Below are 68,179 nucleotides of genomic sequence, written 5' to 3'. Positions count from 1 at the left end.
AAGGTCAGAGAGGCCAGGCGCCTTCGCACTGCAGTACTTTGCTCCACCCTCAACAGGGCAGACAAAGTACGCCTGCGCCGGAGCCGCAGCATGAAGACCAGAAGAGTATGTCATGGAATGAAGATAGGAGGTGCCGGAGCGGACCTGAGACGCCCACTTGACCGGACCGCAGCGGGACCGCCCCTGGGTGAGTATAATCTAACCTCTTTTTCTCCTCTTTCAGGTAACATCGGGGGCTTATCTACAGCATTACAGAATGCTGTAGATAAACCCCTGATGCCGGTGAGCTTATCTCACCATCGATTTTGGGGGTGACAGGTTCCCTTTAATGGTTGTACCTAAAAATGTCTGCATTTCAGCTGAATAATTGCTGTAGACCTGCAAGTGATACCTCAGTATCGATGCTGGGGTAAAGGCTAACTACATCGCAACCAAGTGTGACAGATAGAAGCTGCATTGTTGATTTAGAATCATCCAGCAACTATAGGGGTTAAAATGGTTATAGCAGACAGGAAGTGGTTAGCTCAGCCCCAGGGGATACTGGGAAAGGTGTGATTGTGTCTGGGTCTTCCAAGAGTAAGGTGTGTGTTAGAGTCTCCTGTCTGTATAGACCAGTATTGAAAGCTGTTTTCCACTCATCCCCCTCTTTAACCACTTAAGCCCCAAGGGTGGTTTGCACGTTAATGACCGGGCCAATTTTTACAATTCTCATCACTGTCACTTTATGAGGATATAACTCTGGAACGCTTCAACAGATCCTGATGATTCTGACGTTGTTTTCTCATGACATATTGTACTTCATGACAGTGGTAAAATTTATTTGATAATACCTGCGTTTATTTGTGAAAAAAAACGGAAATTTGGAGAAAATTTTGTAAATTTCGCAATTTTCCAACTTTGAATTTTTATGCCCTTAAATCACAGAGATATGTCACGCAAAATACTTAATAAGTAACATTTCCCACATGTCTACTTTACATCAGCACAATTTTGGAACCAAAATTTATTTTTGTTAGGGAGTTATAAGGGTTAAAATTTGACAAGCAATTTCTAATTTTTAAAACACCTTTTTTTTTAGGGACCACATCACATTTGAAGTCATTTTGAGGGGTCTATATGATAGAAAATAACCAAAGTGTGACACCATTCTAAAAACTGCACCCCTCAAGGTGCTCAAAACCACATTCAAGAAGTTTATTAACCCTTCAGGTGTTTCACAGGAATTTTTGGAATGTATAAAAAAAATGAATATTTCACTTTTTTTCACAAAAAGTTTACTTCAGCTCCAATTTGTTTTATTTTATCAAGGGTAACAGGAGAAAATAGACCCCAAAAGTTGTTGTACAATTTGTCCTGAGTACGCCGATACCCCATATGTTGGGGTAAACCACTGTTTGGGCGCATGGCAGAGCTCAGAAGCAAAGGAGCGCCATTTGACTTTTCAATGCAAAATTGACTGGAATTGAGATGGGACGCTGTTGTGGATTCTGTTTTTGGGCTCCCTCTGGTGGTTACAGCTGGTACTGGGTGACTTTGGTGGGTTGCGGTCTCTGGTTTCCACCTGTCCATCAGAGGCTGGGTGTTTCCTATTTAACCTGGCTTTCCTGTCATTCCCTTGCCGGCTATCAATGTATCAGTGTGTCTCTGTTACCTTTGCTACCTGCTCCTAGGCCTTCAAGACAAGCTAAGTCTGGATTTCCCTGTTTCATGTTTGCTTTCATGTTTTTAGTCCAGCTTGCAGATATGTAATTCTCTGCTGCTGGTTGCTCTAGTGGGCTGAAATTACCACTCATGTACCATGAGTTGGCACATGAGTTCAAGTAATTTCAGGATGGTATTTTGAAGGGTTTTAAGCTGACCGCGCAGTTCACCTTTTGTATCCTCTGCTATCTAGCTTAAGCGGGCCTCATTTTGCTGAATCTGTTTTCATAACTACGTTTGTGCCTTCCTCTCATTTCACCGTCATTATATGTGGGGGGCTGCTATTTCTGTGGAAATATTTCTCTGGAGGCAAGATAGATCTGTGATTCTTCTGATAGGGGTAGCTAGATCTCCGGCTGGCGCGAGACGTCTAGAGTCCCCCCAGGAACGTTCCCCGGCTGCTGTTAGTTGAGTGTTGAGGTTCAGGATCGCGGTCAGCTCAGGTTCCATCACCCTAGAGCTCGTCCTGTTTTTTGCCCGTGTTATGTGTTTAATTCCCTGCCATTGGGAACATGACAGGACGCCATGTTGCGTTCGGAGAGCCACTGATGTGCCTAAACATTGAAACCCCCCACAAGTGACACCATTTTTGAAAGTAAACCCCCTAAAGAACTTATCTAGATGTATGTTCAGCACTTTGACCCACCAGGTGCTTCACAGAAGTTTATATTTTTTTTCCAAAATGATCTTTTTCGCCCCAATTTTTTATTTTCCCAAAGGTAAGAGAAGAAATTGGACCCTAAAAGTTGTTGTGCAATTTGTCCTGAGTACTCTGATACCCCATATGCGTGGGTAAACCACTGTTTGGGCGCATGGCAGAGCTTGGAAGGGAAGGAGCGCGATTTGACTTTTAAATGCAAAATTGACTGGAATTGAGATGGGATGCCATGTTGCGTTTGGAGAGCCCTTGATGTGCCTAAACATTGAAACTCCCCACAAGTGACACCATTTTGGAAAGTAGACCTCACTAAGGAACTTATACAGATGTGTTGTTAAAAATACTTTTTTTTTTCCACAAAAAATATTTTTTAGCCCCCAGTTTTGTATTTTCCCAAGGGTATCAGGAGAAATTGGACCCCAAAAGTTGTTGTCCAATTTGTCCTGAGTACGCGGATACTCCATATATGGGGAGAACCACCGTTTGGGCGCATGGCAGAGCTCGGAAAGGAAGGAGCGCCGTTTGGAATGCAGACTTAGATGGAATGGTCTGCAGGTGTCACATTGCGTTTGCAGAGCCCCTAATGTACCTAAACAGTAGAAACCCCCCACAAGTGACCCCATATTGGAAACTAGACCACCCAAGGAACTCATCTAGATGTGTTGTCAGAACTTTGAACCCCCCAAGTGTTTCACTACAGTTTATAACGCAGAGCCGTGAAAATACATTTTTTTTTTTTTTCCACAAAAATTATTTTTTAGCCCCCAGCTTTGTATTTTTCAAAGGGTAACAGGAGAAATTGGACCCCACAAGTTGTTGTCCAATTTGTCCTGAGTACGCTGATACCCCATATGTTGGGGTAAACCCGTTTGGGCACACGGGAGAGCTTGGAAGGGAAGGAGCACTGTTTTACTTTTTCAACGCAGAATTGGCTGGAATTGAGATCAGACGCCATTTCGCCTTTGGAGAGCCCTGATGTGCCTAAACAGTGGAAACCCCCAATTCTAACTGAAACCCTAACCCAAACAAACCCCTAATCCCAACCACACCCCTAACCCCAACACACCCCTAACCCTAATCCCAACCCTAACCATACCCCTAACTCCAACACACCCCTAACCCTAATCCCAACCATAACCCTAACCACACCCCTAACCCTAATCCCAACCCTAACCACACCCCTAACTCCAACACACCCCTAACCCTAATCCCAACCATAACCCTAACCACACCCCTAACCCTGACACAGCCCTAACCCTAATCCCAACTGCAAATGTAATCCAAACCCTAACTTTAGCCCCAACCCTAACTTTAGCCCCAGCCCTAACCCTAACTTTAGCCCCAACCCTAACCCTAAATTTAGCCACAACCCTAACTGTAGCCCTAACCCTAGCCACAACCCTAGCCCTAACCCTAGCCCCAACCCTAACCCTAGCCCTAACCCTAGCCCTAATCCTAACCCTAATGGGAAAATAGAAATAAATACATTTTTTTAATTTTATTATTTTTCCCTAACTAAGGAGGTGATGAAGGGGGGTTTTATATACTTTTATGATTGGCAGCTGTCACACACTTGCTTTAGCACAATAAACTTGAGTGCAGCCATTATCTATTTGCTATGTAAGACTTTTTGGTTATGCACCAGTTCAGACTAGATGGCTGTTCAGTCAGTTTTTCTATATTTACTATGTATTGCTTTTTCTGACTTGAACGCCCCGCCCTTCACCATGCTGTGATTTTAATTACATCCAAACACAGTTGGTTCTAACCTCCTCTATAAATACAGGCTTTACCATGTTATTAGCCATAGGTAAGTGTTCACACTAGGCAGACAGGTTAGTTACCCATTCGATCTGAGATTACCTTGACGTTTGGTGAATGGGCTCACAACATTTGGCCAAATTTTGTGCTAAAAATCTCATGTGTTTTTTTCATAAATTTCACAAGCCATTATGCTGTTCACATTTCATGTATTGCACATTTCCTTGCTTTAGCACAATAAACTTGAGTGCAGCCATTATCTATTTGCTATGTCACACACTAAAAGACGCTGTTTATTGCAAAAAATAGTTTTTGCATCTCCACATTTTGAGAGCTATAATTTTTCCATATTTTGGTCCACAGTGTCATGTGAGGTCTTGTTTTTTGCAGGACAAGTTGCTGTTTCTATTGGTATAATTTTTCGAGCACGTGACATTTTTTGATCACTTTTTATTCCGATTTTTGTGAGGCAGAATGACCAAAAACCAGCTATTCATGAATTTCTTTTTTTTTTTTTTTTTTGGGGGGGGGGGCGCGTTTATACCGTTCCACGGTTGGTAAAATTGATAAAGCAGTTTTATTCTTCGGGTCAGAACGATTACAGCGATACCTCATTTATATCTTTTTTTATGTTTTGGCGCTTTTATACGATAAAACTATTTTATAGAAAAAATAATTATTTTTGCATCGCTTTATTCTGAGGACTAGCTTTTTTATTTTTTCGCTGAAGACGCTGTATGACAGCTCGTTTTTTGTGGGACAAGATGATGTTTTCAGCGGTACCATGGTTACTTATATCCGTCTTTTTGATCGCGTGTTATTCCACTTTTTGTTCGGCGGTATGATAATAAAGCATTGTTTTTTTTGCCTCGGTTTTTTTTTATGGCGTTCACTGAAGGGGTTAACTAGTGGGATAGCTTTATAGGTGGGGTCGTTATGGATGCAGCGATACTAAATATGTGTACTTGTATTTTTTCATTATTTAGCTAAAGAAATGTATTTATTAATTTTTTTATTTAGGAATTTTTTTATTCTTTTTTTTTTTTTTTTTACACATCTAAATATTTTTTTTTTAACTTTATAACGTTGTCCCAGGGGGTGACATCACATTACAGGGTCAGATCGCTGACCTGACACTTTGCACAGCACTGTGTCAGATCAGCGATCTGACAAGCAGGGCTGCAGGCTTACCAGCGCCTGCTCTGAGAAACGTTTTCAAGGAAATAATGAGCAAAATGAACAAGCAAGACTTTGCTTCTCCAGTAGGAGACAGGTCACAAGGAAGATCCAGGAGTGATCAGAATCAGGACTGAATACAACGACAGCAGGCAACAAGTGAAGGTCCAGGTGAGTTAAATAGGAACAGCAAAGCAGGAAATGAAGCAGCTGAGCCCAGCCACAGACCAGCCATATCGCTAAAGGCCACCAGAGGGAGCCCAAGAACAAACTCACACAGTACCACTCATGACCACAGGAGGGAGCCCGAGAACGGAATTCACAACAGTACCCCCCCCCCCCCTTGAGGAGGGGTCACCGAACCCTCACCAGAGCTCCCAGGCCGATCAGGATGAGCCGAATGAAAGGCACGAACCAAATCGGCCGCATGGACATCGGAGGCGACAACCCAGGAATTATCCTCCTGACCATAGCCCTTCCATTTAACTAAGTACTGAAGCTTCCGTCTCGAAATACAAGAATCCAAGATCTTCTCCACCACATACTCCAACTCCCCCTCGACCAAGACCGGAGCAGGAGGATCAACAGAAGGGGCCACAGGCACCACATATCTCCGCAACAATGACCTATGGAACACATTATGAATGGCAAACGATGTTGGGAGGTCCAAACGAAATGACACAGGGTTGAGGATTTCCAAAATCTTATAAGGACCGATGAAACGAGGCTTGAACTTAGGAGAGGAAACCTTCATCGGGACATAACGAGAAGACAACCATACCAAATCCCCCACACGAAGTCGGGGACCCACACAGCGACGGCGGTTAGCAAAGCGCTGAGCCTTCTCTTGTGACAACGTCAAATTGTCCACCACGTGGTTCCAAATCTGCTGCAACCTATCCACCACAGAATCCACCCCAGGACAGTCAGAGGGCTCAACCTGACCCGAGGAAAAACGAGGATGAAAACCAGAATTGCAAAAGAAAGGTGAAACCAAAGTGGCAGAACTAGCCCGATTATTGAGGGCGAACTCAGCCAATGGCAAAAAAGTCACCCAATCATCCTGATCAGCAGAAACAAAACATCTCAAATAAGTTTCCAAGGTCTGATTAGTTCGTTCGGTTTGGCCATTCGTCTGAGGATGGAAGGCCGACGAAAAAGACAATTCAATGCCCATCTTAGCACAAAAGGACCGCCAAAATCTGGACACAAACTGGGATCCTCTGTCAGACACAATGTTCTCCGGAATACCATGCAAACGAACCACATTCTGAAAAAACAGTGGCACCAAATCGGAGGAGGAAGGCAGCTTAGGCAAGGGCACCTAATGGACCATTTTAGGAAAACGATCACAAACCACCCAGATGACAGACATCCTCTGAGAAACAGGAAGATCCGAAATAAAATCCATGGAAATATGCGTCCAAGGCCTCTTCGGGACAGGCAAAGGCAAAAGCAATCCACTGGCACGAGAACAGCAAGGCTTGGCCCGAGCACAAATCCCACAGGACTGCACAAAGGAACGCACATCCCGCGACAAGGAAGGCCACCAAAAGGACCTCGCCACCAAATCCCTGGTACCAAAAATCCCAGGATGACCCGCCAACACCGAAGAATGAACCTCGGAAATAACTCTACTGGTCCATCTGTCTGGGACAAACAGTCTCTCCGGTGGACAACGGTCAGGTCTATTGGCCTGAAACTCCTGCAACACCCGTCGCAGATCAGGAGAGATGGCAGACAAAATCACCCCCTCTTTGAGGACACCAGCCAGTTCAGAAACTTCCGGGGAGTCAGGTACAAAACTCCTAGAAAGGGCATCAGCCTTCACGTTTTTCGAACCCGGAAGATATGAAACCACGAAATCGAAACGAGAGAAAAACAGCGACCATCGAGCCTGTCTAGGATTTAACCGTTTGGCAGACTCGAGATAAGTCAAATTCTTGTGATCCGTCAAGACCACCACACGATGCTTGGCTCCCTCAAGCCAATGTCGCCACTCCTCAAATGCCCACTTCATTGCCAACAACTCTCGATTACCAACATCATAATTCCGCTCGGCAGGCGAAAACTTTCTTGAAAAGAAAGCACATGGTCTCATCACAGAGCCATCAGAGCTTCTCTGCGACAAGACAGCCCCTGCTCCAATCTCAGAAGCATCAACCTCGACCTGAAAGGGAAGAGAGACATCGGGCTGGCGCAAGACAGGAGCCGAAGAAAACCGGCGTTTCAGCTCCTGAAAGGCCTCCACGGCCGCAGGAGACCAATTCGTCACATCAGAACCCTTCTTGGTCAAATCCTTCAAAGGCTTAACCACACTAGAAAAATTAGTGATGAAGCGACGGTAAAAATTAGCAAAACCCAAGAACTTCTGAAGACTCTTCACAGATGTAGGTTGAGTCCAGTCATGAATAGCCTGGACCTTGACTGGATCCATCTCAATAGTAGAAGGAGAAAAAATAAAGCCCAAAAAAGAAACCTTCTGGACTCCGAAGAGACATTTAGAGCCCTTCACAAACAAGGCATTGGCACGCAGGACCTGAAATACCAGCCTGACCTGCTTCACATGAGATTCCCAATCATCAGAAAAGATCAAAATATCGTCCAGGTACACAATCATAAATCTATCCAGATACTCTCGGAAGATGTCGTGCATGAAGGACTGAAACACAGAGGGGGCATTAGAAAGCCCAAAAGGCATCACCAAGTACTCAAAATGGCCTTCGGGCGTATTAAATGCTGTTGTCCATTCATCGCCCTGCTTTATGCGCACAAGATTATACGCTCCTCGAAGATCTATCTTGGTGAACCAACTGGCCCTCCTAATCCGGGCAAACAGATCGGACAACAGTGGCAAGGGGTACTGAAATTTGACCGTGATTTTATTTAGAAGGCGATAATCTATACAGGGTCTCAGAGAACCATCCTTCTTGGCCACAAAAAAGAACCCCGCACCCAAAGGGGACGAGGACGGGCGAATATGCCCCTTCTCCAAAGACTCCTTTATATAACTCCGCATAGCGGCATGTTCTGGTACAGATAAATTAAAAAGTCGTCCCTTAGGGAACTTACTACCAGGAATCAAATTTATAGCACAATCACAATCCCTATGAGGAGGTAGGGCACTGGATTTGGGCTCATCAAATACATCCTGGTAGTCCGACAAAAATTCAGGGACTTCAGAAGGAGTAGAAGAAGCAATTGACACCAAAGGAGCATCGCCATGAATCCCCTGGCAACCCCAACTTGACACAGACATTGCTTTCCAATCCAGGACTGGATTATGAGCCTGCAGCCATGGCAGACCCAACACGACAACATCATGCAAATTATGTAGCACAAGAAAGCGAATCACCTCCTGATGTGCAGGAGCCATGCACATGGTCACTTGGGTCCAGTACTGAGGTTTATTCTTGGCCAATGGCGTAGCATCAATTCCCTTTGGTGGGATAGGGAACTGTAAAGGCTCCAAGACAAAACCACAGCGCCAGGCAAATGACAATTCCATCAAATTCAGGGCAGCACCTGAATCCACAAAAGCCATAACTGAGTAGGATGACAGAGAGCAAATCAAAGTAACAGACAAAATGAATTTAGGTTGTACAGTACCAATGGTGACAGACCTGGCGAACCTTTTTGTGCGCTTAGAACACTCTGAGATAACATGAGCAGAATCACCACAGTAAAAGCACAACCCATTCTGACGTCTGTGATTTTGCCGTTCAATTCTGGTCAGAATCCTGTCACATTGCATAGGCTCAGGCTTCTGCTCAGAAAATACTGCCAGATGGTGCACAGGTTTGCGCTCCCGCAAACGCCGATCAATCTGAATGGCCAAAGACATTGAGTCATTCAGACCCGCAGGCGTGGGGAACCCCACCATAACATCCTTAAGGGCTTCAGAAAGACCCTTTCTGAAAATCGCTGCCAGGGCGCACTCATTCCATTGAGTGAGCACAGACCACTTCCTAAACTTCTGACAGTAAACCTCGGCTTCATCCTGACCCTGAGAGAGAGCCAGCAAAATCTTTTCTGCCTGGTCTACTAAATTAGGTTCCTCATAAAGCAATCCAAGCGCCAGAAAAAACGCATCCACATTTAGCAATGCAGGATCTCCTGGCGCCAGAGAGAATGCCCAATCTTGAGGGTCACCACGTAACAAAGAAATAACAATTTTAACTTGCTGAACAGAGTCACCAGAGGAGCGAGGCCTCAGAGAAAGAAATAACTTGCAATTATTCTTAAAGTTCAAAAACCTAGATCTATCTCCGGAGAACAGCTCAGGAATTGGTATTTTAGGCTCTGACATAGGACTGCAGACTACATAATCCTGAATGCCCTGTACCCTTGCAGTGAGATGATCCACACTAGAAGACAGACTCTGAATGTCCATATCTGCAGCTGAATTCAGAACCACCCAGAGATTAAGGGGAGGAGAGAGGCTAAACACAGTGCAGAGGAAAAAAAAAATGACCTCAGGACTTCTCTTCTCCCTCTTCTGCTGCATTAACATTTTTTGGCCTGCTGTACTGTTATGATCTGGTGGTAGGATCACAAAACTGACCTGACCTGTAAACCAGAATATTAGGACAAGTTCTGGGGATGTGGAAGCTATACTGACCGCAATCCTGATCCTATCCACACACACTAAAGGCAGCCGTGGAGCGTTACCTAAAAACCTAGACGCCTCTTCACAGCCTGCTTTCTCTCTAGGGGTAGCCAGTTTCTCAAAGACCTCACTTGCCTCAGAGAAATAACCCCAAAGTTTTAGACAGCCCCCCACAAATAATAACGGTGAGATAAGGGGAAAATACAAACGTAGAAATGAAACAGGTTTAGCAAATGAGGCCCGCTAACACTAGACAGACAGAAGATAGCTAGGAATCTGTGCGGTCAGTACAAAAACAAAAACAAACCACGCAGAGAATACAAGAACCCCCACACCGACTCACGATGTGAGGGGCGCACTCTGCACCCCAGATCTAACCAGGAAGCAAAAAAAATCACATTAAAGCAAGCTGGACTGAACTCATCATATACTGAGAAACGTTTTCAAGGAAATAATGAGCAAAATGAACAAGCAAGTCTTAGTTTCTCCAGTAGGAGACAGGTCACAAGGAAGATCCAGGAGTGATCAGAATCAGGACTGAATACAACGACAGCAGGCAACAAGTGAAGGTCCAGGTGAGTTAAATAGGAACAGCAAAGCAGGAAATGAAGCAGCTGAGCCCAGCCACAGACCAGCCATATCGCTAAAGGCCACCAGAGGGAGCCCAAGAACAAACTCACACAGTACCACTCATGACCACAGGAGGGAGCCCAAGAACAGAATTCACAACAGTATACATTAAACAGCACCAGAAAAAAATTCCTCCACTGTCTGGAGTGACTGGGAGTCAGATGGCAGAGAGAATGCCCATGCTTGGGGGTCACCCTGAGGGAGCGAGATTATTATCCCCATCCTTTGCTCCTTGGTTCCTGAAGTATAGTTTACAGGCCTCCCTGAAAACAACAAACTTGCCATGCCACCCAGAGAACCTGTCAGGCAGAGTGATCTTGGCTCCTCTAAGGGTTGCCTGGCAATCATGGTCCCCAAACTTGATGTGTTAGGATGCTGCAAAAACGACAGTGCATAGATCTGCAACCTCGAGGCTGAGCTGCTGCAGTAGCCCTGACAGAGCAGTGAAAGGATCTATACTGGATCAAAAAATTGTTTAGGTCAAAGCTAATGTCACGACTCGGTGGCGGGTGTCTTGAGACCAGCGGCTCCTTCCCTGTACCTAACACTAGGGGCATCCTAGCTCTTCATGTGTCCCTGATTACTTCTGATGGTGAAGATGCTGGGGCTACATACCTTGCCTTATCTCCTGAATCCGCCCTCAGTCTGTACCCTTACCCCACCCAGGGAAGAGGGGAGTAGTGGTGTACCGCAATACACCAACCAGACAAACATGTTAATACAAACAGGGATAACAAAAAATACCAAACATACAAATATGTTCACACATATAACAGTGGAATGCTCCGGGGAGTGGATGATGATTAAACTAAAGTAGAAGAAAGGGAATTATACCACACACAAAACCTAGCAACAGTCACAGATAAATCCACCAACTGCCTTCACCAATAACAACCAACAACCTCCAGCCATGCAGCATAAGCTACTCTGAGAATGAGTGCTAGCCAGGGCCCAGAATATATAGGAGATGGGAGTGGCTAACAGTGCACAGATGAGAGCCTTAATGCTTCAGGAACTCTCAACAGATTAACCACTGCACTGCCGAAAGATATTTACACCGTTTAATATGAAGGTGAAGTGCTTCTAATCAGTGCAGGAGTAGGAGAAATCAGATGCTGCAGTCTTCTGGCTCCTTTATGTTGTGGAAAACCTGTGACAACACCGCCAAATGTGTCTCTCAGTGAGTGTGATCCCCCCGACCCTTTTCCCAACGCGATGCACTGCTCCCTTGGACTGAGGCCTGTCTGCAGGCCTGAAGTCGTGGCCTCTCTTGCGGGCCTTGTACACAAGGTGCCTTCCCTTGTGGGATACACAGGAGGGATCTGATTGCTCAAAGATACAGACCCAAAAGAACAAAATAGACGGGCAGAGCCAGAGAGACACAGAGCCAGCCAGGCCGATGATACCAGACCCGACACCACATATTTACCCGCCGCGTATCCTCATGCAGCAAAGACTGGACCCTGGGGGCTGTGGCGTAGCTTGTACTCCAGGTCTGCCTCCTTTGCCGTCATGGCTGCTGGTGAGTGACTGGATCAGCTTGGTTGCATCTCGTGTCCTGTATAGATGCTCGCAGGGTGGGCGCTGTGGTTGAGGTTTCCCCTGTCGTTCACAGGGTTCCTCTGGCTTTAGCCCTGACATAGGTATAGTGCAGTCTGAGGGCCTTAGGCGGTGAATCTCAGGAAGGCCTCTGCAGTGGTCATTTTCCCTTTTCCAATAGGCTTCTTGTCCAGGAAGCAGAACACCTTTGAACAAAATACGGTACTTCTCAGCCTCTCAGGTGCACAGAGGGGTCACTAATAGCAGAGGTCCCCAACCTTTTTTGCACCAGGGACCGGCTTTAAGCAAGACCAATTTTCCATGGCCCGGTGGGGGTGGGGCAGGGGTGGGGCTTTGGTCATATGGGGGTGGGGTTATGGAGGGATGGAGCTTAGTGCATACTTATCATATAATTATGACATTTATAATGAGAATGTGACTTTGTTGAATGATTGCATATGCTAGCAATGCACCTTGCGGTGTGTTTACAATGTGCCGCACTGAACAGAGACGTGCCACCACAACTTCATGCCCTCAAGCAGCTATTCTGTGTCTTTCATGTGTGACAGGGCCCAGGGGCATCACTGGAGATCAGATTTTGCAAGTAAAAGGGTCAGTGAGCACGCAGCAGGGCAGACCCAGGCTCAGCAGCAGCAGGCTGCATCCCATATTCCCCCCGCCCCCGCAAAGTGCAGACGAGTCACTGACTCACTCACTGCTTCACCGGCCCGTCCATCGCCCTCGTTGTGGACACAGCAGGAGAGGGTGCTGCACGGTCCTCACTGCAGCTGCCGCTCATCTTTTCCTGCTTGGCGCTGCCGCTGCTGGACCTCATGTCCTGGACGGTGACCTGGTGGACGCTGCGCTGGACGACGTGGGGCTCTCTCTCTGTCTTCTTGCTCTTAGGATGATGAGCCGACCGGAAGTAACAGGAGAGATGACCCAGCGTCGCCCCGGAAGTGTATTGTGTGTATCCATGGTGAGGGCCGGCGGGGGTGAGTATTGCTGCTATTGCAGCTGCGCAGCACCAGGAGCTGGCGAAACAGCTCAGACAGAGCTCTGTGGCTGTGGACCCCCTGCAGCCGAGGCGCCGCCGGGCGCCGGGAATGATGAGGGATTTAATTGTGCGAGCTCTGACCAGGCGCAGGGCCGCGGAGCTAGCTGTCAGCGGCGCCGCGGACCAGCTGAAAAACCCCAACGGCCCGGTCCTGGTCCGCGGACCGGCGGTTGGGGACCTCTGACTTATAGCACCAACACCTGCTCCATCGGCTCTTCCCTCTCCCCTCCCTCTTTCTATATTAAACATCTTTTGCAACAAGTCTCCAGCATAAACAAGTGCTTCTCACAAAATTAGAATACAATCAAAATTTTAATTTATTTCAGTTCTTCAATGCAAAAACTGAAACTCATATATTCTATTCTATAGAGTCATTACAAACAGAGTGATCTAATCAAGTGTTTATTTCTGTTAATGATCATGATTATGGTTTACAGCCAATGAAAACCCAAAAGTCATTATCTTAGTAAATTAGAATACTTTATAACACCAGCTTAAAAAATGATTTTAAAATCCGATAAGTTGGCCTACTGAAATGTATGCTCAGTAAATGCACTCCATACTTGGTCGGGGCTCTTTTTGAATCAATTACTGCATCAATGCGGCGTGGCATGGAGGCAATCAGCCTGTGGCACCGCTGAGGTGTTATAGAAGCCCAGGTTGCTTTGATAGCAGCCTCCAGCTCATCTGCATTGTTGGGTCTGGGGTCTCTCATCTTCCTACTGACAATACCCCATAGATTCTCTATGGGGTTAAGGTCAGGTAAGTTTTTAGGCCAATCAAACACAGTGATACTGTTGTTTGTAAACCAGGTATTGTTATTTTTGGCAGTGTGGATAGGTGCCAAGTCCAGGAGAATGAAATTTCCATCTCCAAAAAGATTCATATCACCGCCACAAAATAACAACGTGGGATACAGCAGGCTGTTTCACATTTAGCAACAGAAAAAATTATAACTGTTTAATGTGCCTTAGGTCTGCAGACAGTTTTATATCACCACAGAAGTAAATGACAAGGTGGGATACAGCAGGCTGTTTAATATTTTTTCACTAGCACCATGTGAATTAGAATGCTATATTCATGCATGGAGCACAATAGAAGCACTGCACAACATGTGCCCTGTTGGCTTTCCTTGTGGACCTCAGTAATGTCCAAAAAGGAATAAAAAAAATGCTGGAAGGTAAATTTAACAGCCACACTGGACAGTAGCTCCCTACACTATCTGACTGATATACACCCGCCTAGCTAACTAGCTAAAATCTTGTTAACAGTGGCAGCGTCAGGAGCAGCCTCTCTGCGCAGTTAGTGTCAAAATGGTGCTAAAACAAGATGTCTGTTATTTATATGGAGAGGGACATGTGATTTCAGCAGCCAATGACATAATCCGTGGTGTCAGGACATTGTGCGTGTTTCCTGTGCCCTTATTGTCTAGCCACAATGTGCACACAAAGTTAGGGGAAAAAAATTACTGCTGTGCGGTGCTTACAAGACGGCCCCTCCTCTCAAACATGTGCTAAACTCTCATGATACACCACCATTATTGTTGCTAAAGTGCTGAAAATACTTTTGTGGCAACGCAAATATTTTCCTGCACTTTTACCGAATGTTAACAAACAGGATTTCCATGCATTTGCTGTGACTGTCACACAGCCGTGACACATGCAGCTGCGGAACCGATCAGCCAGCACGATCCAGGAAGCCGAGTTCCCTCTGCAGCTTATTTGGTAAGCGCTGTATCTTGCCGAATAAGCGGGAACCCAAACAAATTTGCTTAACTCTACTTTCTGACCAGCGGGGATGATTTCACCGTCGATCAGAAGCGGTGTTTGCCAGGCTTTCATGCACATGACAGTCTGGCAAACACTGGATGTTTAGGCCCCCCATTCAAGTGAATGGGGTCCAGGTTCGAGTACTGTTCTGGTGCCCGAACCCGAACTTTTTGTAACTGTTCGGCCTAACTCGTCGGACCCGAATATCCAGATGTCCGACTATCTCTATTCGTGACAAGTTGGTGGCAGCTTTAGAGGTTTTCATGACACAGACTAATGGAAAAATCACTCATCTCTAATTCCTAATCATCATTTAGTGTTGAGAATAGTTTCCCTTACTCTTCTAAAACTGTAACTATTGGATTTTTTTCTTATAAAACAATCAACCTCTATTCTAGGTTATAAAGTGCCTAGAACAAAAAAAAAAAACAGAAAACCTGACAAATTCCGCACACCCCGATTTCTTATGCTGCCACCACTCAAACACACGGGGTGAGGAGTCCCCGAAATCTGTTACTGTCAGACAATCAAAAAAGGTCACACACTCTCACAAAGGCTATAGGTTCTATAGAGCAAATATACTGTACAGTGTTTACAGTAAAATATACAGTGCTTAAAATATATAAAAAGGTAAAAAAAAACAATGACACGCAAATATGCAAAACCGTTATAAAATAAAAAGGGAGAAATAACAGAAAATACTTAAATGTTTTCCGTCTGCAGTTATCCTGATTTCCTGAGGGGAGGGGAGTATTTCATGGAGCACATCAGCCTTTAAGCTGACCCCACATGTGAACACTTCTCTTTGCGTAACCCAGCTTTTTATAGTCCAGACCAGAGGCTCATTTTTCCAGGATGACTTGGATAGGTCTATTGAACCACTTCAACCCAAAGCCTGTTTTCACCTTCCTGATCAGGCCAAATTTTACAATTCTGACCACTGTCACTTTATGTGGTTCTAACTCTGCAATGCTTCAACGGATCCCACGGATTCTGAGAATGTTTTCTCTTGACATATTGTACTTCATGATAGTAGTCAAATTTATTTGATATGACTTACACTTGTCTGTGAAAATGTGAAAAATTTTGCAATATTCAGACTTTAAAATTTTATGCCCTTAAAGAGTTATGTCAAATAAAACAGTTAATAAATAACATTTCCCACATGTCAACTTTACATCAGCACAATTTTTTGAAACACAATTTTTTTTTGTTAGTTAAGGGCTAAAAGTTGACCAGCAATTTCTCATTTTTCCAACAAAATTTACAGAACCATCTTTTTTGAGGGATGACATCACATATGAAATGATTTTGAGGGGCCTATATGACAGAAAATACCCAAAAGTTACACCATGCTAGAAACTGTACCTCGAAAATGTGCTCAAAACCATATTCAAGAAGTTTATTAACCCTTCTGGTTCTTCACAGTAATTCATGGAATGTGGATGAAAAAAATGAACATTTAACTTTTTTCACAAAAAAATTACTGTAGACCTAATTTTTATTTATTCTCACAAAGGTAACAGAAAAAAATTGACCCCAAAATTTGTTGTGCAATTTTTCCTGAGTATGCAGATACCCCAGATGTTGGGGGAAACCACTGTTGGGCGCATGGCAGGCCTCAGAAAAGATGGAATGATGTTTTGGAGCAGAGATTTTGATGGAATGTTGTGCAGGTGTCATGTAGCGTTTGAAGAGCCCATGATGTGCCTAAACAGTGGAAACCCCCCACAAGTGACCTCATTTTGGAAACAAGACCCATCAAGGAATTTATCTAGATGTGTGTGAAGTTAATAACGTTGAACCCTGAAAATAAAAAAATCTAATTTTTCCCACAAAAATGTTCTTTTAGCCCCAATTTTTTATTTCACAAGGTTAACAGGGGAAAATGGATCTCAAAATTTATTGTGCAATTTCTCGTGAGTACATCAATACCCGATATGTGTCCAAAAACTACTGTTTAGGCAATGTCACGACAACGGTCGGTTGACCTGGGACCAGGGATTCTTTTATGGCCCTAACACTAGGAAGCGACCTAGCTCACCCTGTTCCCCGGGCTACTTCAGATGGCAAAGACGTCGGGGCCTCTGCTGTTGCCCTGTCTCCTAAATTAGCCCTCCGTCTGTTCTCCTCCCCCACCCAGGGAGATGGGGGTGCTACTGTGCACCCCAGTACACCAACCCGATAAACGGGGACAAAGACAAGGGGAAATTGAAAACTCCACACACACTAAATATACACTCACATATAACAGAGGGATCAACCGGGGTGTGCAGGAAGGGGAATAAACCAAAAATAGGCAAGGATAAGGAATTACCAAGCAAACCAAACAAAAGCCACTTATAACTCCTCCAGCGCTCCTTCGCATACCAACTTCTCTCCTTCATTTAGTCATGCAGCAAAAAGCGAACTCTGACGAGGACTAGCAATAGAGCAGAGATTATATAGGGAAAAGGAGTGGCTAACTGAGCACAGCTGAGAACAGGGACTTCCAACATGGCCGATTAACCCTTGTTCTGCTAGAAGAAATAAACAATAATAAGCCAGAGTAGTGCTTCTTCTCAGCGCTAGAGTAGGAGCAACCAGACGCTGTGGTCCTCTGGCTCCGCTCCATCGCGGTAACCCCGTGACAGGAACTCTGCAAAGCTCAGAAGGGAAGAACCACCATATTGGAGTTCAGATTTTGCTTGACTGATTTAATGGTACATGTCACATTGGGAGAGCCCCTGAAGGGCCAGAGTAGCAGAACCCCACCATAAAAGTGACCCCTTTTTACAAGACACACCTTTCAATGAATTAATCTATGGATGCATTGAGCATACTGACACCGACTTTTATACCATTGGGCAGTGAAGAAAAAAAAAATCAATTTTAGCCACCAAAATTTTGTTTTAATATTTCTTAACCACACGGTGAGACTCAGGAGGGACAGAGTGCTATTTTCCTCCTGGAGTGCAAATTTGTTGAGAATTGTTTGCAATTCCGTATCCAGAGCCACTAACTGCTAGAAAAGCAGAATCCTCCCTCAAATTACTCCATTTTTGAAATTATATCCCTTTTGGAATTTATCTACGGTTGTAGTGACGATTTTGACTCCATGTGTGTTTTCCAGAAACAAGCAGCAGTGGATGTTGCTTAGTGAAAATTCCAAACTGCCATTGTGGTGCCAGTACGTTGCAAGTCTCAGTACGTTGCAGTCACCAGTAGGGTTGAGCGAAACGGATCGTTCATTTTCAAAAGTCGCCGACTCCAGCTTGGTATCGGCCACGTGGTCGGCGATCTTGGCGCCAAAGTCGCATTTTGTATGACGCCTTCCCCGCCATTTTTTCAGCCAATTAAGGAGTGTGGGCAGCGTGATGACATAGGTTCTGGCCTGGTTTCTGCGGCGTCATAGAGCCATATTACCGTTTGGGCTGCAGTGATTTCCGCAGTCAAACACAACATATGCTTTGCACGGAGGAGAGAGAGAGAGAGAGAGAGAATATATTAAGTAAATGTAAAAAATAATCCACATTGACTTGCATTGGGTTTCGTGTTCCAGTCCGGAGCCCGACTTTACAGTAGAATCGGCCGATTTCACGCGATCCTAAAAAAGCAAAAGTCGCTCAACCCTAGTCACCAGAATGTGGCAGTGCCCAGCTCATGCTCATGCTACTGGAGACACACAACTGTAAGTTAGGTGATCTGTCATCACTACAGAAATGCTAAACATGTGGATGCTATATGTGGTTTAGACACACTGTGATCAGAAGGGAGGGGGCATTTGGTAGCGCAGAATGTGCTTTCTTTTGGGGGGCAAGGAGCCATAGTCATTTTCCAGAGCCTTTGTGCTACCAGTAACGTGGAAGACACCTATATTTCCAGCTGATGGACCTGAGTGGGGACTTGCTTTTTTTTTTTTTTTTTAGGGAACATTTTCCATAACATTTGAGATCACATTTATCTTGTGCTTTACACTGAGCACTTACATAGGGGTTTACATCTAAATCTGTGAGTGACAGGATTCAGATGAGAATCCCCAGGTTATTTACTATAATGCAGCAGCAGTGTTACTCTGGACTCTGTTTGGCCTCTGTTCAGCAATATACTTCTTTTCAGAGGTGCACAAAACTGTAGTTGACTGCGCAGTTTTGCACGCCTAAAAAAAATAGACACCGCCGGATCATAGGAAGCCACACGGCATCCACAGTGACTTCATCTGCCTCGTTATAGGGAATCTTCCACCAGAGGTTACATCTGAATCACTTATTTCAGAGATTTACACAGAAACCCTGGTGTAAGTGCTCAGCATAGAGCACATTATAAATATGAGTGCAGCCTTACTGTGATCTTTTGGAGATTGAATGAACAAAATAGGTGCAGGTGAGGAATTAGTTTTATTTATCTTTACACTATTCATCGTGATGTATGTGATTAGGCAACTTTATTCTTGGATAAGTGCGATTACAGCGATACCAGATGTGGAGACACAGGGGTCAGCGGGTGCTCTAGTCCACCAGGCAAAACCGCATGGACCAGGGATCATCCCGATTGCCCACTCTCCTTTTACTGTGGGCATGTTACTCAGACAACACAAGTTGAGGGTAAAACAGTGTGGCGATACTTTATTGAACCACAAAACAGGCAAATAACATATTGAACAGTCCCAGCAAAATACCCAAGATGATGTAAAATTACAGCGTATCACACTTTTGCTGACTCGCCGGGATAAGTGCAGCTGTGACTTCAGATCTTCCAGGGCTGACTACCCCACATGTGGAACGCACAGGAGGAAATAACAACAGGCTTAGGAAGCTGACAGACTATTGAGGTCAGGTGACCAGAGGGTCACATCCTGGCTTCTCCAAACATCTCCATGGAGCCAGGTGATCAGTGGGCGACAATCCTGGCTTTCCCAAACGTATCCATGGGGCTTTGGTGACCGGTGGGTCCAAAATCCTGACTACCCCAAACATATCCATGGTTCAGTGATGGTCAATGGAGCAGATCTGTATTCTTTCAGCCGGGGCCCCCTAAGCTGGCAGCCTGTAAAATGTCAAATCGGTTTTCCTCGGGATGGAGCCATGATCTGGCACCTATCCTGTAGAATGTTCCTGGCTGTGGTTTTGTAAAAAGTATCTGTTTATTTGGCTCTCTTAATGTCTTGGCTGTCTGGATGTATATGGTTAGGCTACGTTCACATTTGCGTTGTGCGATGCAGCGTCGGCGACGCAACGCGCCATGCAAATGTAAACGCATGCACAACGCAGCGTTTTGTGACGCATGCGTCCACTTTTGCATGGTTTTTGGCGCAGAAAAAAACTGCATCATGCAGCGTACTCTGCGCCCTGACGCATGCACCACAGTGACGCATGCATCACAAAACGCAAGTGCAACGCATGTCCATGCGCCCCCCATGTTAAATATAGGGGGGCATGACGCATGCGTCGCCGTGGCTGCGCCTGACGCAACGCTAATGTGAACGTAGCCTTAGAGGCATATTCCACTTACATAGCTCACAACTGTTGTCATTCAAACCAGCATCCAGAGGTCAAGAGAAAGATGTGATGAGGTTAATTAACGCACATTGTTGGACTAAATTAATTTGCATACTTTTTAATCCTCTGTTTTGCAAGTCAACAAGCTACAAGACCCACACAATGGTCATTCAGCACAATAAGTAAAAATCCATTGTTAAATTACCATACATCACGGTCTTCTAAAGATAGACATAAAGCTGTAGGAGCTGATGTAAGAGGCAACCAATAGCTATTAAAAAATCAACACTTAACCCCTTAATGACCGTGGGATTTTTCGTTTTTCACTCCCCTCCTTTCCAGAGCCATAACTTTTTTATTTTTCTGTCAATTTGGCCATGTGAGGGCTTATTTTTTGCGGGACGAGTTTTACTTTTGAATGACACCATTGGTTTTACCATGGCGTGTACTAGAAAACGGGAAAAAAATTCCAAGTGCGGTGAAATTGCAAAAAAAGTGCAATCCCACACTTGTTTTTGTTTTGCTAGGTTCACTAAATGATAAAACTGACCTGCCATTATGATTCTCCAGGTCAGTACGAGTTCATAGACACCAAACATGTCTAGGTTATTTTTCACCTAAGTGGTGAAAAAAAATTCCAAACTTTGCAAAAAAATAAATAAATAAAATTGCGCCATTTTCCGATACCCGTAGCGTCTCCATTTTTCGTGATCTGGGGTCGGGTGAGGGCTTATTTTTTGCGTGCCGAGCTGGCGTTTTTAATAATAGCATTTCGGTGCAGATATGTTCTTTTGATCACCCGTTATTGCATTTTAATGCAATGTCGCGGCGACCAAAAAACCGTAATTCTGGCGTTTCGATTTTTTTTCTCGTTACGCCGTTTTGCGATCAGGTTAATGCTTTTTTTTTATTGATAGATCGGGCGATTATGAACGCGGCGATACCAAATATGTGTAGATTTGATTTTTTTTATTGATTTATTTTGATTGGGGCGAAAGGGGGGTGATTTAAACTTTTATATTTTTTTTATTTTTTTCACTTTTTTTTTTAACTTTTGCCATGCTTCAATAGCCTCCATGGGAGGCTAGAAGCAGGCACAGCCCGATCGGCTCTGCTACATAACAGCGATCATCAGATCGCTGCTATATAGCAGAATTGCAGGTGTGCCACAGGGGGGCGCTCACAGCCACCGGCGATCAGTAACCATAGAGGTCTCAAGGACCTCTATGGCTACAATATACAAGCATCGCCGACCCCCGATCATGTGACGGGGGTCGGCGATGCGCTCATTTCCGGCCGCCCGGCCGGATGCGGTAGTTAAATGCCGCTGTCTGCGTTTGACAGCGGCATTTAACTAGTTAATAGCGGCGGGTGATCGCGATTTCACCCACCGCTATTGCGCGCACATGTCAGATGTAAAAAACAGCTGACATGTCGCGACTTTGATGTGCGCTCACCGCCGGAGCGCACATCAAAGCAGGGGACCCGACATCGGACGGTATAGTACGTCCGATGTCGGGAAGGGGTTAACAACCTCTGATATGCCTTTTAACGGTGGCAGTTAAGGGTACTTAATTAACGGCGCTGTGGAAAAAGTGTAAAACGCCCCCCAGAGCCGGATTTTCTCTGGGGTCTCGGTTGCCGGGGGTAGCGGGGACCCCAGAGAACATGATTTGGGTCGGTTTTTACCGACCCCCGGGTTGTGAACGCCGGTAAATAACCGTTTACCGGTGGCCGCAAAAAAAACACAACAAAAAAAGCGATTTCCAATTTAATTTCTCTGTCCTCCGATGTGATCGCACATCAGCGGACAGAGAAATGGGGTTCCCGATCGCCCCCCGATACTCACCCGTCTCCCCCGATGCTCCTCGTGGCTCCAGATGGGCGCCGCCATCTTTTTCCTGGGGAAAAAATGGTGGGTGCATGCGCAGTGCCCCAGCCGGCACCCGGCAGATCTTTGGGGTCTCGGCTGCCGGGGGTAGCCGAGACCCCAAAGAACATGATTGGGGTCGGTTTTTACCGACCCGTTTTGGGATCGCCGGTAATTAACTGTTTACCGGCGACTGCATAAAAAGCGGTGTTATTCTCTGTCCTTTGATGTGATCGCACATCAGAGGACAGAGAAATAGGGGGATCAGGGACCCTGATATACTTACCGGTGTCCCTGGGTCCTCCTGTGTCCCCTCCTGGCCGCCGGCTTCTTCCTCCGGGAAGAAAATGGCGGGCGCATGCGCAGTGCACCCGCCGTGATGTGCCGGCTGGCAGTGGAAGATTGTTTCTCTTATTTTATTTTGGTCACTGTGAGATCCTACCACAGTGATCTAAATAGAAAAAATAATAAATACCCCCCCCCCCTTAGTTAGGAAAAAAACAATAAAATAAAAAAAAGTATGTATTTCCTGTTGTGAATTTGCTTTTTGCTCCCTCTAGTGGTTACTAGTTTTTTGACTCTGGTTTTTCTGTCATTCCTTTTATCCGCACCTGGGTCGTTAGTTAGGGGTGTTGCTATATAAGCTCCCTGGACCTTCAGTTCAATGCCTGGCAACGTAGTTATCAGAGCTAGTCTTCTGTGCTCTTGTCTACTGATCCTGGTTCCAGTTATATCAGCTAAGTCTGCCTTTTGCTTTTTGCTATTTGTTTTGGTTTTGTATTTTTGTCCAGCTTGTTCCAAATCTATATCCTGACCTTTGCTGGAAGCTCTAGGGGGGCTGGTGTTCTCCCCCCGGACCGTTAGACGGTTCGGGGGTTCTTGAATTTCCAGTGTGGATTTTGATAGGGTTTTTGTTGACCATATAAGTTACCTTTCTTTATTCTGCTATCAGTAAGCGGGCCTCTCTGTGCTAAACCTGGTTCATTTCTGTGTTTGTCATTTCCTCTTACCTAACCGTCATTATTTGTGGGGGGCTTCTATCCAGCTTTGGGGTCCCCTTCTCTGGAGGCAAGAAAGGTCTTTGTTTTCCTCTACTAGGGGTAGCTAGATTCTCCGGCTGGCGCGTGTCATCTAGAATCAACGTAGGAATGATCCCCGGCTACTTCTAGTGTTGGCGTTAGGAGTAGATATATGGTCAACCCAGTTACCACTGCCCTATGAGCTGGATTTTTGTACTCTGCAGACTTCCACGTTCCTCTGAGACCCTCGCCATTGGGGTCATAACAGTTTGCCAGGCCAGTATTAAATGTTTAATGCATTGCAGAAGAGGGATTATAAGAAAGAAGATTCTGAGTTTTTTTTTTTTTTTTTTCTTCTTCCCCTTTACCTCAGAGTGGCTATGCTTGCTGCAGACATGAATGTCCAGACCTTGATTACAAGTGTGGACCAGCTGGCTACTCGTGTGCAGGGCATACAAGACTATGTTATCAGAAATCCTAGGTCAGAACCTAAAATACCGATTCCTGAACTGTTTTCCGGAGACAGGTTTAAGTTTAGGAATTTCGTGAATAATTGTAAATTGTTTTTGTCCCTGAGACCCTGTTCATCTGGAGATTCTGCTCAGCAAGTAAAAATAGTTATTTCGTTCTTACGGGGCGACCCTCAGGATTGGGCTTTTTCGCTGGCGCCAGGAGATCCGGCATTGGCTGATCTTGATGCGTTTTTTCTGGCGCTCGGTTTACTTTATGAGGAACCCAATCTTGAGATTCAGGCAGAAAAGGCCTTGCTGGCTATGTCTCAGGGGCAGGACGAGGCTGAAGTGTATTGCCAAAAATTTCGGAAATGGTCCGTGCTGACACATTGGAACGAGTGTGCACTGGCCGCTAATTTTAGAAATGGCCTTTCTGAAGCCATTAAGAATGTTATGGTGGGTTTTCCCATTCCCAAAGGTCTGAATGATACTATGGCACTGGCTATTCAAATTGACCGGCGGTTGCGGGAGCGCAAAACCGCAAATTCCCTCATGGTGTTGTCTGAACAGACACCTAATTTGGTGCAATGTGATAGAAAAACTGCAAATTCCCTCATGGTGTTGTCTGAACAGACACCTGATTTAATGCAATGTGATAGAATCCTGACTAGAAATGAGCGGAAAATTCATAGACGCCGGAATGGCTTGTGCTACTACTGTGGTGATTCTACACATGTTATCTCAGCATGCTCTAAACGTATAGCTAAGGTTGTTAGTCCTGTCACCGTTGGTAATTTGCAACCTAAATTTATTCTGTCTGTAACTTTGATTTCCTCACTGTCATCTTATCCTGTCATGGCGTTTGTAGATTCAGGTGCTGCCCTGAGTCTCATGGATCTCTCATTTGCTAAGCGCTGTGGTTTTACTCTTGAACCATTAGAAAATCCTATTCCTCTTAGGGGTATTGATGCTACACCATTGGCAGCAAATAAACCGCAGTATTGGACACAGGTTACCATGTGCATGACTCCTGAACACCGCGAGGTGATACGTTTCTTGGTTTTACATAAAATGCATGATTTGGTTGTTTTAGGGCTGCCATGGTTACAGACTCATAATCCAGTCCTGGACTGGAAGGCTATGTCAGTCTCAAGTTGGGGCTGTCGTGGTATTCATGGGGATTCCCTGCCTGTGTCTATTGCTTCTTCTACGCCTTCGGAAGTTCCGGAGTATTTGTCTGATTATCAGGATGTCTTCAGTGAGTCTGAGTCCAGTGCACTGCCTCCTCATAGGGACTGTGACTGTGCTATAGATTTGATCCCAGGCAGTAAATTTCCTAAGGGAAGACTGTTTAATCTGTCGGTACCTGAACATACCGCTATGCGTTCATATATCAAGGAGTCTCTGGAGAAAGGACATATTCGTCCGTCTTCTTCTCCTCTTGGTGCGGGATTCTTTTTTGTGGCAAAAAAGGACGGATCTTTGAGACCTTGTATTGATTATCGGCTTTTAAATAAGGTCACTGTCAAATTTCAGTATCCTTTGCCGCTGTTGTCTGACTTGTTTGCCCGGATTAAGGGTGCCAAGTGGTTCACCAAGATAGACCTTCGTGGTGCGTACAACCTTGTGCGCATTAAGCAAGGTGATGAATGGAAAACCGCATTCAATACGCCCGAAGGTCATTTTGAGTACTTAGTGATGCCTTTTGGGCTCTCCAATGCGCCTTCAGTTTTTCAGTCCTTTATGCATGACATTTTCCGGAAGTATCTGGATAAATTTTTGATTGTTTATCTGGATGATATTTTGGTTTTTTCTGATAATTGGGATTCGCATGTGGAGCAGGTCAGGTTGGTCTTTAAAATTTTGCGTGAAAATTCTTTGTTTGTCAAGGGCTCTAAGTGTCTCTTTGGTGTACAGAAGGTTCCCTTTTTGGGGTTCATTTTTTCCCCTTCTGCTGTGGAGATGGACCCAGTCAAGGTCCGAGCTATTCTTGATTGGACTCAGCCCTCGTCAGTTAAGAGTCTTCAGAAGTTCTTGGGCTTCGCTAACTTCTACCGTCGTTTTATCGCTAATTTTTCTAGCATTGTGAAACCTTTGACGGATATGACCAAGAAGGGCTCCGATGTAGCTAACTGGGCTCCTGCTGCCGTGGAGGCTTTCCAGGAGTTGAAACGCCGGTTTACTTCGGCGCCTGTTTTGTGCCAGCCTGACGTCTCACTTCCCTTTCAGGTTGAGGTGGATGCTTCGGAGATTGGGGCAGGGGCCGTTTTGTCGCAGAGAGGCCCTGGTTGCTCTGTTATGAAACCTTGTGCCTTTTTCTCTAGGAAGTTTTCGCCTGCCGAGCGAAATTATGATGTGGGCAATCGGGAGTTGTTGGCCATGAAATGGGCATTTGAGGAGTGGCGTCATTGGCTCGAGGGTGCTAAGCATCGTGTGGTGGTCTTGACTGATCACAAAAATCTGATGTATCTCGAGTCTGCTAAACGCCTTAATCCGAGACAGGCCCGCTGGTCATTGTTTTTCTCCCGCTTTGATTTTGTTGTCTCGTATTTACCAGGTTCTAAGAATGTGAAGGCCGATGCTCTTTCTAGGAGCTTTGTGCCTGATGCTCCTGGAGTCGCTGATCCTGTTGGTATTCTTAAAGATGGAGTTATCTTGTCAGCTATTTCTCCGGATCTGCGACGTGTGTTGCAGAGATTTCAGGCTGATAGGCCTGAGTCTTGTCCACCTGACAGACTGTTTGTCCCGGATAAGTGGACCAGCAGAGTCATTTCCGAGGTTCATTCCTTGGTGTTGGCAGGTCACCCGGGAATTTTTGGCACCAGAGATCTGGTGGCCAGGTCCTTTTGGTGGCCTTCCTTGTCAAGGGATGTGCGGTCATTTGTGCAGTCCTGTGGGACTTGTGCTCGAGCTAAGCCTTGCTGTTCTCGTGCCAGCGGTTTGCTCTTGCCCTTGCCTGTCCCGAAGAGACCTTGGACACATATCTCCATGGATTTCATTTCTGATCTTCCGCTATCTCAGGGCATGTCCGTTATCTGGGTGATATGTGATCGCTTCTCCAAGATGGTCCATTTGGTTCCTTTGCCTAAGCTGCCTTCCTCTTCCGATCTGGTTCCTGTGTTTTTCCAGAACGTGGTTCGTTTGCACGGCATCCCTGAGAATATTGTGTCAGACAGAGGATCCCAGTTCGTTTCCAGGTTCTGGCGATCCTTTTGTAGTAGGATGGGCATTGATTTGTCGTTTTCGTCTGCTTTCCATCCTCAGACTAATGGACAGACGGAGCGAACCAATCAGACTTTGGAGGCTTATTTGAGGTGTTTTGTCTCTGCTGATCAGGACGATTGGGTGACATTCTTGCCGTTGGCTGAGTTTGCCCTTAATAATCGGGCTAGTTCCGCCACCTTGGTTTCGCCTTTTTTCTGCAACTCTGGTTTCCATCCTCGCTTTTCTTCGGGTCATGTGGAGCCTTCTGACTGTCCTGGGGTGGATTCTGTGGTGGATAGGTTGCAGCAGATCTGGAATCATGTGGTGGACAACTTGAAGTTGTCACAGGAGAAGGCTCAGCGCTTTGCCAACCGCCGCCGCGGTGTGGGTCCCCGACTACGTGTTGGGGATTTGGTATGGCTTTCTTCCCGCTTTGTTCCTATGAAGGTCTCCTCTCCCAAATTTAAACCTCGTTTTATTGGGCCTTACAAGATATTGGAAATCCTTAATCCTGTATCTTTTCGTCTGGATCTTCCTGTGTCGTTTGCTATTCACAATGTATTTCATAGGTCCTTGTTGCGGCGGTACATTGTGCCTGTAGTTCCTTCTGCTGAGCCTCCTGCTCCGGTGTTGGTTGAGGGCGAGTTGGAGTACGTGGTGGAGAAGATCTTGGATTCTCGCCTCTCCAGGCGGAGGCTTCAGTACCTGGTCAAGTGGAAGGGCTATGGTCAGGAGGATAATTCCTGGGTGGTCGCCTCTGATGTTCATGCGGCCGATTTAGTTCGTGCCTTTCATGCCGCTCATCCTGATCGCCCTGGTGGTCGTGGTGAGGGTTCGGTGACCCCTCACTAAGGGGGGGGTACTGTTGTGAAATTGCTTTTTGCTCCCTCTAGTGGTTACTAGTTTTTTGACTCTGGTTTTTCTGTCATTCCTTTTATCCGCACCTGGGTCGTTAGTTAGGGGTGTTGCTATATAAGCTCCCTGGACCTTCAGTTCAATGCCTGGCAACGTAGTTATCAGAGCTAGTCTTCTGTGCTCTTGTCTACTGATCCTGGTTCCAGTTATATCAGCTAAGTCTGCCTTTTGCTTTTTGCTATTTGTTTTGGTTTTGTATTTTTGTCCAGCTTGTTCCAAATCTATATCCTGACCTTTGCTGGAAGCTCTAGGGGGGCTGGTGTTCTCCCCCCGGACCGTTAGACGGTTCGGGGGTTCTTGAATTTCCAGTGTGGATTTTGATAGGGTTTTTGTTGACCATATAAGTTACCTTTCTTTATTCTGCTATCAGTAAGCGGGCCTCTCTGTGCTAAATCTGGTTCATTTCTGTGTTTGTCATTTCCTCTTACCTAACCGTCATTATTTGTGGGGGGCTTCTATCCAGCTTTGGGGTCCCCTTCTCTGGAGGCAAGAAAGGTCTTTGTTTTCCTCTACTAGGGGTAGCTAGATTCTCCGGCTGGCGCGTGTCATCTAGAATCAACGTAGGAATGATCCCCGGCTACTTCTAGTGTTGGCGTTAGGAGTAGATATATGGTCAACCCAGTTACCACTGCCCTATGAGCTGGATTTTTGTACTCTGCAGACTTCCACGTTCCTCTGAGACCCTCGCCATTGGGGTCATAACAATTTCCATTTTCCAATCAGGGTTAGGGTTAGGGTTGGGGCTAAAGTTAGGACTAGGGTTAGGGTTGGTATTAGGGTTAGGGTTGGTATTAGGGTTAGGGTTGGCATTAGGGTTAGGGTTGGCATTAGGGTTAGGGTTGGCATTAGGGTTAGGATTAGGTTTCAGATTATGATTAGAGGTGTGTTGGGCTTAGGGATTTGATTAGGTGTGTTTTGGGGTTAGGGTTTTGATTAGGGTTATGAATTGGGTTGGGATTAGGGGTGTGTTGGGGTTAGGATTGGAGTTAGAATTGGGGGGTTTCCACTGTTTAGGTACATCAGGGGGTCTCCAAACGCGATAGCCAATTTTGCGCTCAAAAAGTCAAATGGTGATCCCTCCCTTCTGAGCTCTGCCGTGCGCCCAAACAGTGGTTTACCCCCACATTTGGGGTATCAACGTACTCAGGACTAATTGGACAACAACTTTTGGGGTCCAGTTTCTCCTGGTAGCCTAGCAAAAATAAAAAAAAATTGGGGGCTAAAAAAATCATTTTTGTGAAAAAAAAAAAAAATTATTTTCACAAATCTGCATTATAAACTTCTGTGAAGCACTTGGGCATTCAAAGTGCTCACGACACATCTAGATAAGTTCCTTCGGGGGACTAGTTTCCAAAATGGGTTCACTTGTGTGGGGTTTCTACTGTTTAGGCACATCAGGGGTTCTGCAAACACAACATGACGCCCGCAGACCATTGTATCAAAGTCTGCATTCCAAAACAGCGCTCCTTGCCATCCGAGCTCTGCCATGCGCCCAAAGAGTGGTCCGCCCACATATGGGGTATCAGCGTACTCAGCATACATTGCACAATAAATTTTGGGGTCCAATTTCTCCTGTTACCCTTGTGAAAGTAAAAATTTTGGGGTGAAAAAAAATCATATTTTTTCCACAAAAATGATTTTTTATTTTCATGGCTCTACATTATAAACTTCTGTGAAGCAGTTGGGCATTCAAAATGCTCACCACACATCTAGATAAGTTCCTTGGGGGGGGATCTAGTTTCCAAAATGGGGTCAATTGTGGGGGGTTTCTACTGTTTAGGTACATCAGGAGCTCTGCAAATGCAACATGACATCCACAGACCATTCCATCAAAGTCTGCATTTTAAAACGTTACTACTTCCCTTCCGAGCCCCGATGTGTGCCCAAACAGTGGTACCCCCACACATGGGGTATCAGCGTACTCAGGACAAACTGGATAACAAATTTTGGCGTCCAATTTCTCCCGTTACCCTTGAGAAAATAAAAAATTGCAAGCTAAAAAATCATTTTTGAGGAATAAAAAAGAAGGATTATTTATTTTCACAGCTCTACATTATAAATTTCTGTGAAGCACTTTGGGGTTCAAAGTGCTCACCACACATCTGGATAATTTCCTTGGGGGGGGGTCTAGTTTCCAAAATGGGGTCAATTGTGGGGGGTTTCCACGGTTTAGGCACATCAGGGGCTCTCCAAACGCGACATGGCATCCGATCTATATTCCAGCCAATTCTGCATTGAAAATGTCAAACGGTGCTGCCTCTCTTCCCAGCTCTGCCATGCGCCCAAACTGTGGTTTACCCCCACATATGGGGTATCGGCGTACTCAGAACAAATTGCACAACAACATTTGTGGTCTAATTTCTCCTGTTTCCCTTGTAAAAATAAAAATTTGGGGGCGAAGAGATCATTTTTGTAGAAAAAATGCAATTTTTTATTTTCACGGCTCTACGTTATAAACTTCTGTGAAGCACCTGGGGTTTAAAGTGCTCACCACACATCTAGATAAGTTCCTTAAGGGGTCTAGTTTCCAAAATGGTGTCATTTGGGGGGGGGGGGTTTCTACTGTTTAGGCACATCAAGGGCTCTCCAAATGCAACATGGCGCCCGATCTCAATTCCAGCCAATTCTGCATTGAAAAAGTCAAACGGCGCTCCTCTTCCAAGCCCTGCGGTGCGCCCAAACAGTGGCTGATCCCCACATATGGGGTATCGGCATATTCAGGAGAAATTGCACAACGAATCTTGTTGTTCATTTTCTCTTTTTACACTTGTGAAAATAAAAAAAAAAATTGATTCTGAAGTAAAATGTTTGCAAAAAAAAGTTAAATGTTCATTTTTTCCTTCCACATTGTTTCAGTTCCTGTGAAGCCCGTAATGGGTTAATAAACTTCTTGAATGTGGTTTTGAGCACCTTGAGGGGTGTAGTTTTTAGAATGGTATCAAGTTTGGGTATCTTCTGTCACACCCCTCAAAGTGACTTTAAATGAGAGATGGTCCCTAAAAAAAAATGGTTTTGTAAATTTTGTTGTAAAAATGAGAAATCGCTGGTCAACTTTTAACCCTTATAACTTCCTAAGAAAAAAAAAAATTGTTTCCAAAATTGTGCTGATCTAAAGTGGGAAATGTTTTTTATTAACTATTTTGTGTGGCATTTCTCTCTGATTTAAGGGCATAAAAATTCAAAGTTTGAAAATTGCAAAATTTTTTAAATTTTCACCATATTTCCGTTTTTTTTCATAAATAATCGCAAGTAATATTGAAGAAATGTTACCACTAACAGGAAGTACAATATGTCAGGAAAAAACAATGTCAGAATCAGCGCAATCCATTAAAGCGTTCCAGAGTTATAACCTCATAAAGTGACAGTGGTAAGAATTGTAAAAATTGGCTTGGTCATTACGTACCAAATTGGCTCTGTCACTAAGGGGTTAAGACTAATATGACAACAGTGTATGGTTATTGAGCAACTGAAGAACAAATGCATAAATGCAAAACTCAACATATAGAGAACAGTCTATTCCTCCTGGCTTACAGAAAATAGACGTGTGGTTAATTAAGATAAAATGCTGTGTTGTCACACCAGATTTATATATTTTTTTATATTTGGCTGCTGTCACATACTAAGAGGCGCTTTTTATTGCAAAAACTGCATCACCATATTTTGAGAGCTATAATTTTTCCGTACTTTTGCTAACAGTCATGTGAGGGCTTGATTTTTGCAGGATGGGTTGACATTTATTGGTATAATTTTCGGACACAACATTATTTGTTGACCCGAGTGTAAGCTGACCCCCCTAACTTTGCCACAAAAAAACTGGGAAAACATAATGACGAGTATAAGACTAGGGTGGAAAATGCAGCAGCTACCGGTAATTTTAAAAATAAAAATAGCTACCAATAAAAGTAAAATTAATTGAGATATCAGAAGGTTAAGTGTTTTTGAATATCCATATTGAATCAGGAGCCCCATATAATGCTCCATACAGTACAAGATGGGCCCCATACAGTACTGCATAAAGATTAATAAGGGCCCCATAAGATGCTCCATTTGGCATTTGCCCAATATAAAGCTGCACAAATGTTCATTATGGCCCCATAAGATGCTCCATAGAGATATTTGCCGCATATAATGCTGCACAAATGTTGATTATGGCCCCATAAGATGCTCCATATAGATATTTGCCCCATATAGTGCTGCACAAATGTTGAATATGGCCCCATAAGATATTTGCCCCATATGCTGTTGCTGCGATTAAGAAAAAAAAAAAAAAAAATGACATACTCACCTCTCATCGCTCAGGCCCCCAACATTTGCAATACTCACCGATCCTCGCTGTGTCTTTCGCATCCTCTGCATTGATGCTTAGGCAGAGGGCCCGCACTAACGACGTCATCGCACCCTCTGACCTGAGCGTCACTGCAGAGAACGTGGAAGACGGAGCGGTGCCTGGAACTAAGAAAGGTGAATATCGCGCAGTGCTCCCCATCCCCATTATACTCACCTGCTCTTGGCGCGGTCCCTGCATCCACGGTCTACGGACGCTGACAGCTTCTTCTAGTGTTGAGCGGCTCCACCCCTATGGGAGTGGAGTCGGGTCCATATTCACTACTGTAATGAGCGGTACAAAGTGACCACTCAACGCTGGAAACAGCTGTCAGCACCCGGAGACAGGAGATGCAGGGACCTCGCCAGGAGCAGGTGAGTATGTCACAGCTGCCGCTCCCCCTTCCCCGCTGACCCCCCTGGGACAATGACTCGAGTATAAGCTGAGAGGGGCACTTTCAGCCTAAAAAAAGTTCTGAAAACTTCGGCTTATACTCGAGTATATACGGTTTATTTATTGGATTAATATTTTTTCTTTTTGTTCATTATTTTGTGATTTATTTTTTTTTTAAATACTTTTACATTTTATTAAGTTTTTTTTTTTTTTTTTATTAAACTCTTACTTTGTCCCAGGATGGGAGATCAACTGTATAATGACATATCACTGATCTACCTGATCACCTGATCATATCTATATGGCAGTTTGCGGTAACAGCTCCTGCGGCGCCGTGTATATACGGAGCAATTCTGGAAGCGGTTTAAAAGATGCTGTCTGTGAATGGATGGATGAGCCAAGTTGTGCCCTTTCAAATACTTGTGCCTTCCTACACAGACAATAGGAAATGTTCCTTCTAGCACAGACCATTTGCTAACATCCCTCTAAGCTGAGAATCCAGGAGCAAAGGTGCCAGGATGGACACCTACCTCCAGCAAAACCCCCTTTGTGCTTACAATATTGGTATATCCAGTTTCACCCTTTTGTCAACTAAATGTAACTCTACTGCCTGATTGATTTCAGTTATTATTTCCTTCACACTCTACATGAGTTTTTAGATGAGGAAGATATGATTCCTAGGAATAATATTACCACATAAAAAATAGTTTCTACCCTGTATGCGTTCTCTGATGTGCAACAAGTTTTGAACTTGAAATATAACATTTCCCACATTCTCGACATGAATATGGCTTCTCTCCTGTGTGAATTCTTTGATGTTTAATAAGCTCTTGTCTCTGGGTAAAACATTTCCCACATTCTGGACATGGATATGGCTTCTCTCCTGTGTGAATTCTTTGATGTGTAATAAGATCGTGTCTCTGGATAAAACATTTCCCACATTCTGGACATTGATATGGCTTCTCTCCTGTGTGGATTCTTTGATGTTTAAGAAGATTTGATCTCTGGATAAAACATTTCCCACATTCTGGACATGGATATGGCTTCTCTCCTGTGTGACTTCTTTGATGTTTAAGAAGATCTGATCTCTGGATAAAACATTTCCCACATTCTGGACATGGATATGGCTTTTCCCCTGTGTGACTTCTTTGGTGTCTAAGAAGAACTGATTTGAAGTTAAAACTTTTCCCGCATTCGTGACATAAAAGTGGCTTCACCCCTGTATGAGTTCTCTGATGTACGCGGAAATTTGATTTCTGGTTAAAAGATTTTCCACATTCTGAACATGAAAATAGCTTTTCCCCTGTGTGAATTTGATGATGCTTAATGAAATGTGATTTGCGGTTGAAACATTTTCCACATTCTGGACATGAATATGGCTTCTCACCTGTGTGAATTCTCTCATGTGCAAGCAATTTAGATTTATGTTTAAAATATTTCCCACATTCTGAACAGGAAAATGGTTTCTTCTCTGTGGGAATTATTTGATGTTCAACATCACTTTTGCTGCTTTCATTTTGCTTAACAGTCTGTGATGAATCCAAACAGGTGACTGATTGCAAAGACTCTGATGATTGATTTTTGCTCTGAAGGGCTGGAGGTATAGCTGGAATAATGGCATGCTTTTCATAGGTATCTGGTTTGACACCACAGTCATCTGCAAAGATTAAAACTGATTTTATTATTTTTCAATATCAATGCTTTATATTTTATATCATTTCTATATACATAAATTTTATACAAATTAAAGTATAATGATACTATGACCTAAGACAGTGGTGAGCCACCTGTTCACAAATCCCATGGTACTGAACCACGAAAGTACAATCGACAAACCTAATACACAAACGCAGAAAAGTTTGAAACAATAAAGGGAGGATTACAAATAAGCTTTATTGCAATACAACATATAGCAACAGATAAAAATTATAGACCATGAAAACATGTAAGATTCTTAAAGGGGTATTCCCATCTCTGATCAACTAGCCCAATATGTTGTATTAGGAAGAAATATGTAGTATAGTTCTTCTGACTCGTTATGTTGCTCATCTCATGTGCAGGGTATTGCATTATCTTAGGCATCCATGGTTACTACCACTCATAGTGACTGTTAGTTGTTAGTGGTCATAACCATGGATACCTAAGCTACTGCAATGTCCTGGACATGGGTTAAGTCACAGAGAATCAGGAAAACTATACCACATTTCTAATTGGAGGTATTTGCTATTATTATTACACCCACTATATTTTGTGATAGGATCTTGGAAATGGGAGTACCTCCTTTAGGCCTCTGTAACAACTCTGCTGGCATCACGGCATGACCTCGCATCTCTCACACTATCTTACCTACTGCTCCAGGTCATGATGTGGTTTCTGTTTCTTGCCAGCTCCATGTTCTGTGTCTCTGCTCTCTGCATGCTTCATGGTTCTGTGTATAGAGGGGCGGCGCCTGAACTCTCTGGTTCTTATAGGAATCAGGTGCATCTGTCCAATCTGTTCATGACCAATTGCCAGGAGACCTCCAGTATTTAGTTCAGCTCCACCCAGTGGTCTGGGCCTGTGCAATGTGTTAGCTCAGTTAGTGTCTTGCTTCTGAGTTTGCCTGGCCTTGCTCTGAGTTACTCCCTCTCTGGAGGATTCTCTGTGTTATTTCCTTGGTCTTGTTGTCCGCCCACCAGGAGGCAGAATATCCTGGTCCCAGTGTCTTTGTCCTTGTGTCTTGTTCCATTGCCTTGTCTGTACTTGGTCTTACCTCGGTCTCCTAGTCTTTGGCTTCCTTCCCTGTTGTCTTTCCTTGTATTCTCAGTCTGCTTTCACTCCGCACTCTTGCAGCTCTGCCTGCTCTGAACCTTTGTGACTTTACCTCTGCTCCTCACTTCTGCGTTTCTGCTCCTTTCTACTCAGCTTATCTTCTGCTGTTGCAGTTATCCCTTGCTGCAGCTTCTCTCCACATTCTTTGTGGCTCTGCTCAGCTTTGCTGCAGAGACCCCTCCCGCAGCTCCTCTCCGCTCCTTGCGGTTCTACCTGGCTCCACTCCTTGCGGTTCTACCTGGCTCCACTCCTTGCGGTTCTACCTGGCTCCGCTCCTTGCGGTTCTACCTGGCTCCGCTCCTTGCGGTTCTACCTGGCTCCGCTCCTTGCGGTTCTACCTGGCTCCGCTCCTTGCGGTTCTACCTGGCTCCGCTCCTTGCGGTTCTACCTGGCTCCGCTCCTTGCGGTTCTACTTCTCCTGCACTTGGCTCCGCCGCCAGCTCTTGGCTCCGCCTCCTGCCTGTCTGCACTTGGCTCCGCCTCCAGCTCTTGGCTCCGCCTCCTGCCTGTCTGCACTTGGCTCCGCCTCCAGTTCTTGGCTCCGCCTCCTGCGGTTTCTGTTCTTGGCTCTAGCTCCTGTGCTTTCGCTCTGCATCCGCTCTTGCGGTCTTTATCTACGTATTCCTAGGTCCTCGTGTCTGAACAGGTTCTTACCCGTTCTATATACCTGCCTGCAGACCGGTCCCTACCGGTTCTTCCAGTGTACCAGTCTTGTCCACCAGTCCTGCCAGTGAGCCAGCCGTGCCCGCCTGCCTTTCCAGAGAGCCAGCCGTGCCCGCCTGCCTGACAGTGTTCCTGTTGTACCCGTCTGCCTGCCTATGTGCCAGCCGTGCCCGCTTGCTTGTCTATGTTCCGTTCCCCGGTGGGATCAGCAGCCACAACCAGACTCCACCCTGGAGTGGTACCTGGTAGCTTCCTATTGCACAAGTCTGACCTCACCATCAGAGGCTCCAGCGAACACCTAGGAAGCTACTTAGTTACGCCCCTTCCAGGGAGGTTTGGTCTGTGGCACAGTGGGGCCACACACCTCCGCACGCCCGCGCCAACCAGTCTGGGCGCGAGCATGACAGCCTCCTTCACACGTCAGTGTGTCTGGTACATGTGATGATAGTTTTCATAAGTCCTGGAGACACTTAAGCACGTAGACCCATTCAAGTGAATGGATCTGTGCACACGTCAGTGGCTGTGGGCAAGACACGCCGACATGAATTTTTTTTTTGCAGCAAAGGCCGCAAAACGTCTCGCGCATGTGCACACTGATGACACACGGCTGACATCTGTGGGTCAACAGTGTGACATGTACCAGCGCCGGGAAATCAGCGGTAGTGTTCATGATAATCCCCGGCTCCAGGTGAAGACAGATCACATCATTGTACCCTGCTCTGACTGTGATCAGCGTGAGCAGGGGACAATCCTGAGAGAAGTATTCAGCCCCTGCTGTCTATATAATTTTACTCCAATTCTAAAATAAAAAAAAATAAAAATCACATTATACTCACCTTAACACCTAATAACCTGAAGCCATTGTCCTGTGTAAAGAAACTAAAATGAAAAAAAAAACAACAATATCACCTCACCTGTCCAAAGTTGAAAGAATCCAAAGTGTCCCACGCCAAATCCGTTTGTGCGACATCTGCTCAAAAGCACGAGCAGTGACCCGAGGCGACCGATCAAGTTGAAAAGCTGGGGAGAATGACTTGTTGCACCCCAATTTCTCAAGGTGAACTGCGATGATCTCACTAAGGTCAGCACAGTTTATGGGCCCGCTCTCGCTGAAGGGAGTAATTTTCCCCAGCTCTTCAGTGGAAGCGGTTGCCTCATAACCCTCCATCAAAGTCCATCACACCTAAAAGCACTACAAATATTGGCTGATAAATTAACTCATTCAACCTTTATCTACCCCCAATTCCTTAAGATGGCTGGACCATCATTGTAGGCAAGCCCCCGTACTTTGTGTCACTCCCACCACATTGTAGATTGTAAGCTCTTACAGGCACGGTCGTCAATATCTTTGCATTATCCATTTACTTTGTTATGAGTGTTGTATATGAACTGTTGAATTGTAAAGCGCTGTGGAATATGTTGGTGCTATATAAAGATTATTATATTATTATTATGAGCAAATATCACACAGATGGCTTACAGCGGTGGAAACTCTGCAGTCTTTCAACTTTGGGCAGGTGAGAGATATTGTTGTCTTTTATTTTTGCTTGTTTACAAGGGACAATCGCTTCAGAGGATTAGGTGCTAAGGGCTTGTACCCATTAGGCTGTGTGCACACGTAGCAGATTTTTCACGTTTTGTTTCACGTTTTTTCGCTATAAAAATGCTATAACACTGCGAAAAAAAGCTCACATTAAGCAGCCTATTTAATAGAATGCAATCCGCATTTTTTTGCACATGCTGCGTTGTTTTCCTGAGCGGAATCGCATTCCAGAAAACAATGCATGTTTGTTAAATTTGCGGAATCGCGGGGATTCTGCACACCTACGAATTCATTGATCTGCTTACTTCCCGCACGGGGCTGTGCCCACCATGCGGGAAGTAAGCAGATCATGAGCGGTTGGTACCCAGAGTGGAGGAGAGGAGACTCTCCTCCACGGACTGGGCACCATATAATTGTTTAAAAAAAAAAAAGAATTAAAATAACAAATCGTGATATACTCACCTTCTGAAGGCCCGGAGTCTTCCCGCCTCTCAGCGGTGCACGCGGCCGCTTCCGTTCCCATTTCCCATGGATGCTTTGTGTGAAGGACCTGCGATGACGTCGCGGTCACGTGACCGTGACGTCATCGCAAGTCCTGCACACAAAACATCTATAGGATATAGGATCTATATATTGTTAGATAGCAGCTTATTTGTTTAGTTAGTGCCGGACAGGCTAGGAAAAAACAAAACATAAAAATAAATCCTATGTTGCTTTCACGTTAATAAATCTGACCTGAGGTCAGTCATCTTGGAAACCTGCTGTCGCCTCAGAGTTCAATGCACAAACCACGTGACCTTTGACCCCAGCAAAGGCGATCCCGGAGTGTTTTGTTACATTGTGGTGGAGAACCGGGCATCACGTGGCACAGGCGACAGTATGGAAGACGTGGTGAAAGCCCTAGTACAGTCCACTGCCGTACAGCAGCAGGCCACTGCCGCACAGCATGAAGCTAATCGCTTGATGGCCGCACAGCTGAAGGAGTTATTGGACATGACGGTTGCAGACCGCCAGCTTCTCCAACAGGTGGCGCAGCGCCTGGTGAGCATGCCTGAGGTAGACCCGGAAGCAGAGTCCAGAAGGATCCATGTGAGTCGGTACTGGCAAAAGTTGACTGCAGAAGATGACGTCGAAGCATACCTGACAACGTTCGAGCGGACGGCGTTGAGGGAGAAGTGGACGAAGGCACGATGGGCCGATTTGATTGCTCCGTTTCTCTCCGGCGAGGCCCAAAAAGCTTACCATGACTTAGACCCGGAAGTCGCTCAGGACTTTGAGAAGCTGAAAGTTGAGATCCTGGCCCGGCTGGGTGTGACGACGGCTGTCCGTGCACAGAGGGTACATCAGTGGACCTATCAGCAAGATAAACCGCCGCGATCGCAGATGTTCGACCTGATCTACTTGATAAAGAAATGGCTGCAACCCGAGGTACTGACAACTCCGGAGATAATCCAGCGGGTCGTTCTGGACAAGTACCTGAGAGTACTACCACCGGCGCTGAAAAAGTGGGTGAGCCAAGGAAACCCTGCGACAGCGGATCAACTGGTGGACTTGGTGGAGCGTTATTTCGTGGCGGAAGGACTTCCTGATGATACCGCTACTACCCGAACTGTACCTCCTCCTCGTGGAACCGGTAAGACTGTTCCAGGGACTGCGGGGGAAGGAAAATTGCCAAAAACTGTGGGGGAGGAATACGGGACTGCTCGCACCCCGAGATCAAGGGTGTCGGACTCTGGTTTCAATAGGGGGCTTGTTAGGTGTTTCCGTTGCCATGAGAAGGGCCATGTTTCTGCGAACTGTCCTGTTACCACTGAACTCATGCAGTGCGACATTACGGACTCTAAGAAACGCATGTCTTTGGTTACACGGCTAGTAAGTGTGAATGCGGGTCAAAATGATATAGCGAAACACGAAACACCTGTGTGAATTATCTGTTGATGGGAAAAGTGTTGTGGCGTTACTAGACTCTGGAAGTGTGGTGACTCTGGTGAAAGCTAGTCTGGTGGCACTTTCATCGGGTTCGTCTGACAAATTTTCTGTAACGTGTGTGCATGGTGACACCTGTTCGTACCTAACGGCGGTCATATCGATTTCCACTCCCTATGGGTCTGTGCAACACAAAGTGGGACTCGTTCCCGCATTGTTACATGATATAATCCTGGGCAGGGAATTTCCCCATTTCTGGCAGTTGTGGGAGAATCAGTTGCTCCTTCACCGTAGCTGTGAATCTTTTCCCATGCCATCTGGAGGTCCCGAACTCTTAGAGGAGGTCCCACAGGCAGACGTTGCTAGGGAGGTTATTGAATCTAACCTTCAGTTCCCCTTCTCAGTTATGGTGGGGAAACTGAGGAAACTGAGGAAACTCAGCGAGAGGCGGAGGCAGACAGCCATCCAGCACCCTGCCTACCAGATTTGGGAGTCCAGTTGGATGACTTCCACAGCGAGCAAATGAGAGATCCTACCCTGACTCCGGCTAGGAAAAATGTAAAAATGATAGATGGGGTACCCGTAGAACCTGACACTAGGCTAGCGTACCCGTACATGGTTCTTGAAAATGATTTGCTCTACCAGGTAGAGAAAAAAGGGGAAGATATTGTGCAACAGTTAGTGGTTCCCAAACCTTATCGGCGGAAGGTACTGGACCTGGCCCACGGACATATAATGGGGGGACATCTGGGGGTACAGAAAACCACAGAAAGGATATCGCATTGTTTTGTGTGGCCCGGAATACATAATTATGTGCGTAACTATTGTGAGTCCTGTCCAGAGTGCCAAATCTCTGCGCCTAAAACTCGGTTCTGTAGCCCTTTGGTACCCCTCCCTATCATTGGGTTACATGGAGTCCTTTGCAGCCCAACTGAGGCAACAAGTTGCTGAACTTCAGAACTTTGGTACCACCTACCAAGAGAAATTTTCAAGTTGCAGACACAGGTGTAGGGTCAGAAAAAGGAAATTATTGAGTTGCAGAGGCAACTTCTGGAATTGTGCAACTCTGGCCTGGAATCAAACGCACGCATTACGCTGCCTGCAAATTTCAGGGGGGAGGTCATTATCACTACCATGGATTCCTAAATCAATGTCGTATCTATTTCCAGATGCATCCTTCTCTGTTTACCAGTGACAGTAAAAGGGTTCTGTTTATCATTAATCTCCTGACTGATGAGGCGCTTGCATGGGCCTCACCTTATTTGGAGAAGAACTCTGACCTCCTAAATGACTTAGGGTACCGTCACACAGTGCCATTTTCATCGCTACGACGGTACGATTCGTGACGTTCTAGCGATATCGTTACGATATCGCAGTGTCTGACACGCAGCAGCGATCAGGGACCCTGCTGAGAATCGTACGTCGTAGCAGATCGTATGGAACTTTCTTTCGTCGCTTGATCACCCGCTGACATCGCTGGATCGTTGTGTGTGACAGCAATCCAGCGATGTGTTCGCTTGTAACCATGGTAAACATCGGGTAACTAAGCGCAGGGCCGCGCTTAGTAACCCGATGTTTACCCTGGTTACCAGCGTAAACGTAAAAAAAACAAACAGTACATACTTACATTCCGGTGTCTGTCCTCCGGCGTCTCAGCTTCTCTGCACTGTGAGCGCCTGCCGGCCGGAAAGCGTGCACAGCGGTGACGTCTGACGTCACCGCTGTGCTTTCCGGCTGGCGCAGACACAGTGGAGAGAAGCAGAACGCCGGGGGACAGATACCGGAATGTAAGTATGTACTGTTTGTTTTTTTTACGTTTACGCTGGTAACCAGGGTAAACATCGGGTTACTAAGCGCGGCCCTGCGCTTAGTAACGCGATGTTTACCCTGGTTACCCGGGGACTTCGGCATCGCTCCAGCGCCGTGATTGCAAAGTGTGACCGCAGTCTACGACGCTGGAGCGATAATCATACGACGCTGCGACGTCACGGATCGTGCCGTCGTAGCGATGAAAATGGCACTGTGTGACGGTACCCTTAGTCTCTTTCATCACTACTATGGACCAAGTGTTTGATGATCCAAATCATTGTGCGACAGCTGAAACCAAATTGCAGAACCTACGTCAAAGGCGGTGCTCTGTAGCTCAATATACCTCTGAATTCCGCCGCTGGGTGGCAGACACCACATGGAATTTGGCTGCCCAGAGAAGTCAATTTTGCCGAGGATTATCAGAGCTAATCAAAGATGAACTTGCAAGGGTTGAGACCCCTGATAATTTGGAGGACTTTATTCAGCTATGCATCCGAATTGATCAGAGACTCACTGAACGAAGAAAGGAAAGGCTGCGAGTGTTTGGAAACACCCCTGACTACTTCTTTACTCAATCAGTATTAAAAAAAAAAATACAACAGAAAAAGGAAACTCTTCCTGAACTTATGCAAATCGATGTAATCCGTAAACCTCTCTCTGCAGTAGAGAAGGAGAGGCTGCGTACCAAGAATCTGTGTCTCTATTGTGGGGCACTGGACATTTTTCCATCAACTGTTCTAGTAAAAGGACCATATCCTTCACAAATCCCAGGGCTGAAAGCAATTTAGACCTCTTTGAACAGCCAGACCCAGTTCTGCAGACGATCTCGTCCGTAATGCAAGATAAAGGACAAGAGCAGACACCATCATCTCATTTTGTCGTTCCCATACAGGTCATAATTGGGAGCCAAACAATACAATGCTCTGCCATATTAGATTCTGGAGCAGGAGGTACTTTCATGGACTTACAATTCACACTTGACAATAACATTGCAAGTAGGACTAAATCCATGCTGATCGATATGGAAACGGTGGATGGATCACCTTTATCATCTGGACCGGTTACTCACAAGACAAACTGGAAATCTGTATGGAGTCGAATCACCATGAAGCGGTTAGTTTTCATCTCATTTCATCTCCAAAATTTCCAGTTATTCTAGGAATTCCCTGGTTTTCAATTCATAACCCATCTATCAATTGGGCATCGAGGACCATTACCTTCCCCTCTAAGTACTGTAAGAACTATTTCCATGCTAAGGTATCTGCTTCCAAATGAATTCAAATTTCCGAGATTTCTCATCAAAGTGATGATAAACTACCACCTCAGTACCAGCATTTCACTGAAGTCTCCAGTAAGAAGAAAGCCAATCAACTGCCTCCTCATTGTCCTTATGACTGTCCCGTTGAATTACTTCCTGGAGCGTCAATTCCATTTGGGCAAATTTACAATCTTTCTGAGCCAGAATTAAAAGTATTAAAAGGAACACCTGGACGAAAATTTAGAGAAAGGCTTTATTCAACCTTCTTCGTCATCAGCTGGGAGCACCCTTATTTTTTGTAGAAAAGGACTCAACCCTGCAACCATGTATCGATTATTCTTAATGTTAATTTTATTGATTTATCTATTTACCCACTCCCCTTAATCCCTGAGTTACTGGAGAGACTGCATTCTGCCAGACTTTTTACCAAACTCGATCTAAGAAGGGCTTATAATCTCATACGAATCATACGAGATGAGTGGAAGACTGCCTTTAGAACTCGATAAGGACATTTTGATTATCTGGTTATGCCTTTCGGCCTTAGCAACGCCCCTGTCACCTTTCAGCAATTCATCAATGATGTTTTTCAAGATTTTTTTGGATCAGTTTGTTGTTTATCTTGAGGACATAGTTATATTTTCAGATACCCTGGAGGAGCATCGCAGACATGTCCAGTTAGTCCTGGAACGTCTACTAGAAAACCAGCTCTATATTGAACTCAAAAACTGTGAATTCGAACAAACCAGAACTCAATTTCTGGGATATATCATCTGCCCAGAAGGTCTGAACATGGATCCCAGTAAGATCAGAGCTGCCTACCCTAAAAAATTTAGAAGACGTTCAGCACTTTATAGGATTTGCAAATTTCTATAGAAGATTCATTAAAAACTTTTCAAAATTAATCTTACCAATTACTTCATTCACAAAGAAAACCAGAATGTTTTTTTGGTCTCCTAAGGCACAAATGGCGTTTGACAAACTAAAGACACTTTTTAGTTTCACACCATTACTTGTCCATCCAAACCCTGAGCTGCCGGTTGTTGATAAAGTAGACGTCTCAGACTCTGTGGTGGGAGCCGTTTTATCACAGCGAGTTGGAGACAAAATGCAGCTTCATCCATGTGCATTTCTTTCTCATACCATGTCAGCTGCAGAAAAGAACTATGACATTGGAAATAAGGAACGGTTAGCCATTAAAGTTGCCTTCTCCGAATGGAGACATCTTTTGGAAGGGACCAATCATCCAGTGATTGTTCTTACTGACCTCAAAAATTTTGAATTTATCTGTACAGCTAAGAGGTTGTCTGCAAGACAAGAACGTTGGGACTTATTTTTCTCCAGGTTTAATTTTATAATTTCTTATCGGCCTGGTTCAAGAAATGGCAAGGCTGATGCTCTGTCCAGGATTTTTGTTGAACCTGGACCACAGGAGAGGTCTAGCACTGACTGTATCATTCTACGTCCAAAAACTTTTTTGGGGAATTTGTGATGAAAATTAAAGAGGGACACCAAACTGACTTCTTTCTTAACCATCCTTCTAAAGACATTGATCTTTCCTTTAAGGTGGGATTTTGGATGCAGAACCACCAAATATATGTCCCCAAATCTGCTCGACTTGAAGTCCTCAAACGTGTCCATGATTCTAAACTTGTAGGACACCCTGGAGTAATGAAAACGCAAGAACGTCTACTTTGTTCTTTTTGGTGGCCTAATTGTAGGAAGGATGCGAGAAAATATATTTCTTCCTGTTTAGCATGTGCACAGAACAAAACGCCACGATCTTCTCATCTAAGACTTTTACCAACCTCTTCCAGTTCCATCTAGGCCTTGGGGATCAATCTTAATGGATTTTATCGTGGACTTTCCTCCTTCAAAAGAAATGATTGTTATCTTTGTTGTGGTGGATTGGCTCACAAAGATGTCCTATTTTATTCCGACTAAAGGAATTCCTACCGCTGAACAAACTGCAGAATTAGTGGTCAAAGGTATTCAGACTACATGGAATTCCTCACAATGTCGTTTCTGATAGAGATGTTCAATTTAGATCCAGATTTTGGAAAACCTTCTGTACACACACAATTCAATGGACAGACTGAAAAAACTAACCAAACCCTTGAACAATACCTGTGCTATATGTGTTATATTTCTTACCTACAGGATGACTGGGTGGATTATCTACCAATAGCAGAATTTGCATATAATAACTAGAAACACATTTCTACATCCCAAAGCCCATTTTTTTGCTAACTATGGCTTGCATCTGGTATTTATTCCTAATCTTCCATTCAATACCTCAGTTCCTGCTGTTACAAACAGACTTACAGAGTTGCAGAAAGCTCAAGAAGAACTAACATGTTAGGGCATCTTAGGTTAGACTATGGGTTGAACTAGATGGACTTAAAGTCTTCCTTCAACCTTAATAACTATGTAACTGAGATGTTACAAAAGACCCAAGAAGATTATAAAGAAACAGCAGATAGACGTCACAAAGTCCCTCCTACCTTTCAGGTCTGCGACAAAGTTTGGCTTTATACCAAAAACCTGAAGACAAACGTACCATCTTCTAAATTAGGTAAAAAATTCATAGGACCTTTTCAAATTTCTGCACAAATTAACCCAGTTGCTTTCCGTTTAAAACTTCCCAGCAGCCTGAAAATTCACCCTGTGTTGCATATGTCCTTGCTCAAGATATTCAATGAGAACTCTTTTACAGAAAAAACTCAGCCACCTCCTCCACCAGAAAAAGTCCATGGTGAAAAAGAATACATCGTTGTTGACATTTTGGACTCAATAAAATTTAGAGGGATACTACAATATTTGGTACAATGGAGGGGTTATGGACCAGAAGATAATTCATGGGAGCCAGAGGGCAACCCATGCATCCAGGCTTACAAGAGCTTTTCATCTGAGACACCAAGAGAAGTCAGTGCCTGGGATGTCCAGAGGCCATCCTGGAATGAGGGGAGTACTGTCACGATTCGAACCTAGCAGTTAATCTGCACCAGTTGGCACCTTTTCCTTCTGAGCTATTTAGCTCGCTGGACAGTCCCGTGCTTATCCAAATACTTGAACCTATGTTGTTGCTGATGTCTCCTCCCTGAGTTTCCTGTTGGTTATCACCCTGAGTTCCTCATTGGTTCATTCTGACTGAGAACCCTATTTAAAACTTGGCCTGATTATTGAGCTACCTGCTTTTAGTCAAGCTTCCTTCCACCTGCTATTCCTTCAAATGACACTGCTGCTCCTAGTAAACGACCTCTGGCTTCCTTGATTATGATTCCTGCTTGTAATGTTCTTGTACTGGCATGCTCCTGCACTGTCACTTTTCTAACCAGCCTTCACAATATAGCCCATGGTTGCGCTGGTGGAAATGCTGCACTAAATTCACAGGGTCACTTAGTTCATTGTGTAAGAGTCAAATTAGCCAATCTGTTATTACCAGAGTTAAGTTGTTACCCGGTTTTGAGTAGGTTATTACCGGACCCTACATCTAAATCCTTTCCTGACCTGCCTACATATTTCTTGTTGACATCAAAACGGTTTGGCTTCTCATTTGACTGTTCTTCCAGGACCGGTACGGCCGCTAGACATTCAACATATAATTACAGTAAAATCTATGACTTCTCTGCATTTAGTGGTTACTACTCACCTGGGTCACATGTAGGAATCTCCTCTTTACACCGCTCATCACCCCTCACATATGTCTCTGCAGTATTAATATGGGTCAAATTTTCACCCTGAAACAAATTTTGTAAAAGTCACCAACAGATGGAGAAGTTACATCTATGATCAGCTCTAATCCTGCCATCTCCACCGTTCTCATTACACAAGTATAAAACATATAATACTGGTGGATAAAACAAGACTGAGCACAAGACCTTAACAGCCGTCTACACATCATAGGGGAGATCTCATGACACCTTCTCTCCATCTACCTGATGATCCTGAGGAACATTGGGATCTTCCTGTTTACAGTTCTGTGGAAGAAGAGGACGGGGACATCTCTCTGGTGTTGTCCTCTTACTGGATAGATCTGGAGGAAACACATACAGGGACTGAATTCATTCTTTACATACAGATAATTATAGGCCGTGTGTACTTAGTTCTGTCTATTACCTAATGACGTGAGGGACTGGGGAATCTCCATCATGACGTCCTTGTACAGATCTTTGTGTCCTTCTAAATACTCCCACTCCTCCATGGAGAAATAGACGGAGACATCCTGACACCTTATAGGAACCTGACACATACAATGATACCGTCATCCCCCCGATCCCTTCATAACATTACAGTATAATGTCCCAGCATTCCCAGCAGTGTCACCTCTCCAGTCAGCAGCTCAATCATCTTGTAGAGAAGTTCTAGGATCTTCTGGTCATTGATGACCTCATGTTTCAGGGGGTGAGGTGGAGGCCCCATGATTGGGCTCAGGGGTCTTCCCCATCTCTCAGACACAGGGTCCTGACAGCGCTCACTAGAGGTCTTCTTCACTACTGTGTAATCCTGGTTATGGAGAGACACATTAATAAATCTCACTACAGACATTTCCAGAGTCCTCACCTCTCCAGTTCTGTCCATCTGTTATTCCCATAGATAATGATGTTGTAAAAAGAAGCCATGACATATCTGGAGAACTCTTGCAGGCGGTGCCATTGATGACGAGAGGCTGCCATATGCTGCCCAGCCAAAATCAAGTGGAACCAAAGTATGCTGGAAGGTTTGCAGCTATTCCTTTAATTTTGTACTTTAAAATAAAATTGCATTATATCGCCAGTAGTAGCCTTCTTTAAAGCCGTATCCGAACCTTAGTGTTACAAAACTTGGCAATACTCTCCTATCCCTTGCTGAGAATTGAGGAGTCCCTATCTGCATTAGGAAAAGCCAAATATTTTTCCTCACTTGATTTAGCCAGTGGCTACTGATAAGTCCCGGTGGCTGAGTAGGACGGCCAGAAAACAGCTTTTGTTCTCCCTATGGGCCTGTTTGAGTTCAACCGGCTACCCTTCGGACAGACGAATGCACTGGGAACCTTACAGCGGTTGATAGGAAGATGCTTTGAACTTTGAAGCCCCTTTGATCTGTCTGGATGACATAATTTATTCCTCCACGTTTGAAGAATATCTTCACCAGCTGGAGCAAGTGCTGGAGCGGCTTCAAAGACAAGGATTAAAAATAAAGCCCCGGAAGTGTCATCTATTTAAGCGGGAAATTGAATACCTGAGACACACCATGTCTAGTGAGGGAATTTACCCCACCGCAGAGAAGGTGGCTGCAGTACTGAAGTGGCCCACGCCTACTGACCTGGTAGAACTGTGAGCGTTCCTAGTGCTAGCCGTATGCAACCGGTTCATAGGGGACTTTGCCAAGATTGCAGTACCACAAAATGAGTTGTTGCGGGGCACGGCTGGAAACGTCAACCCATTCACTGGGGACCATGACAAGAGGAAGCATTTCAGGCATTAAAGATGACATTGACAGATGTCCCAATCTTGGCCTACCCTGCCTGTTTAGGGGCCTGTTGGTACATGGGAGGCTCAATGGGCTTTAATAGACTACATGAGGCAGAGACTTGCCGCCTAGCGAGAAAACTCGGTGACCTCCGGTAGGGCCAGAGCTTTGAGTGAGAACTCACGTGGTGACTCCCAAGACTGGGCGCACTACTTTTGTGAAAAGGACACTAACGTTAACTAGTGAAAGACTTTCTTGTTTATTCTAAAACTTTTGTATTCCCTCTACTGTAAAACTGCAGAGCTACTAACACTTATTGTTTAAAAGTTACTGCTGTATATAAATAGCATTATATCAACCCTTGGCTGTTTCTGCCTCTTGCTCTCTGCTTGTTGCATCCAGACACCTGCATTACAATGTAATTTGATGTCATCAGAATCTCTCACCTCTCCAGTAAGCTGGAAGAGGATATGTAGGGTGAGCTGTAATATCCTCTCTGCCGTCTTGTCTCTATCCATATCCATCCTTCAAGGGTCAAAGCAGATTTTGTAGTAGATGTCAACGTAAAAGATAAAATTTCTCAGGAACCTGAATAGAAAGAAGGTGAGCTTATGTACAATCATACAAAATACTATGACCTCCCCCCCCAACAAATTACTGGGTTGGTGCTGCTAGTTGAGAGCAATAACCTAAAATGTGGAGTTCAGACTGTAACACCATTACAGGCGCCTCTACATGGTCTTCCCTCTCCCTCCATGCAGCGACACCGGCATATTGACCGCCCCAGCCATGCGGCGTGGTCCCCGGCGTGTTGCCCGTTTCCTGGCCTGTGTGTGCACCGTACCTCCCAGTGCATGCTCCCGTGCTCTTAAGGGGGCAGCGTTCGCACATAGTAAAACGCCTCCAGCCAATAGCTGGGAGGCATTTAGTTTAACCCTTTCATGACCGGAGCTTTTTTCGGTTTTGCATTTTTGTTTTTCGCTCCCCTTCTTCGCAGAGCCATAACTTTTTTATTTTTCCGTCAATATGGCCAAGTGAGGGCTTATTTTTTGCGGGACGAGTTGTACTTTTGAACGACACCATTGGTTTTACCATGTCTTGTACTAGAAAACGGGAAAACAATTCCAAGTTCGGTGAAATTGCAAAAAAAAAGTGCAATGCAAAAAAAAGTGCAATCCCACACTTTTTTTTTTTTGGTTTGTTTTTTTGCTAGGTTCACTAAATGCTAAAACTGACCTTCCATTATGATTTTCCAGCTCATTACGAGTTCATAGACACCAAACATGTCTAGGTTCTTTTTTTATCTAAGTGGTGAAAACAAATTACAAACTTTGCTAAAAAAAACAAACAAAAAACAATGCAACATTTTCTGACACCTGTAGTGTCTCCATTTTTCGTGATCTGGGGTTGTGTTAGGGCTTATTTTTTGCACGCCGAGGTGACGGTTTTAATGATAACATTTTGGTGCAGGTACGTTCTTTTGATTGCCCATTATTGCATTTTAATGCAATGTCATGGCAACCAAAAAAATTTAATTCTGGCGTTTTGATGTTTTTTCCCGCTAAGCCGTTTAGCGATCAGGTTAATCCTTTTTTTAATATTGATAGATCGGGCGATTATGAACGCGGCAATACCAAAAATGTGTATGATTGATTTTTTGTTGTTGTTTTATTTGGGGCAATAGGGGGGTGATTTGAACTTTTATATTGTTTTTATTTTTTTTTATATTTTTAACACTATTTTTCTTTAACTTTTGGCATGCTTCAGTAGTCTCCATGGGAGGCTAGAAGCTGACATAACTCTAAGGGGTATGTGCACACGTAGAATGGTCCTCTGCAGATTTTTCCGCAGTGGATTTGAAAAATCCGCAGGGCAAAAACACTGCGTTTTTCCTGCGGATTAACCGCGTTTTTTGTGCGGATTCCACTGCGGTTTTACACCTGCGGTTTTCTATTATGGAGCAGGTGTAAAACCGCTGCGGATTCCGCACAAAGAATTGACATGCTCCGGAATGTAAACCGCTGCGTTTCCGCACGTTTTTTTCCGCAGCATGGGCACAGCGTTTTCGGTTTCCCATAGGTTTACATTGTACTGTAAACTCATGGGAAACTGCTGCGGATCAGCAGCAAAATCCACATCGTGTGCACATAGCCTATCGGCTCTGCTACATAGAGGCGATGCTCAGATCGCCTCTATGTAGCAGAATTACAGACTTGCTATGAGCGCAGACCATCGGGTGGCGCTCAAGCAATCTGGTACCAAAAACCATAAAGGTGTCAAGGAGACCTCTGGTTGTCATGCCGACCGTGACCCGTGATCACGTGACGCAGGTCACCGGTGTGCGTATTTCCAGCTAGACGGCCGGAAGGGCATGATAAATGCCGATGTCAGAAATTAACAGTGGCTTTTAACTAGTTAATAGCCGCGGGTCACCAACGGTGCCCACATCAAAGCGGGGGATAGTGACATTGGCGTATGTCCGATGTCAGAAAGGGGTGGGTTAAAAGTACACCTGCAAGATGGATTCCAACCAATAGCTGGGAGCTATGTCGGACTGGGTGCCAAGGGCCCACCAGTATCATTGACTTTGGGGGGCCCACATTGCACATACATGCAAATACTACACTTCCCTGGTTCACAAATCTACCTATGCTTCTATATAAAAGTAAACTGGGTAGTTTGGTTAATGAGTGATGATTTTGTTTTTTTCTGTACAGAGTAAATCAAGTGAATTATGCCAAGCACTGACCATAGTGGGGTTGGGGGCCCATATCTAGACTAGGGCCCACCAGGGGATTCCCCTGTTCCCCTATGAGCCAGTCCAAGCCTGGCAGGGAGGCATCTTGTTTAAAAGGAACCCTCCCCTATAGAGTGGTGTCAAGCACTACAGGGAATCATTAGTGAGTGAAGTAGCCTCCTAGTGAAGTTGTGAGGTCTCCTGGTACTGATGTGACCAGTGTGCTGACCCTGTAGTACCTGGTCATTGTGCGACCAGTCCTGAATCTAAAGTCCCTGATCCTGGTGCGGCCAGTTCCTGGACCTTGTCACCTGATCCGTGTGCGGCCAGTCCCTGAATCAACATCTAAGACTTGTGTGTCAATGTGTGAAAATTATTAATATTTATTTATATAGCACCATTAATTCCATGGTGCTGTACATGAGAAAGGGGTTACATACAGGGTTATAAATATCATTTACAGTAAACAGGTTTACAGTGAGAGGACCCTGTCCTTGCGGACTTACATTCTATGGGATAGTGGGGAAGAGACAGAAGGTAGGGGTGAGGCGGCGGCGGCTCTGGCGGTGGTGAGGCGGCGGCTCGGTTATTGTAGGCTGTAGGCTTTCCTGAAGAGATGGGTTTTTAGGTTCCGTCTGAAGGATCCGAGGGTGGTGGATAATCGGACATGTTGAGGCATGGAATTCCAGAGGATGGGGGATATTCGGGAGAAATCTTGGAGGCGATTGTGTGAGGAACGAATAAGTGTGGAGGAGAGTAGGAGGTCTTGGGATGAACGAAGATTACGTGAGGGAAGATAGTGGGAGATTAGTTCAGAGATATAGGGAGGGGACAGGTTGTGGATGGCTTTGTAGATCAGTGTTAGTAGTTTGAACTGGATTCGTTGGGGGATTGGGAGCCACTGGAGGGATTTGCAGAGGGGAGAAGCAGGGGAGTAGCGAGGAGAGAGGTGGATTAGGCGGGCAGCAGAGTTGAGGACAGACTGGAGTGGAGTGGTGCAAGAGAGTTAGCGGGGAGGCCACAGAGGAGGGTGTTGCAGTAATCGAGGCGGGAGATGATGAGAGCATGCACAAGAGTTTTGGTATAGATTGTGGGCTGAGGAAGGAACGGATTCTGGCAATATTTTTGAGTTGGAGGCGACAGGAGGTGGCAAGAGCTTGGACGTGACGTTTGAAGGACAGGGCAGAGTCAAGAGTTACCCCAAGGCAGCGGATTTCAGGAGCAGGAGAGAGCGTGATGCCGTTTACCATAATAGATAGATTGGGTAGGGGGGATACGTGAGGTGGGGGAAAGATGAATTCGGTTTTGTCTACAGTGAGTTTTAGGAAGCGAGAGGTGAAGAAGGAGGATATGGCTGACAGACACTTCGAGATTCTGGACAGCAGGGAGGTGACATTTGGGCCAGAGATGTAGATCTGAGTGTCATCTGCATACAGGTGGTACTGGAAGCCATGGGACTTTATGAGTTGTCTTAGGCCAAGGGTATAGATGGAAAAAAGTAGGGGTCCTAGGACAGAGCCTTGAGGGACTCCAACAGAGAGAGGGCGGGATGAGGAGGTAGTGTGGGAGTGGGAAACGCTAAATGTGCGGTTGGATAGGTATGAGGCAATCCAGGACAGGGCGAGGTCTTTGATGCCAAGGGGAGAAAGAATCTGTAGCAGTAGGCAGCGATCGACTGTGTCGAAGGCAGAGGACAGGTCAAGAAGGAAGAGGATGGAGAACTGTCTGTTAGCTTTGGCTGTGACTAGGTCTGAGTAATATCTGAGTACCCCGTATATCCGGACTGCTACAAACAGTCTCCGAATTAGTGCGTAATACAGACATCAAGTATCGTTCTCGTTTCAGTTGGGATCACAAAAAAGGTTAACTCCTTCCCGACATCGGACGTACTATACCGTCCGATGTCTGGTCCCCTGCTTTGATGTGCGCTCCGGCGGTGAGCGCACATCAAAGTCGCGACATGTCAGCTGTTTTTTACAGCTGACATGTGCGCGCAATAGCGGCGGGTGAAATCGCGATCACCCGCCGCTATTAACTAGTTAAATGCCGCTGTCAAACGCAGACAGCGGCATTTAACTACCGCATCCGGCCGGGCGGCCGGAAATGAGCGCATCGCCGACCCCCGTCACATGATCGGGTGTCGGCGATGCTTGTATATTGTAGCCATAGAGGTCCTTGAGACCTCTATGGTTACTGATCGCCGGTGGCTGTGAGCGCCCCCCTGTGGCACACCTGCAATTCTGCTATATAGCAGCGATCTGATGATCGCTGTTATGTAGCAGAGCCGATCGGGCTGTGCCTGCTTCTAGCCTCCCATGGAGGCTATTGAAGCATGGCAAAAGTTAAAAAAAAGTTAAAAAAAGTGAAAAAAATAAAAAAAATATAAAAGTTTAAATCACCCCCCTTTCGCCCCAATCAAAATAAATCAATTAAAAAAAAAATCAAATCTACATATATTTGGTATCGCCGCGTTCAGAATCGCCCGATCTATCAATAAAAAAAAGCATTAACCTGATCGCAAAACGGCGTAACGAGAAAAAAAATCGAAACGCCAGAATTACGTTTTTTTGGTCGCCGCGACATTGCATTAAAATGCAATAACGGGCGATCAAAAGAACGTATCTGCACCGAAATGCTATTATTAAAAACACCAGCTCGGCACGCAAAAAATAAGCCCTCACCTGACCCCAGATCACGAAAAATGGAGACGCTACGGGTATCGGAAAATGGCGCAATTTTATTTTATTTTTTTTTTGCAAAGTTTGGAATTTTTTTTCACCACTTAGGTAAAAAATAACCTAGACATGTTTGGTGTCTATGAACTCGTACTGACCTGGGAATCATAATGGCAGGTCAGTTTTATCATTTAGTGAACCTAGCAAAAAAAAACCAAGTGTGGGATTGCACTTTTTTTGCAATTTCACCGCACTTGGAATTTTTTTCCCGTTTTCTAGTACACGCCATGGTAAAACCAATGGTGTCATTCAAAAGTACAACTCGTCCCGCAAAAAATAAGCCCTCACATGGCCAAATTGACGGAAAAATAAAAAAGTTATGGCTCTGGGAAGGAGGGGAGCGAAAAACGAAAACGGAAAAACGAAAAATCCCACGGTCATGAAGGGGTTAAAATTGAATATAGAGTAAGGAGATATTGTATAATACAATTCAATACACTGCCTATTGGTTTCTGCTGGAAATCCAAAGACAAAGAGGGACAAACTATGTATAGCCGCCACAGCAAAATTCTTGTCTTGCCCTTAACTGCACCCACAGCCATTTACCATTTTTTCCTACCCTGGCCAGAGATGTCAGAAGGAGGCATGATGGCAGTCAGGGACATTCAGCAGACTGCCCAGGACGACAGGACATAGACCCAAATCTGGGACTGTTCTGCTGGATTCGGGATGGTTGGGTCCTATGGATTTATTCTTTGTTCATTCCTTCATAGTTGTAGCAGCCAGAACTTTTTCGTTTTTACACATAAGGTTCACTATATGACGTCTTGCTTTATTAGTGAGACGAGCTGTAGTTTATTGTTTTTTTAAAGGCCATTGTTCCAAACACAACCTGCAACGTTTAGGTTTTCACGCACTGAAATATGTGGAAATGTTTCAGTGTTTTAACCACATACTGTAAATTGACATGTTAGAGTTGAAAATTTTGGCTTGGGCACAAAATGGATAAAAAAAAACTGCAATAAATCATTATTCTAATTGTTCTTTATTATTTTATGGGGAAAAAAATCTCTGACTTTAATTTCAGCTCTAGAATGCAGGTACATAGGAATACACTGGTATATAGGAATGTATCTCTATGCACCAGCACAGGAAGTTGTGTGTTTGATCACCAGGGCCCAGACGGGAAGAAAGGTGAAGAATGAGTTAATTACAGCACAGAGATGTCGGCGGCCTTCCCCCAGAGTCAGAGAAGGAACTAGTGAGCACTGAACACAGTGAGCTGGAGAGGAGGCGACTTACAGGCACAGAGTGAGAGTCGGGAGGTGGCCCTGAACACCCGGGACAGCTCCACCAAATTGGGACTGTCCTGCCAGATGGCTGGAAGCAATGAATAATGGGGAGCCTGTGGCACCGACCTCCACCAGCAGAGCCGCACTCCACATAGAGAATAATGGAGCCTCCAGCACCGACCTCCACCCGCAGAGCCGCACTCCACATAGAGAATAATGGAGCCTCCAGCACCGACCTCCACCCGCAGAGCCGCACTCCACATAGAGAATAATGGAGCCTCCAGCACCGACCTCCACCAGCAGAGCCGCACTCCACATAGAGAATAATGGAGCCTCCAGCACCGACCTCCACCCGCAGAGCCGCACTCCACATAGAGAATAATGGAGCCTCCAGCACCGACCTCCACCCGCAGAGCCGCACTCCACATAGAGAATAATGGAGCCTCCAGCACCGACCTCCACACGCAGAGCCACACTCCACATATAGAATAATGGAGCCTCCAGCACCGACCTCCACCCGCACAGCCGCACTCCACATAGAGAATAATGGAGCCTCCAGCACCGACCTCCACCCGCAGAGCCGCACTCCACATATAGAATAATGGAGCCTCCAGCACCGACCTCCACCCGCAGAGCCACACTCCACATAGAGAATAATGGGGCCTCCAGCACCGACCTCCACCCGCAGAGCCGCACTCCACATATAGAATAATGGAGCCTCCAGCACCGACCTCCACCCGCAGAGCCACACTCCACATAGAGAATAATGGGGCCTCCAGCACCGACCTCCACCCGCAGAGCCGCACTCCACATAGAGAATAATGGAGCCTCCAGCACCGACCTCCACCCGCACTCCACATAAAGAATAATGGAGCCTCCAGCACCGACCTCCACCCGCAGAGCCGCACTCCACATAGAGAATAATGGAGCCTCCAGCACCGACCTCCACCCGCAGAGCCGCACTCCACATAGAGAATAATGGAGCCTCCAGCACCGACCTCCACCCGCAGAGCCGCACTCCACATAGAGAATAATGGAGCCTCCAGCACCGACCTCCACCCGCAGAGCCGCACTCCACATAGAGAATAATGGAGCCTCCAGCACCGACCTCCACCCGCAGAGCCGCACTCCACATAGAGAATAATGGAGTAATGGAGCCTCCAGCACCGACCTCCACCCGCAGAGCTGCACTCCACATAGAGAATAATGGAACCTCCAGCACCGACCTCCACCCGCAGAGCCGCACTCCACATAGAGAATAATGGAGCCTCCAGCACCGACCTCCACCCGCACTCCACATAGAGAATAATGGAGCCTCCAGCACCGACCTCCACCTGCAGAGCCGCACTCCACATAGAGAATAATGGAGCCTCCAGCACCGACCTCCACCCGCAGAGCCGCACTCCACATAGAGAATAATGGAGCCTCCAGCACCGACCTCCACCCGCAGAGACGCACTCCACATAGAGAACAATGGAGCCTCCAGCACCGACCTCCACCTGCAGAGCCGCACACTCCACATAGAGAATAATGGAACCTCCAGCACCGACCTCCACCCGCAGAGCCGCACTCCACAATAGAGAATAATGGAGCCTCCAGCACCGACCTCCACCCGCACTCCACATAGAGAATAATGGAGCCTCCAGCACCGACCTCCACCTGCAGAGCCGCACTCTACATAGAGAATAATGGAGCCACCAGCACCGACCTCCACCCGCAGAGACGCACTCCACATAGAGAATAATGGGACCTCCAGCACCGACCTCCACCCGCACTCCACATAGAGAATAATGGAGCCTCCAGCACCGACTTCCACCCGCAGAGCCGCACTCCACATAGAGAATAATGGAGCCTCCAGCACCGACCTCCACCCGCAGAGCCGCACTCCACATAGAGAATAATGGAGCCACCAGCACCGACCTCCACCCGCAGAGACGCACTCCACATAGAGAATAATGGGACCTCCAGCACTGACCTCCACCCGCACTCCACATAGAGAATAATGGAGCCTCCAGCACCGACTTCCACCCGCAGAGCCGCACTCCACATAGAGAATAATGGAGCCTCCAGCACCGACCTCCACCCGCAGAGCCGCACTCCACATAGAGAATAATGGAGCCACCAGCACCGACCTCCACCCGCAGAGCCACACTCCACATAGAGAATAATGGAGCCTCCAGCACCGACCTCCACCCGCAGAGCCGCACTCTACATAGAGAATAATGGAGCCACCAGCACCGACCTCCAATCACAGAGCCACACTCAACATAGAGAATAATGGAGCCTCCAGCACCGACCTCCACCCGCAGAGCCGCACTCTACATAGAGAATAATGGAGCCACCAGCACCGACCTCCAATCACAGAGCCACACTCCACATAGAGAATAATGGGGCCTCCAGCACTGACCTCCACCCGCAGAGCCGCACTCCACATAGAGAATAATGGAGCCTCCAGCACCGACCTCCACCCGCAGAGCCACACTCCACATAGAGAATAAGCCGGATTACTCACCGGTAATGCTCTTTTAATGAGTCCACGACAGCACCCCACATGAGAGAGAGGGATCCGCCCATAGGAACAGGAAACCTACAGAATAAAAGGAGGCGGTCCCCTCTCCTCCTCAGTTTAGTTTACAGAGTATAAAAAGGGAACCTCAAAAGCTTTAGTATTAATTCTTATTCAGCAAAATATCTTAAAAACTCTATACAACCATTATTTGTGAATCTAAAGAAAGAGCTGTGCATAATCAGGGAGGGTTGTAAATGGGTGCTGTCGTGGACTCTTTAAAAGAGCATTACCGGTGAGTAATCCGGCTTTTTACCCTTCGCCACGACAGCACCCCACATGAGAGACTTTCAGAGAGTCATTATTCGGGTGGGATTACTGTACTAAGAACAGCTCTACCAAAGGCCAAATCAGAAGATGAAGATAGATCAAGTCTATAATGGTTGTAAAAGGTAGAAGGTGTAGACCAAGTTGCGGCCTTACATATTAAATGGATCGGGACATCCGCTTGTTCCGCCCAGGAGGAAGCCATGGCTCGTGTCGAGTGTGCTTTAATACCCTCTGGAGGAATCTCGCCTTTTGATGTATAGGCCAAGCAGATAGCATCTCTGATCCATCGAGATATGGTAGCTCTCGTGACCCCATGTCCTTTCTTGTGGCCCTGAAAGGAGATAAACAGAGCCCTACTCTCCCTCCATGTCTGACACCTTTCTATATAAGTCAGGATGGCTCTTCTGACATCTAAGGTGTGGAACTTATGTTGTTCAGGGGTTACAGGAGAATCAAAGAAGGAAGGGAGAAATATTTCCTGTGACCTGTGGTAGGTGGATGCTACCTTAGGGAGGTATGAGGGGTCTGGTTTTAGGACTATCCGATCATGGAATATCAGTAAGAAGGGTGGGTCTACTGATAGGGCCTGGATGTCGCTAACACGTCTGGCTGAGGTCAGGGCTACCAAGAGGGCTACTTTATATGTGAGGACATTTAGAGGTATAGAATCTAGAGGCTCAAATGGGGAGCTGGTTAAGGCCTCTAGCACTAGATTTAAATCCCACGGAGGTAGACGGGGAATATGTACCGGGTTACTTCGTTCACAAGATTTAATGAATCTGGAGACCCATCTATCAGCGGCTATATTATATCCATATAGGGCTCCTAACGCTGATATCTGGACTCTTAAGGTGTTTACTGATAGTCCTAATTCTCTACCTTTTTGTAGGAACTCTAGAATAGGTGTTATCGGAACGTGTTTAGTGAACGGTATTGTATGAAAGTTTAAGAATTTTTTCCATACCATGCTATATATCAGGGTGGTAGATCTTTTCCTACTTAGTAGCAGGGTTTTCACTAGTTGTTCTGAAAAACCCCTTGAGCTTAGTAACTGCCGCTCAAGTTCCACGCCGTCAAGTGAAGCCCTTTCACTTGCGGGTGGAAAAACGGCCCCTGGAACAGTAGTTCCCTGTCCAATGGAAGAATCCATGGCTCGCATAGACACATGCTCTGGAGGCAGGAGAACCACGGCCTCTTTGGCCAGAAGGGTGCGATGAGGATCACCCTTGCCCGTTCCCTCCTGATCACTAGCGGAACTAGAGACATTGGAGGAAAGGCGTAAGCCAGTTTGAAGTTCCAAGGATGGTGTAGGGAGTCCAGTATGTCTGGATGATCCAAGGAGTTCAGGGAAGCGAATCTTTCTACCTGTCTGTTGCCTCTTGTGGCAAATAGATCTATCTGAGGCACTCCCCATGCTTTTGTTATCAGTCGGAACACGGTTCTGTTTAAGGACCATTCTCCCTGGCGCAGCCTGTTTCGACTGAGGTAGTCCGCTTTGGTATTCTCTACTCCTCTGATGTGTAGGGCTGTTAGAGATGCCAGATGAATCTCTGCGAACTGGAAGATCTCCCCTGCGATGGTCATCAGACTTCCTGACCGTGTACCGCCCTGACGGTTTACATAGGCCACTGTGGTGGAGTTGTCTGAGAAAACTCTTACATCTGCTCCTTGAATCTGTGGAAGAAAATAATTTAAGGCTTTCCCTACTGCTGTTAATTCTTTCCAATTTGAAGAACATGATGATTCTGCCTGATTCCAGGTATCCTGGACTACATCATTTTCCATATGTGCACCCCATCCCGTAGGGCTGGCGTCGGTAGTAATTATTTTGGATGGATCTACTATCCAAGGTACGCCTCCTGAAAGGTGTCCCATATCTAGCCACCAGGATAGAGATTCTACGACATCTCTAGAGAGAGTTAGTTTACTCTCTAGGTGTCCTTTCCGTCCCTGGGCTGACAGTACTTCGTACTGTAATTGGCGGGTATGGAATTGAGCCCATGGTACAGCCGGGATACATGAGGACAATGACCCTAATAAGGACATAGCCTTTCTCAGTGTCATGTAGGGGTTTCTTATTGCTTCTAACACATTTGACTGTATAGTCATTCTCTTTGAATGTGGGAGGAAGCTCTTTTGACTTACGGAGTCCAGCTGGATCCCTAGAAACATTTGAGTAGTGTCTGGCTTCAATCTGGACTTTTCGAAGTTGATAATCCAACCCAAGTCTTGCAGGGATGAGATTGTGTTAGACAACCGCAATTTACATTGAGCCACAGAATTGCCTATCACTAAAAAGTCATCCAAGTATGGTATTATTAAAGTGTCCCGTTGGCGTAGATGAGCCATCACTTCTAACATCACTTTTGTAAAGATGCGGGGGGCCATAGAAAGCCCAAATGGCATTGCTACATATTGAAAGTGACGAACCTGTCCCTCCAGGATGACCGCTACTCTTAGATACTGCTGGTGTTCGGCATGTATGGGAAGGTGATAGTAAGCATCTTTTAGGTCTATCCCGGCCATGACACACCTAGGGAACAAAAGCTTGATGGTAGAACTAATGGATTCCATTTTGAAAGTGTGGTTACGCAAAAAGGAATTTAGTTTTTTGAGGTTTATGATGGTTCGAAATGAACCATCTGGCTTATTGATCAAAAATAAAGGGGAATAGAACCCCCTCCCTTCTTGATCTCGTGGAACCTTTATCAGTACTTTTTTAGATAGAAGCGACAGGATCTCTGATTCTAGAGCTTCTTGTTGTTGCTGACCTTTCGGAGATGTTACAATAAAAGAATCCCAAGGGATTCTATCAAATTCTAATTTTAATCCGTTTTCAACAATGTCCAGAATCCAAAGACTAGATGTTATCAGCTTCCATTTAGAAAAGAAATATTTCAATCTACCGCCTACTTCATAATTAACGGTACTTGTTACGTTTTTGGTTATAGGATCCCGAAAACAGAGCACCTCTTTGTTTTGGATCCTTTGTCTCCCAGCGCTCCCTTTGTTCAGTAGGTTTGTTTCTGGTAAAGGGGCGTCTCCTGAAAGCTCTCCTGTAAGAGGGAAGGTACTGGTTAGGGAAGCCTTTCTTCCGCTCTCCTGCCTTATTTAAGAGCTCGTCCAGAGTTTTCCCAAATAGGAACTCACCCTGGCAGGGAATCGCACAAAGTTTTGCTTTGGCCTGTGCGTCCCCTTTCCAATTTTTCAACCAGAGTGCTCGCCGGGCTGTGTTTACTAGGCCGGCTGACCTGGCTGTTAGGTGTAGCGAATCCACCGACGCATCTGCTAGAAATGCTACTGCATCTTTCATTAGAGGGATTTTCGACAGAATTTTATTTCTCGAAGCTCCACCTCTAATTTGTTCCTCCAGCTGCTCTGTCCATACTAGCAGTGACCTTGCAGTGCAGGTGCTAGAGATGGCTGGTCTGAATGCCCCCGTATTAGCCTCCCATGACCTCTTAAGTAAGGCTTCTGCCTTTCGGTCTAACGGATCAGTTAAAGTCCATGAGTCCTCCACAGGCAAGACCGACTGTTTAGAAGTTGAAGCCACTGCCGCATCAACCTTTGGTATCTTTTGCCAGGAACTAAGTTCTTCATCACTGAAGGGGTAGCGTCTTTTAGCAGAGGATGGTAAGAATCCTCTCGTGTGTTGTTTCTCCCACTCTTTTTTAACCAGCTCCTTAATTGTGGGTATGGCGGGGAAGGACCTTCGTTTTCTTTGTCCTAACCCCGCAAACATGATGTCCTGCGCTGACTTCTTTCCCTTCTCATCTGGGCACCCCATCGTGCTCCTGACGGCTTTAATTAAACTGTCTACACTACTATTTGGTAGACAAAGGCCTCCTTCATATTCCGATGAACTTGGCTGGGACTCCTCTTCATCAGAGGATTTTTGTACTACCTCTGACTCCGAGCTTACTGGAGATCGGGACCTGCTAGGCTGACGGGTACTGGTGCTACTCGTATGCGCCAAACCCTGCATCTCTTCACGTATTATGGCTCTAACGTCAGACGGAGTCATTACGTTTTCTTCCCGTAAGGTCAATATGATGCACTCTGCACAGAATCTCTTTGTGTATGAGTCCGGGAGGGGTTGTAAGCATAAGGCACATTCTTTATGTTTGGATTTATGTGTCCTTTTCTTAGTCTAGAGGAAGGGGATACAGGAGGAACATATATCAGCATATGGGAAGAGACTCTTTTAAAAACTCACCCAGTGAAGCTGACAGGTTCCGGTTCTGGAGGCGGATTCTCTGAAGAAACATCCTACTGTTTGGTGGCAGATCGCTTAACCTGGGATCGATCTCCACTTTTAGTGCTGCTCCTGGCGCTTGTCTCCTTACTGGGAGACCGCTCTGTTGCAGGCAAGTGCGCTACATCGGCCGGTGAAGCCATACTTACACACACCGGCCGACGCTAGTGCCGCACTTTTAAATCTGGCCCCGAATCTCCTGCCTCCCCGGACCCAACCCGGAAGTGTTCCAGCGACTTCCGGGTTAGACGCGCCGCTCCTCCTTACCATGCGGCGGCTGCTGGATAAGAAGCCGGCCGCTGAGCGCGCGCGTCCTCATGGAGCCGGGCGGACCAGCGGCACCGAACCCGGACCATGGCGACGATCAGACGAGGGGGGAGGCTGCAAACAGTGGCTCCCCCGACGCTGCCTCTGGTACCGCAGCCCCTGCCGTTCCCACGGAGACCGACGCAGGCGGGTGCATGGCCCCAGGAATCCTTGACTGTAGGTACTTCGGGTTCCCCATAGAAACAGGAAACCTAAACTGAGGAGGAGAGGGGACCGCCTCCTTTTATTCTGTAGGTTTCCTGTTCCTATGGGCGGATCCCTCTCTCTCATGTGGGGTGCTGTCGTGGCGAAGGGTAAAAATGGAGCCTCCAGCACCGACCTCCACCCGCAGAGCCGCACTCCACATAGAGAATAATGGAGCCTCCAGCACCGACCTCCACCCGCAGAGCCGCACTCCACATAGAGAATAATGGGGCCTCCAGCTCCGACCTCCACCCACAGAGCCGCACTCCACATAGAGAATAATGGAGCCTCCAGCACCGACCTCCACCCGCAGAGCCGCACTCCACATAGAGAATAATGGGGCCTCCAGCACCGACCTCCACCCGCACTCCACATAGAGAATAATGGAGCCTCCAGCACAGACCTCCACCCGCAGAGCCGCACTCCACATAGAGAATAATGGAGCCTCCAGCACCGACTTCCACCCGCAGAGCCGCACTCCACATAGAGAATAATGGAGCCTCCAGCACCGACCTCCACCCGCAGAGCCGCACTCCACATAGAGAATAATGGAGCCACCAGCACTGACCTCCAATCACAGAGCCACACTCCACATAGAGAATAATGGGGCCTCCAGCACTGACCTCCACCCGCAGAGCCGCACTCCACATAGAGAATAATGGAGCCTCCAGCACCGACCTCCACCCGCAGAGCCGCACTCCACATAGAGAATAATGGAGCCTCCAGCACCGACCTCCATCCGCAGAGCCGCACTCCACATAGAGAATAATGGAGCCTCCAGCACCGACCTCCAACCGCAGAGCCGCACTCCACATAGAGAATAATGGAGCCTCCAGCACCGACCTCCACCCGCAGAGCCGCACTCCACATAGAATAATGGAGCCTCCAGCACCGACCTCCACCCGCAGAGCCGCACTCCACATAGAGAATAATGGAGCCTCCAGCACCGACCTCCACCCGCAGAGCCGCACTCCACATAGAATAATGGAGCCTCCAGCACCGACCTCCACCCGCAGAGCCGCACTCCACATAGAATAATGGAGCCTCCAGCACCGACCTCCACCCGCAGAGCCGCACTCCACATAGAGAATAATGGGGCCTCCAGCACCGACCTCCACCCGCAGAGCCGCACTCCACATAGAGAATAATGGGGCCTCCAGCACCGACCTCCACCCGCAGAGCCGCACTCCACATAGAATAATGGAGCCTCCAGCACCGACCTCCACCCGCAGAGCCGCACTCCACATAGAGAATAATGGAGCCTCCAGTACTTACCTGCACCCGCAGAGCTGCACACCAAATATATAGCTGTTCTGTGCGTACAGGACCTGTGATGAGGTCACAGGAGGGGAGGAGTCAAGGGTCACATGATGGGAGGAAAAGTAGTTGGAATTAGAGAAGATATATTGCTTTAACACAAATACACAATCTAATATATAAGTGTGTGTGTGTGTGTGAGTGTGTGATTGACATCTGCACCGTCGCAGCTACAGCCACAAAATTTTGCACAGTCACACGTCTGGACCCTGAGAGCGTCATAGGCTATGTTGTGAGGAAAAATTTTAACCCTGTGCGTTCCAATTCACCAAACAATTTTGCCCCTATCTACATAATGGGGAAAAAGTGAAAGGAAAAGTGTTGGAGGCGAATTGACAGCTGCCAGATGTGAACAAGCGATGATGCCAAAGAGTGTATACTGTACAGTTGCTAAGGTGGGGCCCTGACATGGGATACTCACCACACACAGGTATATGAACACACACAAAATGCGCCACACTCTACCTCGTGCTTGAACACATATCACCCTCAGCACACATTTCACCGCACATACACCAACCTCGCCACATAAAAGTCGAAACACAAAAGTCGCCGCTCAAAACTCGCCACGCGCAAAACTCGCCACATGCAAAATTCGCCACACGTGCAAAACTTGCACACGCGGAAAAATTGCCACATGCACAAAAGTTGCAACACATGCAAAAGTTGCCTCACACAAAACTTGCACATACTCAAAACACACCACACATAAAAACTCGCCATGCGCAAAACTCGCCACGCGCAAAACTCGCCATGCGCAAAACTTGCTGCACACAACTTGCTACACTAACCTGTCACATGCAACTCGACACACAAAAAGTCGCTACATGCATGTCGCCACACGCAACTCAACACACATAACTTGACACATTAAAACTCACCCTAAAACACACACAAGTCTGGTATTATCCTTCAAAAATAAAAATCTGATTAATAAGCAGACAAACTACAAGAGCAACAACTGTACCATATAGGAAATACGGCAGCTGTCAGTCACATGACCTGTCTATTATGTGTATGTGTGAGCTAATATATACTGCCAGGGGGGAGGGCTTCCTGTTGGCTGGGGATTTATCAGGCTGCCAATTTAGCTTACAAATACTGAGGTAAAAATACTGAGCAAATAACGTGTGAACGAGGTCTAATACAGGAGGAGATGACATACAGATATATATGCTATATACAGGGGAGATGACACACAGATATATACTATATACAGGAGAGATGACACACAGGTATAGACTATATACAGGAGGAGATGACACACAGGTATATACTATATACAGGGGAGATGACACACACATATATACTATATACAGGGGAGATGACACACAGGTACATACTATATACAGGGGAGATGACACACAGATATATACTATATACAGGAGGAGATGACACAGGTATATACTATATACAGGGGAGATGACACACACATATATACTATATACAGGGGAGATGACACACAGGTATATACTATATACAGGAGATGACAAACAGGTAAATACTATATACAGGGGAGATGACACAGATATATACTATATACAGGAGGAGATGAGACTCAGGTATATACTATATACAGGGGAGATGACACACGTATATACTATATACAGGAGGAGATGACACACAGATATATACAATATACAGGAGCAGATGACACACAGGTATATACTATATACAGGAGATGACACACAGGTATATACTATATACAGGAGGAGATGACATACAGGTACATACTATATACAGGAGGAGATGTGTTATGATCCTAGTGGCTGAGGATCAAAAAACAGACTAGCTAAGTTAATGAACATAGACACGAGCTCTAGGGAGGTAGTAACTGGACTGACCGCAAACCTGATCCTAACCAAACACACTAAAGGTAGCCGGTGAACGTGCCTATAATCCTGGATGTCTCGACGCAGCCTGAGAAACTATCTACTCCTGGAGGGAAAATAAGACCTCACTTGCCTCAGAGAAATCACCCCAAAGATATAGGAAGCCCCCAACAAATAATAACGGTGAGGTAAGGGGAAAACACAAACGTAGAAATGAAAACATATTCAGCAAATGAGGCCCGCTAATACTAGATAGCAGAAGACAGATAGGGAACTGTGCGGTCAGTAAAAAACCCTATGCAAAATATCCACACTGAGAATACAAGAACCACCACACCAACTAACGGTGTGAGGGGAGAAACTCAGCCCCCTAGAGCTACCAGCAAGCAAGGATATCACATATTAGCAAGCTGGACAAGAAACAAAAATAAACCAAGAAACATATGAACACTGATGGTCAAAAAATGAACCAAGCAAAACTTAGCTTCTCTTGAAGAGACTGATAACGAAGGACTGCAGGAGAACTCCAAAATAGCACTGAAGACATTGACAGCAGGCAACAACTGAGAGTCCAGGTGAACTAAATAGGAAACCAGCTAACAGATAACGAGACAGCTGATCCAGCCTCAGACCTGCAGAATGACACAAAGAGCCACCAGAGGGAGCCCAAAGACAGCACTCACACAGTACCAGTTGTGAACACAAGAGGGAACCCAAAAACAGAGTTCACAACAGAGATGACTTACAGGTATATACTATATACAGGAGGAGATGACACACGTATATACTATATACAGGAGGAGATGACATACAGGTATATAGTATATACAGAAGAGATGACATACAGGTATATACTATATACAGGAGGAGATGACACATAGGTATATAGAATATACAGGAGGAGATGACATACAGCAGGTATATACTATTTACAGGGGAGATGACATACAGGTATATACTATATACAGGAGATGACATACAGGTGTATACTATATATAAGGGAGATGATAAACATGTATATACTGAGGGGAAAATGAGAGGTGTGAGGTTAAAATGAGGGGTGTGAGGTGAAAATGAAAAGGTGTGAGTGCAAAATGAGAGGAGTGAGGGAAAATAGTGGAGTGATTGGAAAATAACAGATGTGAGGTCGAAATGACAAGTGTTAGGGGGGAATGAGAGGAGTGAGGGGGGAATGAGAGGAGTGAGGGGGAAAATAAGAGGAGTGAGGGGAAAATGAGAGATGTGAGGGGGGAAATGAGAGGCGTGATGGGAAAATAAGAGAAGTGAGGTGCTATAACTAACCACAGATATTTACTATGCCCAGGCAACGCCGGGCTCTTCAGCTAGTATGACATATAGATGTCTGCAATGAATGGGGACAAGGCCGTCCCCACTGAGGTGCCCTGTTTTGTAGATAATAGGAGCCATTAAAAGAAAAAAAATTATTTTGGAGCAGGATATTAAAGGGAACCTGTCACCCCCAAAACCGATGGTGTGGTAAGCTCACAATCTTCAGGGGCTTATATACAGCATTCTGTAATGCTGTAGATAAGCCGCCGATGTTACTTGAAAGAGGAGAAAAAGACGTTAGATTATACTCACCCAGGGACGGTCCCGCTCCGATGGGTGTCTCAGGTCCGGTACAGCGCCTCCCATCTTCTTACGATGACGTCCTCTTCTGGTCTTCATGCTGCGGCTCCGGCGCAGGCGTACTTTGTCTGTCCTGTTAAGGGCAGAGCAAAGTACTGCAGTGCACCAGGAAAGGTCAGAGAGGCACGGCGCCTTTGCACTGCAGTACTTTGCTCTGCCCTCAACAGGGCAGACAAAGTACACCTGCGCCGGAGCCGCAGCGTGAAGACAAGAAGAGGATGTCATGGAATGAAGATAGGAGGCGCCGGAGCGGACCTGAGACACCCACTTGACCGGACCGCAGCGGGACCGCCCCTGGGTGAGTATAATCTATCCTCTTTTTCTCCTCTTTCAGGTAACATCGGGGGCTTATCTACAGCATTACAGAATGCTGTTGATAAGCCCCTGATGCCGGTGGGCTTAGCTCATCTTCGATTTTGGGGGTGACAGGTTCCCTTTAATGGCTGTACCTAAAAATGTCTGCATTTCAGCTGAATAATTGCTGTAGACCTGCAAGTGATACCTCAGTATCGATGCTGGGGTAAAGACTAACTACATCGCAACCAAGTGTGACAGATAGAAGCTGCACTGTTGATTTAGAATCATCCAGCAACTATCGGGGTTAAAATGGTTATAGCAGACAGGGAGTGGTTAGCTCAGCCCCAGGGGATACTGGGAAAGGTGTGATTGTGTCTGGGTCTTCCAAGAGTAAGGGTACCTTCACACTGGTCGATTCTGCTACGATTACGACGCATTTGCGTCATATTCGACATCGCAGTACGAGCTCGTAGCCAGCGGTCACACTCTACGATGCTAACGCTTTTTCTGACGTAGTTGCGATGTGAACGTCACGCGTCGCAATCGTACGCTACCCTTCACACCGCCATAGTCCTACGACTCCGAGCGTGACGTATTACCAGCATGGGCGTGCTAAAACGTCACGCCCAATCAGGAGACAGGTATGCGGAAGCCCAACCCACGTAGTCGCATTACGAGCTCGTATGACCGCCGTCACATACTACGATTTCGACCGCCACAGCGGGACATTTACGACGAAAGAAAGTTCTGCTCTTTCTTTCACATC

At 45.9% G+C, this 68,179-nt stretch overlaps 1 protein-coding gene across 1 annotated transcript; it reads right to left on the bottom strand.

Moving 5' to 3' along the window:
• Nucleotides 1–28,549: 28,549 nt before the first annotated feature.
• Nucleotides 28,550–63,643, bottom strand: LOC143768080 (uncharacterized). Its single transcript, XM_077256769.1, has 7 exons — nt 63,593–63,643; nt 48,459–48,600; nt 46,888–47,067; nt 46,681–46,804; nt 46,500–46,597; nt 46,214–46,301; nt 28,550–34,211 (listed from the first exon to the last, which is right to left on the bottom strand). Exons 2-7 carry the CDS (start codon nt 48,534–48,536, stop codon nt 33,265–33,267), a joined length of 1,515 nt encoding a protein of 504 aa, XP_077112884.1. The 5' UTR covers nt 48,537–48,600; nt 63,593–63,643; the 3' UTR covers nt 28,550–33,264.
• Nucleotides 63,644–68,179: the final 4,536 nt, after the last annotated feature.

This window comes from Ranitomeya variabilis, chromosome 4 (genome assembly GCF_051348905.1).
Source record: "Ranitomeya variabilis isolate aRanVar5 chromosome 4, aRanVar5.hap1, whole genome shotgun sequence".
In the NCBI taxonomy this organism is placed as follows: domain Eukaryota; kingdom Metazoa; phylum Chordata; class Amphibia; order Anura; family Dendrobatidae; genus Ranitomeya; species Ranitomeya variabilis.
This window is presented reverse-complemented; position numbering and strand designations above follow the sequence as displayed.

What these genes read in the sequence shown, in the direction of transcription:
- LOC143768080 (XM_077256769.1), bottom strand. Translation starts at nt 48,536, where the DNA reads ATGGATATGGATAGAGACAAGACGGCAGAGAGGATATTACAGCTCACC. An exon ending in TCTTCCAGCTTACTGGAGAG is followed by an intron (nt 47,068 to 48,458) that starts GTGAGAGATTCT and finishes CTCCATAACCAG; the next exon opens with GATTACACAGTAGTGAAGAA. An exon ending in TTGAGCTGCTGACTGGAGAG is followed by an intron (nt 46,805 to 46,887) that starts GTGACACTGCTG and finishes TGTATGTGTCAG; the next exon opens with GTTCCTATAAGGTGTCAGGA.